The sequence below is a fragment of the Olea europaea genome, chromosome 23 (genome assembly GCF_002742605.1).
Source record: "Olea europaea var. sylvestris chromosome 23, O_europaea_v1, whole genome shotgun sequence".
Classification (NCBI taxonomy): domain Eukaryota; kingdom Viridiplantae; phylum Streptophyta; class Magnoliopsida; order Lamiales; family Oleaceae; genus Olea; species Olea europaea.
The window spans coordinates 4,637,900-4,709,988 of record NC_036259.1 but is presented as its reverse complement, the minus strand read 5'-3'; the positions used below and the strand labels follow the sequence as shown (position 1 = coordinate 4,709,988).

Here is a 72,089-nt window from a genome sequence, read left to right as displayed (position 1 = left end):
TCCTATTCATCCTTTCAGCAGTGCCATTTTGTTGAGGTGTATAGGTGACAGTTTTATGCCTTAAAATGCCATGTTCTTTACAGAAATTATCAAAGTCATAATTGCAAAACTCTAGCCCATTGTCTGTTCTTAATGTTTTGATTTTTAAATCAGTCTGATTTTCAATTTGGGTTTTCCAATCTCTAAAAACAATAAAAGTTTCATCTTTAGTTTTCAAAAGAAAAACCCATATTTTCTTTGAAAAATCATCCACAATCAGCAAGTAATATTTAAACCCAGACAAGGTAGATGTAGAAGCTGGCCCCCACAAATCAGCATGAACATACTCAAGAATTTTCTTTGATTTAAAGGTACTCAATGAGAATGGGAGTTTAGTTTGTTTGCCAATCAAACACTCTTCACAATTTGAAACTTCACCAATGTTTGATTTTCCAAAAACACCTTTAGCTTTAAGAGCATTCAAACCTTTTGTACCAATGTGACCAAGTCTACCATGCCATAACTTTGCTAGATTAAAATCATCATTTAAAACTGCATTAGACAGACCCATAAGAGGTTTAGCATTTAAGAAGTATAGACCATGTCTCTTTGGGATAGAAGTGACTAAATCACTTCCCCTAAAGATTTTTATTTGTCCTTGACCCAATTTTATGTCAAACTCCATATCATCTAACATTCCTAAGGAAATTAAGTTTCTTTCTAAATCTGGTACAAATCTAGTATTTTCTAAAAGTAAGATTCTGCCATTTTCTAAAAGAAGTTTTATGGTTCCAATGCCTTTAACTTTGCAAGTCATGTTGTTCCCCATGACAACTTGTCCTCCATTAGACTTTTCAAAATTTAGAAAGTAGTTTTTCTTAGGACACATGTGGAAAGAACATCCTGAATCTAGGATCCACTCTTGATTTAAGTTTCTTTCAACATTAACAAGGACTAAACCATTGTCAGATTGAAGTGTGTCGTATGACATAACAGTATTTCCTTCACTGACTTTCTTCTCTTTAGAATCATTCTGTTTTTTATAGCAATCCTTAGCAAAGTGACCTAGTTTACCACAATAATAGCACTTTTTACCTTTTGCCTTATTCTGAGATCTAGCTTTATCAAAAAACTTCTTTTTAGGTTCATTAGAAAATTTTGAATGAAAGTTTGATTTACCAACAATTTTACTTTTTATCAGTAAATTTTCACCATATTGTTTATTGGTAGACTCAGATTTCAGTTCAAGTACCCTATTTCTTAAAGCAGTTATTATAATATCAGTGGTGAGTTTATCCCTACCATACTCTAAGGCATTTTTAAGGTCTTTGTGTCTGTCACTAATGGAGTTCAACAATACCACAGCCAACTGATCTTCTGACAATTCTTCATCACAGTTGGTGAGGTCTTGGGTCAGTTTGGTAAACCTATTAAGATTTTCTTCTATTTGTTGAATTTTTGCTTATTGCGAAATATGAGGGGTAAATAAGTCTTATTATGACATTCTAGATTTTATTATTATTATTTTTTTTTGTGGGACGCATTTTATTTTGGACAAAGAAGTATTAAAAAAGATTTTTTTTTTTCTATTTTAATTTTATGTTACAATTGTTAAAACTTCAATATTTTTTTATTGTGTTTTGTCAATGTTCAATAATATTATACAGTCTATTTTATCAAACAATTCCTAATGCGTTCCTTTAATAACACTCCATTATTTTTAATTTTTAATTTTGGTACAAATGTGAATCAAATAGCACTTATTGGCTCCTTAAAAGTAGACAAGAATGGAGATTCCACACATTATGAACCATAGTGAATAGCTATCTATCTCCTCATGTATATGTGTCTATTAATAGCCATTTCAGTCCCTGATTTCCATCATGCTATAAACCACAAGTGAATCTTCTGTACTCAGAATAAAATTACTGCCTTTTTCTAAGCCTAATATGAACACAATCTCGAGTTTTCATTCCAGCGCCGGCCTGGGAATTGGCTCCAACATCGACGAAGGGAGATGAGTTGCTTACATTCGTCGAACCATAGAGGAAGAACTTGAAGAAGACACACAAATTCCAGTTAGTATCTTCACTGTTCCAAAAACCCTATTGCTGAGTGATCCGGATTCTTACATCCCACAAGAAGTTGCCATAGGCCCTTACCACTGTTTCCGTCCCGAGCTTTACAATATGGAGAAATATAAACTTGCTGCTGCACAAAGAAATCAGAGAGAAATCCCAAACAAGAAACTCGAATATCTTGTTGATCAATACCTCAAGTTCGAGCCCAAGATTCGAGCTTACTACCATAAGCCGTTAAACTATAGCAGCGAAACTTTAGCATGGATGATGTTGGTGGATGCATCATTCTTGTTCGAGTTCCTTCAAGTCTGTGCTATCGGAAAAGGCAAGGTACCAACTAATGTTCCATCAAGAATGTCACATTTGATTGAATTAGCGGTAAATAAGGCAGCAAATAACGCCATTTTTAGAGATATTCTAATGCTCGATGTTAATCAAAGAAGTCATTCACGATTAAACCAAAATTTACACAACCATTCAAAACAGAAATTTAAATGCAAAAAGTAAAGTGAAAACACAAGTATTTTTCGGCCGAAACCCCAGAGGTTCAGCTTAAAGCCTAATCCCCTGTTGAGCATCCATTATAAAACGGATCTAGCTCGGTTGCACTAAAAGCTCAAAATATGAAAGTCAAAATACAGAAATATAGATCACAAGATAGTCACAGAGACTTATCTTTCTACACGAAGGTGATTGGACTATTCTTCTCGCAGGAATCACTCAGATCACTCAGATCTGTTACAAACCACTACCGAACTCAAGAATCACTCAGATTCTTGATACTAATCACTCAGAAAAGTTAAGCATTCATACAATCAGTAGTATTACAGTGAGATTACTGTATTTCCTCACTATTATCTCTCAAGGAATCATATCACAGAGGAGAAAACTCCAAGAGTTTTCAAGAAGGAGCGTATGAACTCAAAACCGGCAGAGAGAAACCCTTGAAGAAAAAAGTGACGATTCAGCTGAGTGAAAAAAAATGAGTCCAATCAGAGTAAATAATATCAGAAGCATCCTGAAGCCTGATCCAACGGCCACCATCATCACACGTGTCATGATCCAGTATAATGTTGTTATTTAAAAAAGGAAAGAAGTGTCAAACTTATTGAACACGTTTTTGCTTTAAAAACTGTGGAAGCAATATGACCAAAGGTCCAGGGTTCGAACCCAACACTCGAGAACCAAATTCCATTGTTTGTGTTGAGGGAATTGTTAGAATTTCAGTTCCCATCATTAGAGTTGGCAGATGAATGGTTACTTTCCATGTTACTTGGACTCAGCAAAGATCTCTCTCCATTCAAGATGGTGAAAGAATTCCCCAAAATACAGCTAATGGATTGTGCTCATTTACTTGATTTTGCATACCGTGTTATCGTGCCAAAGTTGAAGGAACAATCTCATGATCATCATATAACTGAAATTGAGGAAGATGGTGAATCAAAGGAAGGCGATAAGGATTCTATCACAGGAGAACCGAGTTACGTTAGGCGGCTAGTTAATGAGGTATGGAATATCCTTTCTAAATTAGAAAAAGGACCAGTTCAATGGATCAAAAGCATAATCTTTGCAAAACCTTTAAAAGTGGTTGTGAAGTTGCCTTGTACCATTATATCTAAGCTTCCCGTCTTAAAAATGTTAAAATAACTGTTGGAACAATTATTCAGTGCCTTACATAAAGGAGAGGAAGAAAGAAGATGAAGATTCCGACTCAAATGGTGACATAGAAAAACATCCATTGATAGAAGAAATTAAAATCCCTTCTGGAATTGATTTCTGTGAAGTCGGCGTGTGCTTTATGCCAACTAATGAAGGCATCCAAAGCATTAATTTCGATGTAAAAACAGCCACACTCTATCTCCCTATCATTAGTGTAGATGTGAATTCGGAGATTGTTCTACGGAACATGGTTGCATATGAAGCATGCCGAGTATCAAGGCCGATGGTTCTGACTCGTTACACAGAATTCATGAATGGGATCATTGACACGGAAAAAGATGCGAGTTTTCTTTGTAAAAGAGGGATTATTATAAACATTTGAAGAGCGATAAAGAGGTGGCGGACCTCTGGAATGCAATGAGTAAGTCTATTAGATTGACAAAGGTTTCTTTCATAGACAAAGTGATTGTAGATGTGAATAAGTATTACAATGGAAGTTGGAAGGTTAAATGTGGAAAATTCATGAAGAAATATGTGTTTGGTTCATGGCAGATTCTCACATTTCTTGCAGCTATTGTGTTGTTGTTGCTCATGTGTTTACAGGCATTTTGCCAGGTTTATAGTTTGCAGACGCCTTTTTCCAATCAAAGTCCTTGAACCCACGGTGACCGATTAGAATAATTTCCTTACCTTACCTTCTCAATATTTTCAAAGATCATGTTTGTATCTCATGTTATATGTGAAACATATGTATGTCTCTGTTTTGTTAAAAATGAAATATATTTTGTTACTTTTGGTGTATTCGGATGACTCTTAATTCACTAAGTGGATTCTTTCATGCTTTGTTTAAAGTCTAAGAAACCTTTCACCTCTCATTTCCACGTTTTAAAGCTCACATCACATGTCATAGTCACATATGCCAGCTTTTCTAGCACTTAGGTTTTAAGTTTGGAGAACACTTGGAGCATCCAATTAAATACTCCGGGTTTGGAACCCGTGTTTAAAAGTATAAAGATCATATTGTGATATTGTTTAATATTTTGTTTTGTGGTTGAATAGATGTTGCTCATCTATTTGTATATTTTAAATAATTATTATATTTATGTTATTTGATGATGGAATTAAGTGTATTCGATCTCTTTACGATATTATGAATTGGGTGTACAGAGAAGTGTACATAGATACTAGATTTTTTTTTTTTTTGTCATAGAATGGTGCAATGACAACTATTCTATTAATTGGGAGATGTGGATCTACGGAGTTGTGACGATAGTACATTCGGATGTATATTGAACATGATCAATGTTTGAAGTTTAATTATATAATGGGGTTATTGGCACAAAAACATCTCTACTTTTGGAGCTTATTGTGCAAAACGTTCCTAAGTTTTAATTTATTTTGTTTTATTTTTTATCTTTGCATTTTCAACTATATTTTCACCTTCCATTACTGAAATAACCCCTTTCATCTATTTTTATTCAATTTCTTAATAAGAGCTATGAAATAACGAATAAATCTTTTTATTTAAATAAAATAAAAAGAAAAGAAAAGAAAAATAAAGAACTAACGCAATCATAGTCTAATTTTTTTATTTTTTTCTATAAAATAAATAAAATAAAAAATTCAAACAAGTCCTAAATATTTTTTAAAAAAATTATATTTTTTTCTCATTCCTTCCACTGCCACCATCACCATTGGGTTAAATGTCTGGTGATCAACCGTGAGTGGTCTGATATGACAAGAAAAATTAAACAAAACAAAAAATTTTGCTAGGTTTATAGGTGTCGACACCTTGTTCCTATTAAAGCCCTTGAACCCTCAGTGATCAACGAGACACTTATCGCGAGCCCCAACTTCTCTTTACTGTCCAAGATTTTTAAAGGTCATGTTTGTATCTCATGTTATTTGTGGAACATATGTATGTCTCAATTTTATTTATTTATTTATTTTATTTTTTTTACTTTTGGTGCATTTGGATGACTTTCACTAAGTGGACTCTTTCTTGCTTTGTTTAAAAGGCTAAGATACTATTCGCTCTCATTTCCACGTTTGGAAGCTCACATCATGACATAGTCCCACATGCCAACTTTTCTTGCACTTAGATTTGAAGTTTGGAGGTCGCTCGGAGCCTCCCAATTAAATACTCCGATCCCACGCATATGGGGCGAAGAAATTTCAAAGAAGGGTGTATTTGGTAGTGGGGTATTTTTAAGTTTGGCTGAGTCAAATCTATCAATTTTCACTTTGAATTTTGAATAATATGATATTTCTACATTAGCCTTTTACTTGTTAAAAGACAAAAATGCCCTTAAATATGTTGTATAATTACAAAATATTGTTGTCTAAAAAAATTATTACCATTTTAGTTAACAAGTGAAAACCAAACACTTCACAATTAAAATTTCAAAACAAGATAACTTTTTATATCAGTTTATTCCAACATAGATAAAATTTCTCTCATTTCGCATTTGCTTCAACATCAAAATCTCAGTAATTTATCGAACGTTGAGTAAGGAAATATCAATCACTTTGAATCGGTAAGTATATTTAGATATGTTTAATTTCGTTTTCATTAGATTTAGTAAATGTTTTAATCCATAATTCTTATTTTAACATAGTAATAAATGTATAATTTTTTTTACCAGATCTATAATTATTTTTTATGCATGAACAAGAAAAAAATTAATCTGCATATTGAGACCGGTCGAAGGTAATGGCCAGCCAGGCTGGAATAGTTGACTGTTCACAGTCCATTTAATAAAAACAAAAACAAAAAAAGAGGGAAAAAGGGAGGAAAAAGGAAATTAAATTTAAATTTAAAATAAAAAATTAAGGTCAAAAAATGAAAAAAGAACAAAAAAGAAAAAATAATTAAAATTAAAATTAAATATTATTTAAAGAAAATTGAAAAAGCTACGTTTTATCATAAAATGAGAACAATTAAAAAGAATTTTAAATCCAACCACCAATTATATTTATAATTTAAATCAAAAATAAATTTTAAAACAATTTCCAAAAAAATTATAAAAGAAAGAAAAAGGAAGGAAAGAAAACGAAAGAAAAACAAATAAAAGAAAAAAGAGCAAAAAATAGAAAAGGAATAAAAAAAAAGGACAGCCGGCCCAAACCGGCTATAAAACTATCGATTGGGACGACTACTTGGATTCGATTGAATGGTACCAATGAAATTGACCGAACCATCTCACGACGTTTTGAACCCAGCTCATGCGATGAAGGTAATAAAAAAAGAAATAATCGCATTGGTCGTAGCTTTGAATACTACTAGGGGAGATTTGATTCATTCTGAATTAACGAATTTAGAATAAAGGGTTCGCTAACCAGCTATTTTACAGTCGGCTGGGCCGATTGTTTAACTGTCGGTAACAGTCGGTTCTCATCGACTGCTCCAATAAGCTTAAATTCAAAACGGCCCCTAAAATTCAATTAGCATCGAAAAATCTACCTAAATAATGTCTTATAAGTCACTTATACAGATTATAAAAAAAGGTTTGGTGGTGGTTGGTTTTGGGTAGACCCGAGGACTAAACTCTCGATTGAATTCTGAAGTTAAATGTGTAAATTTTTTATTAATTTATTTTATTTTATTTTTGTTTTTTTTTATTACTTTCTTTGATGGTTGAAGATAGGTGTGGCAATGAGGCGAGCCGAAAATCAAGGTTCGGGCTCGACTCGAGCTTTTTGAAGACGGACTTTTTTTGCCCCAAGCCAAGCAAAAGCTCAGACATAAAATTGAGGTTCGGGCTGAGCCGACTTTTTTTCCCCCTCTTTTTCACCTCTCTTTTTTTTTTTCTCATTTAAAAGACAGTTTGTGCTACTAGCTGCCTTTGTATAAAGGCAGTACAAAGGCAGCAGCTAGCTACCTTATTTTGTTTTTTTTTTTGGCTCACGGGCCTGCTCGTACTCGGCTGGGCCCGAGCTTAGGCTCGGTTTGACCGAGCCTCGGGCCGAGCCATGGACAACTTGAGCCCTCGAGGCTTTTTGCCATCCTTGGTAGAAGATAGGCATATCTTGGGAAATGTCATATAAAAACCTATTTTAATTATTATATATATATATATTTTAATTGGTAAAAAGCCATTGTGGAAATATGGCTCGGTCAAATGACCATTTCCTTGTATTTTCTCGTATATTTGTTGGGACATGTCTAAAAGTATAAAAATCGTTTTGTAATGTTTAATATTTTGTTTTGTCGACATTGAATTAATGTTTTTTTTATTTATCTATATATTTTAAATATTTGTTGTATTTATATTATTTGAACTTGCAATGAAGTGTGAATGGTGAGACGAGGGTTGATACATTATTTTAAGGAATAATTGCAGCAACGGTCCCAAACCTTTCATCTTTTTGCAAATTTTACTTTAATATTTACTTTGTCACCTATTGTCTCAAACATTTAAAAAATTAGCAACTGTATTCCAAATAGATGATTTTTGTTAGTTTTATCGTTAGTTGACCAAATGAACCGACTTTGACCAATTTTAAAAGAGGTAAAATAATTTCCTATCAAAAAGGAAATAATATTTTAGGACTATAGAAAAACAAGGAGATAAGTTTTAAGTTATCAGATAAGGCTTTTTTTTTATTTTTTATTTTTTTATTTAGTAATGTCCACTCGTCTTTGATTGAATTATTTATTTATTTATTTTTATTATTTTTTAATGTCCACTCGCCTTTGCAATCAATTACCCATCATGCCCATACTAATCGTGCTTCATTGTTCAAGTAGTACCACTTGGGTTGTTGACTGTTGTCATGTCTTCCACTAATGATCCAAGACATAATAATATCAATCACAGTATATTGGGATTTTCCTCGTCAGATGTTTAACGCGTTTGGTGCAATTTAAAATTTTGAAAGTTAATTAATTTTAATAACATATTTTATGGGAGTTGTAAATTTTATCTATTTTTCAATTATACACTTTATCAACTTTTATTAAAATATTCTAAAATTTGATTTTTAATTACATTAAACAAGGGCTTGAAAGAACATATGTAAATGAAGTTTAATATAAAGAGTTCCTAACTACTTTGAAAAAATAAAAAATAAAATCTACATAGCGATTACGAGGAAAAGAGACACGAAAGGAAAGAACAAATTATATTTTCCTTCCTATTTCTTGAACTAGTTATTGTTTTGTAGCATTTGTGTACTACCATTCTTGCATGCTTGGGGCTTTTTGGGTACGAGAGATCGATACAATGTAATTGTAACGTTTCCGTAAAATGATTTCTGTTCAATTTTAAATTTTTCTATTTAAATTGTTTTGGGTTTTTTTTTTTTTTTTGGTTATTTTTGTTTAAGTTATTTCCTGGTGGATGAACTTGAGAGGTGAATCTCATAATGGACCCAAATTCCCAACAAGTGATATTAGACTACATGTCTTCCTTATCTATCTGTGTGTTAAAGAGTATCATTGCAAAGGATAATCATGCGTTTAAGGTACTAATCCTGATATAATTCAGGTGACTCTAGATAAAGTTCGAGGCTAACCAAGACACTAAAAAAATCAAACAAAAAAAAAAAAAAAAAAAAAAAAAAAAAACAAAAAAAGTCAAATTGTGGCACATAAAATCCTCGTCTATCAAAGACATTTTTATCACAACTTCGCAAGCTGTCAAGCTCGCATGAATTTTTCCCTATTGCTCTCGGTTTCACCTCACTATTCGGCTGAATTGGGTTCACTACTTTAACCCCTCACTCATGGATTCTACTCTTAAACGCCCCAAGTAAGAATATTAATTAATTATTTTCTTAGTGTGTATCTATATATATATTTATTTATTTATTTCTCCTTGTCAATCATAATTACCATTGAACCTTTTGTACTAATTTGTTGGGCTCTAGCCTTGGTCCTCACAAGGCATGAGACGGATAACCAACCTAGACAATGTAGCAATCATCACTCCCTCTCTTGCACGTACCTTCACATTTTAGCATGTCTTCTTCCAAACACTTTTTTAGATTCAATCCTTCCTAGATTCTAAGGTGGAGTTACGCGAAGGAGAATATTCTGAAATGCTTATTGCTAGAACACTTGTACCTTAGTTGGTACAAATGAAGAATTAGGAAGTTGGGGTACAAATGTAACAGCAAAGTACTTTGTTACTATATAACTACAATGACCAAGAAATCTTTATAATGTTACAAAATTTTTAAAAAATCTACATTTATGCTTTCATGCGATCTATTGGATTTCGAAATTGATAATAATATGTAGTTATAGTACACAAGAGTTGTAAGGCTATCTCACACATTGAACACTTTTTCTTTGGATTCTGCGACTTTAATTTAGTTTCGAACCATTCAATCTTTTCAATTACACTCCAAGGATCACAAAAAAGGTGTGAACACCTTTCTTGAATAGGATTGCTCTTGATGTTAGACTGATTAGATAAGAAAAGACACTAATGTCGGGGGGGGGGGGGGGGGAGTGTTTATATTTGGTTGACTAGGTACTTGTTATCCATATTAATTACGTGGCGGAGGGATCCCATAATAGCCTACTTGACATCTTGATTGATCATGCTAATTGGATTGAGTCAATAATCAAGTAAAGTCGTCTTGGGTTGCACTCATTTTATCTTTTGGACAATTGACTAGTAGTACAAACAATCATAGAATCTTTTTCTCGACCGACGACCTTTTGCACCCTAACGGTGTGCTTCAGTGCTTAGGGGAATCTTAAGCGGATTGGGAGATGGACGGGCTTTGTTGGTCAAAATTTGAGGTGAACAGTACCCTTGGGATGACTTATATGACCTCCCACTATAGTCATGTTTAGTCTCTAACGCTTATCTAATTACATACTCAGACATATTCGGATAAAAACCTTCGCCGTTCTATTTATTTTAATATTCACTCAAAACTTTTTCCCAATCTCCAGAATATAGGAGCATCGAAGATAAAATGGTAATGTTGCTCGATTAATCCTAAAAAAAAAAAATAATAATAATAATATTAACTTGGGACTAGAGCATTTATATTTCATAAATGACAACATTATAACTTGGTTTATGTTGTGACCATTAAAGCAATTAATTCTTCAATTTCCCTTATTAAATAAACCAAAATTGTCAAATTGCCAAGAAACACCTAACTAAATCAGTAGATATGTTTTTCTCGCATCCAAACATGACTTCAAACTCTAATCAAGACTTCGATGAACATCGTTGGGTACTTCATATTCGTCGAACTATAGAGATAGATGAAATTGAAGGAGATCATTGTGATATTCCTGTCTCAATCTTCAGAGTCCCAAAAACCCTAATGGCTACCAACCCGGATTCCTTCGTACCGCAACAAATAGCAATAGGCCCTTATCACCATTTCCGCCCCGAGCTCTATGAAATCGAGACGTATAAACTTGCTGCAGCTAAAACAACCCAGAAAAAGCTCCAAAACTTCAAATTCCAGCATTTAGTAGATCAGTTCAGAAAATTTGAGCCTCGATTTCGAGCGTCCTACAACAAGTACCTTAATTTCAATGGCGAAACGTTAGCATGGATGATCGCTGTGGATGCATCTTTCTTGCTCGAGTTCCTACAAATATTTGTTGTTAAAGAAGGTAAGGTACTAACTAAGGTTTCTTCCACAATGTTTCATTTGATTGATGTATCAGGGAGAAAATCAGCACATAATGCTATTTTAAGAGATATGGTGATGCTTGAGAATCAGATTCCATTATTTTCCTTAAGAAAAATTTTAGAATTCCAATTTTCATCGTTGGAGGAAGCAGATAGTGCGCTACATTCAATGTTGACGGGATTCTCTAAAGAGCTTTCGCCTTTTAAGAAGATACAAGAATGGCCTAATTTTCAGGTTGTGGAGTGTGCACATTTGCTAGATCTTTTGTACCATATGATTGTCCCAAAATTAGAGGGTTCGTCCGAAATGGCAGAATCCAAGGAGAGAAAAGATGAAAACGAGAAACAAGAAAGCGAAAAAAATTATTTGGCAAAAACTTTTTCGAAATTGAAGGCAAGTCCTGTAAATTTGATCAAGAGATTAATTTTTTCGAGACCTGCTCAATTGATATTTAAATTACCTTGGAAAATTATCTCTAATCTTCCTGTAGTAATAATTATAAAACAACCTGTTGAATACTTATGGTTTTCTCAAGAAAAGCAAGAACGTAAACCGGATAATGAAACATGTAACTTGAATGTCTCCATTAACAAACCTCCATTAATGGAGGAAATTACTATTCCTTCTGTAACTGAACTCTCAAAGGCTGGTGTCAAATTTTCAGCCACAGATTTAGGCATTTTGAGCATTAATTTCGGCGAGAAAACATCTACATTTTATCTCCCCACAGTTAATTTAGATGGGAACACAGAGGTCGTTCTGAGAAATTTGGTGGCTTACGAGGCCTGCAATGCATCAGGGCCATTGGTTTTTACTCGATACACCGAATTAATGAACGGAATTATCGACACTGAAGATGATGCAAAGTTTCTTAGAGAACATGGCATAATTTCGAACCAGTTGAAGAGTGATGAAGAAGTAGCAAATTTGTGGAATGGCATAAGCAAGTCTATTAGATTAACAAAGGTATCCTTCTTGGATAAAGTGATTGAAGATGTGAACAAGAATTACAACGGAAGATGGAAGGTTAAAGTTGACAACTTGTTGAAACATGTTCCTGGGTCATGGCAGTCTCTCACTTTAGTAGCAGTTATTTTGATATTGCTGTTGATGATCTTGCAAGCATTTTGTTCTGTCTATAACTGTGCTCGTAGTCGTAGATCTCATGCCAAAACCATCGAATAATTATTCCCTCTGATGCACCTTAATTTTATTTCAAAAATATTATCTTCGTGATTGGAACGACTTCTAGCGATTTTATTAGATATTGGATAATTTTCGGGAAATAACTCTAAAATTTCTTGTTTTCACCTAAAATATGTTGAAAATTATAGACTAGTATATATAAGCAAGACGTCGTTTTAAGTTAAACATTGATGAAAATGTTTATAACCCACAAAGGGATCATTCTTCCCACCAAGGGATTTGACAAATCACCGCAATCATTAACTTAAACTAATTTAATGGTCTAGATATATTTTATTATAACATTTTAAAATTCTATACCGACATCCAAGCATGCTTAAATTGATTTAATAATTCTGTTGGAATTGGTTAAGCATAAAATCAATTTCAGATGAATGAGAAATTATAATTCAAAGATGGAATGAAAAGAGGGGAAGCTATCCAAGATTTTGCCAAATCCACCACTCGCCTTGCACTCAAGCGTTGAGCAAGCGATAAGACTGTCACTCGAGCGATAGGTCTCTGCCTAAAATAACATCCCTGGCTCTCGAGCAACACACTAGCGCTAGGCTAACGACAGAATGGGTTGCGCCCCATGAAGGCCAGTGAGTTTTGGAGCGTATTTCTTTACTCACAACCTCTCATCTTCTATAAAAACTCTTGGGACGTTCATTAAAACATCCCAATGATATGCAATCATAGCATAACATAGAAATTCATATTTCTTTAGCAAAAATTCTGCATAAAAATCTATTTTCGTTTCATGCAAGAAAAGAGTACAAAAGCCATATTTTGATTCATTGTTTTTGTGTTTTAGAGTGCTACAAATACAGTTCAAACACAAGAAGATAGTCAAATTATATCTTGGGAGTTGATTACCATCATCTATTGAGGGGAAAAATCTACTTGAGGACAAAGAGTTCAATTCTTGCATTGACTTAGGGTTCATTTCCTTGGTATTATTTTGTCTATTCCCAGTTGCATTTTAAGGTCATTTTGGTGGTGCTTATTCTTCTATTTCTTGTCGTTACTTTGTCCAATTTTGATAAGGTTGGTAAGTTTGATTTTAAATTCATTGCTCAAATCCATGGGCAAGACTAAAAATCCAGGTATGCATTCTACTTTCTTCCTCTCAACCCATATCTCCCAGGAATGCCCCATCAAGAACAAAAACGACAACCTAAAAGTTGCCAGCAACTAAGCCCCCGTTTGGACCCCATTTTTTGGTAATGAAAATGGGTGGAATAGTATTTTTTTTTATTTTTAAAATGAGTGGTTAAAAAATAAGGAAAATTTTTCGATTTACGTGTATTATAATTTTATGAAAGATTATGTGGTTGAAAATATGAGAGAGAAAAATAGAATGTAATGGAATGTAATTTAATAGGGGCCAAACGGGGGCTAAATGATGACAATTTTGGGCGTGCTTAGTGCAACAACTCACTTGAAGTGGTGGAGAAGGATGTAAGATGGCAATGTATTGAATAACGATGGTAACTGACGGCTTTTGAGTGAGGTTAATCAGGGATTGGGCCCAACCAGCCACTGCATAAACAAAGATGGGATGTGGGAGTTCTCGTCGGGGAAGAGGGGGAAGGAGAATGTAGTCCTTCCCTAGAACCTGCCATGTTGCCATTCTTATTTGATACAACTACATAAAATGTTCTCCAAGATAAATTTAGTTTCCAGAAGTGGTTAAAGGCCATTATACATTATAAAGAACCACTAAAATACAATATAATTTTAATATTTATATTCTCATGAAGGAAAATGGGTATTTTGAAACCTTTCATTTAGATTTTGGAATGCCCAGAAACACAAAGTATAAGCGATCAACCACAAGAATCTAAAAGTACATAATGTAAAACTTGCAAACATAAAAAAAGAACACAGAGAATTGTTTTGGCCAAAGCTTTAGAGGTTAGGTGACCGCTTCTAATATTTAATGCCCTGTTGAGCATTCATATAAAATGGATAATGCTCGATTGCACTGTAAAGTCAAAAACGACAATCAAGATACAAGATAATTCAAAAATATACAGATCAAGCCACAAGAAGACTAATCTTTTCACAATTTGCAAATCGAAGGTACTAATCACCAAGAATTCACATAAAATCACTCAAATCCTAGGTCGAATCTTACAAATAGAAGAACACTCAAATCCTTGCACACATATCACTCAAAATCATTAGTACAGAACAAGGATTACAAGATTTCAGCCCCTTGAATGAGGTTTTTGAGTAAGAGCAGATCAAAATGAAGAACCCTAACCAACGAGGGAAAAACTATCTTAACCCAAAAGTCATTCGCAGAATAAAGAAGTGACGTTGGCTAAATGAGGTATTTAACCATTAGAATAATCCAGAAGCTCATCTCATCCAACTGCCAGAAGTGTCTCACGTGTCAAGTTCTTATCAACTCCTTCCACTAACGAAGTTGCTATTTCAAAAATGCTACTTGAACCAAAATTTTGGAAGCACACTTTATCAACCGTACACAATAGAAAATCACTCAACAATCGTCACCTTGCTACCAAGAATTTGGCTCATTGTGTAACAAAGAGCATCACCAGCCATTTATATTACATTTGCTCTTTTTACCTGGATATTATTTCACAGAATCAATGGATAACAATTTCAAACAATTATAGAACTTATTCATTGATATTACCTTAGTTCCCATATCAGAAAGATTAAACTGAGTTGCAATTTTACCTATTTTGAGTATCCCCTTAAATATAATATCTCTTATAAAATAATATTTAATATCAATATGTTTTGTTCTATTATGAACATGGGATTTTTGCTTAAATGAATTGTACTTTGGTTGTCAAAAAACAGAATCTCATTTCATCAATAAAACCAAGTTCTTTTAATCTGCTTAATCACATTCCTTATTTTATAGCATCAGTGACATCAATATATTTTTCCTCTGTTGGAGATAGAGCAACTATGTTTTCAAGTTGAGATTTCCAACTTATAACAATTTCACATAGAGTTAAAAAATAGGATGAAGTTGATCTCCTATTATCTCCATCCACAAGAAAGAAGAAGTTAGAATCGCAATGATCTTTCCCAAGGTTTTTCCCAAGGTGTATCCTTGTAATGTTACCCCTTTCTTATTCAAGCCTAGATTGGAAGTACCCTTAAGATATTTCATCGACCATTTTAAAGCATCCCAATGATCTTTCCCAAGGTTTTTCATAAATCTACTAGAACACTAATACTATGAGCAAGACCGTGCCTAGTACACATCATCAAATACATTACAGATCCAATCAATAGCTTTTAGCATAAGGAATTTTAGACATTCTATCATATTCTTAGTTTTCGGAAAGCAATCAGAGGACAGTGATTTGCAAGAGATAATGTCACATGTTTACACTCAAACACATCAAATCTTTTCAAATTTTAATCCGCATAATCATGTTTATTCAAGTACAATAAATCTTTATTTTATCTCTTATAATCTTCATACGTAGAATCTTTTTAGCAAAGTCAAGATCTTTCATTTCAAATTCGAATTTAAGCTTTTGTTTAATATCATCTATTTCAGATTTACCAAAAACTGTCGAGAAGCTTATCATCTACATAAAGTACCAAATATAGAGAATTTTTCCTCCATCACCTTTACAGTATAAGCAAGTATCATAATTGCTTATTTGAAAACCAAGCATCAAGAGAAAAGAGTCAAATCTTTTATACAATTATCTTGGAACTTGTTTCAAGTCATACAATGATTTTTTTCAGCAAACACAGATTTATCACAATCACCTTTAATAAAACCAACAAGTTGTTTCCATATAAATTTCCTCATCTAACTTACCATACAAGAAAACAATTCTGACATCTAACTAATGAAGTTCCTATTAGAATTGAGCAACAAATAGAAGAATACATCTAATAGTAGTATCTTTAATTACATGGGAGAATAGTTCATTATAGTCTATACCCTCTTGTTTTGTAAACCCTTTGGCAATAAGTCTAGTTTTGTATTTAACATTAGTATAGCCCCATTATCCTTCCTTTATTTTATAGATTCATTTGCAATCAACTGGTATATGATCTTTAGGCCTTTTCACCAATTCTCATGTTTTATTTTTTAAAGACAGAAGCCATTTCTTCTTCTGTAGCAGCTACCCAATTTTTTGAATCTTTGTCTTTAATAGCATCATCATAGGAGTTTGGTCCATTTTCAGCCTCTTCTTGATAAGTGAATAGCGAGATAAAGTCATCACTATCAACTTGGAAGGAGGTCTAATCCCCATTCTGTCTATCTTTTGTGAGTTGATAATCATCAATGAGCAATGTTACAAGTTCTATTTGGTCTTCATGATCAGTGTCCCTATCTACTTCAATCTTCCCTAAGGGTACATCACTTGTTTGGCCAAATTACTCTTCTTGAGGCATAGTACTACTTCTTTCTCAGTGAGGAATCTCCACCTCAATGTAAACATCCTTTTCAGTTAAGTCATTTGTCTTTCCTTCCTAACATGTCATAATAGATTCATTAAAAACATCATCTCTTCATATTATAACCCTGTACCTTCTCTCATCTTTGACCCACAGCTTGTACATCATAACCTAATAAACATAATTAAGTGATCTAAGTTTTAGTTTTCCTATATTTTGATGAGCATATAAAGCATAAGAAAATATTTGCAGATAAGAATAATTAACAGGCTTTTGAGACCACAGAGATTCAGGCACATTGAAATTTAAAGCACTAGCAGGAATTCTATTAAAAAGATAAACATCAATTTTAGTAACTTCATCTCAAAATAGTTTAGGTAAGCCTAAACTCAATAACATGCTTCTTACTTTATTAAATAAAGTCATATTCATTCATTCAGCGATGTCATTCTGTTAAAGTATATAGGTAACTGTTTTATATCTCAAAATACCATGCTCTTTATAAAAATCGTTGAATTCATAATACATTGCTCATAGGAGCCAATTTCACCAAGATTTAAATTTCTAAAAATTCCTTTATTTTGTAAAAATTTCGATCTTTCCTTGTTAATATGGCCGAATGTTTCATGCTACAATTTTACAAGAGTAAATTTTTCATTTAAAACAGCTACAATTAAACAAAGTAAAGGTTTTGCTTCAAGGAAATAATGGCCATGTTTCTCTAGGGTACTCATGATCAAATTACAACCCATTCTTCAATCAAAACTAATTAGTGTTTGATAGGGGTTTTCTGCCTTGTTATCAAAAAGGGAGAAGCTCTGGGAAGTTGGAATAGGAAATCACTCATCTTGATGTGGGCTTACTGCTCCCTAAAGATTTAATATGTCACTAGCCCATTTTAATGTCAATCTTGTTGTCATCTAACATGCCTAGAGACACTAGATTCCTCTCTAAATCAGGTGCAAATCAAGTTCCTTTAAAAGTAAAATATTACCATTTTCGGGTAATAATTTTATTGTAACTATTCCATTTACCTTGCAGGTCATGTTATTTCCCATTATTACATGCCCCTATTAGATTTTTTTTTTTTTTCAAATTCTAAAAAATAATTTATATTAGGGTACACATATAAAGAACAACTTGATTCGAGCATCTATTCGTGATTCAATTTCCTATTAGCGACCCTCTCCATGATTCATGTTATTGTAAGCTAAGAATGCATTTCCTTATCAGCTTTGTTGACTTTAGTTTCATTTTGCCTTTTATAGTAATCCTTGATGAAATATTTCAACTTCCCACGTTGACAGCATTTCTTACCTTTGGCCTTATTCTTGAATTTACTTTTATCACCCTATTTCTTTTAATTTCATTAAAACTCTTAGAGTGATAGTTAGATTTACCATTGCTCTTCCGCTTTACCAACTCCACTGTTACTCTCCTTAGACTCGGATTTCATCTCAAGAACTTTACTTCTTAGGGTACTATTTATTATATCGGTAGTAATTCCATCTCTACGATATTCTAGAGCATTCTTTAGAACCCTGTGGAGTTTAACAGGGTAACAACAAACTGATCTTTTAAAAGTTTTTCATCATAGTTGGTTAAGTCTTGGATAAATGTTGTAAATCTATTCAAGTTATTTTGTGGGTCAACTATGGGATCCATTTTAAAAGAACAGAACTATTTTGACAAATATTATTTGGAATAGTCATAGTTACATATTGAACATGAAGTTTAGTCTACAATTCAATAACAGTTTTTGTTTTACTAATTGTTCTTTTCACATTTTCAAAGAGTTGTAAGAAAATTGTACTTCTTCTAACTCATTCTTTTAGAAGGGATCAAATGAGTGGGCGAAGAATCATCTAAAATCTTATCACATAATTTGCATCAAAACGGCTTTCATTTTCTGACTCCACATAATAAAAATTCTCATCATACTAACTCATCTTAAACTTAGCAAAAGCCATTATAAAGTAGTAAATGATAATCAAGTTTGATAACAGGGAGCGACACACAATAAAATGGATCAACACATAAACAAAATTTGTTTAAAATCACAATAATACGCCCAATAATATAAGAACCGAGATCAAATTTCTATGTTCCAGGAATTTTTTATTCAAGATCTTCAAAATACACACCCGTACTAGATTTATCCCAAAGTCTCTTAGGGTCCTTTAGACAAAGATTAGTCTCCAGGGTGTTTTAGTGTATGGAAAATCAAGGAAAAAAAATCAAGAAGCCTAATTTCAGAAAATCAAAATTTGCAAAAGTTACAAGTCTCACTGAGCATTTATAAAAATCAATTTCTTTACAATTTCCTTTCAATACAGTCCACAGACTTTAAGATCCATTAATGATCTCCAACTTTCTTTGAAGATCAAGTATCGCGTTCAGATATCCAGGCTTTGGTACCACTAAAATTCCCAGAAATACAAAGAATAAGCATTTAAACACAAGAATCTAAAAGTACAAAATGTAAAACATACAGATATAAAATCAGAACATAAAGAGAATTGTTTCGACCGAAGCCCTAGATGTTTAGTGATCACTTCTAACACCTAATCCCTTATTGAGGATCCATAAAAAATGAACATTGCACTATAAAGCCAAAAACAGCAACCAAGGTATAAGGTAGTTCTAAAATACATAGACAAGGGCAATAGTCACCAAGAACTCACAGAAAGTCACTCAAAACTCTAGTCTGGACGATACAAATAGAAGAACACTTAAATCTTTATCACTCAGAATCACTAGTACACAACAAGGATTACAATATTTCAGAGAATGAGGTTTTTGAGTAAGAGTAGAACCAAAATGAAGAACCCTAACCAACGAGGAAAAAACTCTCTCAACTTGAAAGTCATATACAGAATAATGAAGAGATGCATGCCAAATGAGGAATTTAACCCTCAGAATAATCCAGAGGCTCATCCAATGGCCAGAAATGTACCCACGTGTCAAGATCTCATCAATTCCATCTGCTAACAAAGTTTCTAATTTGGAAATGCGATTTCAACCCAAATTTTGGAAGCAAACTTTGTCACACGTGTCCATCAACAAGTAACTCAACGAATTTTCTATAATCATGAAATTAATTATCATTTCCTGTAGAAGAACCCTTTGTTGAGCATGAAAATTTCCCAATTTTTTTTCCTTTGAAGGCCACTCAAGTTATGATAATAGTTTTAAGCTACCAATCCAAACTTTCAAGGCATTTTGGATTCCCCAACTTTTGAATAAGAAAAATAGTTAGAACATAGGTGATGGAGATCAAGATACAAATGAAAATAGAGTTAGAATTATAATGGAATTTTAGAAGTAGAGTTTATTTCCAGTTAAATTAAATAAGATGAATTTTGATATTTTAACACAATTAGAGTTTATTAGAAGTTTTTTTCTTTAACTTCTTTTTAGTTTATTTTACTCTATAAAGAGAGGTGTTTATTCAAGGTAATAGTTAACCCTTGATAAATGAATAATAATTGATTTTCTTTGCCCTCAATTCTTTTCTTCTTTGCACTCCTTTCTTTCTATGTCAATTTGGTATCAGAGCAAGTTCTTTTTCTTTTGGCCAAAGAAATCTTTCATCACTCAAATTTAAAAATTAAAATTCCAATCAATCGAGTTCATTCGATCCATATGCCCCACCACCCACCTTTCGTATACAACAGTCTCTGAAAAACACTAAATACAAGAAGAATTTGTCTCGAAGGAAATCAAGGGTACAATTTTTCATTTTTGTCTTTTTAGATAGCTCAAAAAAAAAAAGTTCGTCTTGTAGTTGTCATTTTCAATTAAAAAAAAGGGGTCAAAAAAGAGTTCGAATAAAATAAAATTGAGTTATTTCCATTTGTTGCGCTACATTACATTGCTATTCATAAGGTTCTTTGTGGGGAAAATTTCATATATACCATAAATATGGTAATATTTTAATTAAATTTATTATGACTTAAATAAGGGAAACTAAAATAGGTAATACATCAAATTGATCTAAACCTATATGAATTCTTAAAATAGAGGATTCAGATATATTATACAATCAAACTCCATCTCTCCATTCAGCTGGACAGAAATCCCATCGCCGATCACCTCTCACAGTTAGACAAAAATCCCAAATCAAATCCTCGTAAGTCCATATTCATCCACCCACAATTCTGTCATGCTTTTCATCTTGATGAGCTAATTTTCTGGTTTAGAGTCATGATTTATTTTACTTTCATTACAGTTCGATATCCATCTATTCTATAAAATTACAAAAGCTGCATCTACAAAAGTACTGATATTCTTCGTGGAAATTACTGATTGGAGTATTATGTATTGTTTTCAGATTACAGCTTCTCAGATGCAAACAATAGAAACATTGGGTTGAGCATTGATTCAATTTGGAGTTGCATACTTTCTTTATTATAGATTTGTGATTGAGAAATAGTTTACAGATTTCATATATTGTGTGATATTAGATTGATTGGATTGATAGCATAAAGAATTCATCATATCAAATTAGCTATATATATTTTTCGCAAATAATTGTATCTTGATATTGATTAAAATCTACTAGTAAAATGTGATTGTAATCTGTATTTGTATGAAATGTCATATGTTATCTTGATACTGCTTGTGACATGTATTATCAATTGACTTGAATGTGAATCATCAAGTTTTGTGGTCTATCATCTGTAATTGTGTGCGATCTATAGTTTGTGACCTTTAATATGTTTGTGACATGTTGTCTGTATTGTATGTGTCTTGTAAATTGTACGCTGTAATGTGTTTGTGATCTATGACCCGTGAATTGTACTCATAACTATACACTGAATAATGGAGTGTTTAATTCTGTGAAGTATTGACATAAATTTTCATCCCGACAAAATAACATAACAACCGATATAATATTTCACATTACTGAGTATAAAAAATTTACATTGCATGTCATACATAAAATATTAACTACTGAATTATGTGATTATATAAGCTACTAACTGGTGACCCATGGTCAGTCACATGTTATATTTGATTTGTGATCTGTGACATGTGACTTATGAATTGTAACGTGTGACTTTGGAGCTATATACTGATATATCTTGTTGTAACATGTTATTAATGTAGAATGTGACCTATGACATATGAGATGTGACAAATAACATGTGATTAGTAACCTGTGACCTGGGAGTTGTAGTAACCAAATATATGTTTAGTTATGACCTATTATCAATTTAGAATGTGACTTCTAATCAATGCCATGTGACTTAGGAACTGTAACCAAATATTAACTTGTAATCAATGACATGCGACCTAGGAGCTTTAACCAGATATATATGTCTAGTTATGATCTTTTATCAATGTAGAATGTGATGTGTAACCTGCAATCAGTGACTTTGGACCTAGGATCTACTACCTGGGAACCATAATTAGATACACGTAACTGTAACATGTTGTCATCAATATAGAATGTGCTTAATGACCTGTGACATATAACTAGTGACCAATGACATGTGACCAAAGCTGGGCCTAAGGCGAGGCAAATCCTAAGGCGAGGCAAATGAGACCCTCGCCTTAGGCCCAAGACCATAATGGGCTGCATTCTACCCTAGATTTTTTTTTTCCTTCAAAACAAGGCCAAACAGCTCATATCCAACGGTTTGGGATTTGATGTAAATTTATTGAAGACAAGATCTAAAATGGTTAAATTTGGGGTTTATTTTCTTGAAAATGGTGCGGGATTTGATGAATTTTATAAATGGGTGTCTATAAATATTTATGTCGTCATCTTATTTTGTACAAAAACTTTGTGAAGATAGATATTTATGTGATTGTATTTATTAAATCCATTTCGTTGTCTTATTTTTGTACAAAATTTTTGCGAAGATATTACTACATTACAATTCTTTCATTCTAGATATGTTTCAAAAGGGCCAAACAGTTGTATTTTGATATATATGTATAGTTTTGTTTAATTTTAGTTGATAATAAATCTTTAGTCAATTACGTCGATTTCTTAATCTGCACTTCCACACTTGGCACAAGTTCCTTCACTCTATGATTAAATCTTTGGTTTGGTTATTTTATAATATAAACCCTTTCTATAATATAATTGGTTGTTGTTTAAATGTTAGTTTTAAGTTAGCAATAAGTTGCATAATATACTATTGAATTTTGCATTTATGTTGATTTCGTTGAGGTCTAATTTGTGAAATTCGCCTCGAGCCCCGACAATCACAGAACTGGCCTGCATATGACCTATGACTTGTAGTAGGTAACATTTTACAAGATATATCTATAACATGAGCAAACCCCCTATGACCTTAAATGACAAGAACCTCACATGTATGAAATTTCACTAGCAAAATAAGCCTACTAAATGAATAGTATCGCTCAAAGGAATACAAAAGTCCATTATGTCTACAAGATGAATGGTTTTACCAAAGTATCCTTTTTTATCTCTTCCCTAAATGGTTTGTCTACAAATTAACTGTTGTTCAACAAGATGCACTTATCAGACAAAACTTAATTTTTATATTTTGTTTCTTTTTACAAATTAGTGAATCACACACAAAAAAATAAAAATAAGAATAAAAAAATCCAACTTTAAAAACTACAAGTGTGAAATGGACAAAAATGCCATTTACCATTATATTTTAACTTATCACCTATCACACAAAGCGACCAAATCCGAAATCTAAATTTTAATTTGTTTACCTCTTTTTCAATTTTAGACACACAGTCGCACTCCTACACCACAACTACTATTATATTAACTAAATGTTTTACATTTTTTATGTTTAGGCATATATTACAAATTTATGGACATGGTGACAGATTTTAATTTTCATTTGTCATTTGAAAATTAAGTAATGGAACCAAAATCAAACCATAACTAAATGGTTTGGTTTTGATTTGGTTCAATATCTTAAAAAATAATAATAAAAAAAAAAATAATAATAATAAATAAATAAAAAAAAAAAAAAAAATATATATATATATATATATATATTCATTCCATTATCAAAAGAACATTGATTCTTGGTTTAGTTTGATTCTCTTTGAACTAGAATTAAATGGAACCATGTTCACCTTTATCCACACATACCTCATAAAAAGAAGGTATTAACACTAAAAGCCTAATATTAACCACATTTAAATGGTAAAATTAAACCTATAGCATCTCTATACCTCAGCTCCAACAATCAAGACAATTGTAGTGTTGGCTTACCCCCCTGTGATTCTAATGGAGGCCATGTCCCGTTAACACTATCGGATAAGTCCTCTCATCTCTCGATTGAGCCAGTTGCATTAACATAAAAAACTTTTCTTTATATCCCACATTTGCAATTTAGTAGATCTCTCTATCTCTTTCCCTCAATATATGAGTAATTTGGACCTCTACTTTTCCCATTCTGCATTGGAGGAGATCAGGGTCCTATTGCACTCGCCATGGACCTCTAGTTTTGTGTTGGGCTAGCACATATGCTATATCACAATCCATTTTTGCCCATATTCTGAAGTTAAAAATAAGAAAATAATTCTTTTTATTACTCTAATAACTCTCATCTTGACCCGCATTGGGCTTCGATGCATTCTTTCTACCCATAAAAACTAGATTACTAGAAAGGGCAGCATAATTAGGAAATTATGTGGATAGACTAATCCCAAAGAGCAGGTAATAGCCATAAGTGTTTTAGAGGATGAAAAAAATTGAGGATCCATATGTGAAAGCAATCACAACAAGGAGTAGAGTACAGGTGCCTGAGATTATCGTCAAAAGACTCATTACAATTATGAATAAAATACATACAACAAATGATGAGCAAGTAGATGAGTCTGCATAATCAATGGAGAAAAATCTAAAAGAAAATACAAACAATCCACAAGGTAGCTGATCGTGTCAGAGAATATATAGCTTCCATTCCATTCCCACAAAGGTTGAAGCTTAACAAACTGTTTAAGGAGTTTTTGGATGTGTTAAAGAAACTCCACATCAATATCTCATTCATAGACGCGATAAGACAGATTCCAAACTATGCAAAAATTTTGAGGGACATGATATCATAGAAGAGAAGCTTTTGGAATATGAAACTGTGGCATTGACAGAGGAGAGCAGTGTAAGGTAACAAAAGAAACTACCACCCAATCTCAAGGATCCAGAGAGTTTCACTTTACATATTTCAATTAGAGAAACTGGTTCTTTTAATGCTTTATGTGATACAGGCATGAGTATTAACTTAATGCCTTTATTTGTATACAAGAAATTGGGACTAAGGGAGGCAAATGAAACAACAATGTTATTGCAGCTATCCGATAGAAGCATCAAACATCTAAGAGGCAAGGTTGAGGATGTACTCATCAAAGCTGGCAAGTTAATATTTTTAGCAGACTTCATTGTTCTATACATAGAAGAAGATAGGGATATTCCAATAATCTTGGAGTGACCATTCTTAGCAACTGGTCGAACTTTGATTGATATGGAGAAACGTGAGCTAATCTTGAAACTAGGTGAGGAACAAGAAGTCCATTCAACAAAACTGTCAGAAGAAAAAACCAAATTTTGGAGGGATTATTGGTAGAGACAAGAACGGAGAATTCATAGTTTGGATAGCTAAAAGAGGATGTAAGGCTGGAAATTGCAAGGAATAAAAGGGCAAAATATTTCCATCTATACCACCTTAAGGACATCACCCAAAAAGTCGAGCTCTTGACTATAAATTGAGCGCTTCATTGGAGGAAACCCATTCTTCTATCCCTTTTTACTATTTTAATTAACTATTGCATTACACATTGTTTTAGGGATTGCATTAATTTAGGAACTCATGCATTTAAATGATTTGTTTCGAATACATTTTAAGTGGTACTTTAAGACTTGCATTAGTAGCTTAGGCATATTTTCTTATTGAGTTCGTTTTACTTAGGCATCATTAACATCCTAGCATTTTATTGAGCTTATGTTGACATGATATGCATTTTTAAGGTTGCACCAAGATTTCATTTTCCAAACTATTTTGGTAGACTTATCTTTTCCTAGCTATAGGATTTTTGCAAAAATGACGCTCTGTTAGATAGTCTTTCTAATAGTTAGAAGATTAGAATTTTTTGGTGTAAATTCATTGCAAATTTTTAAAAACCTTATATGCTATCAGTAATATTTATTTTATATTCTTGAAACAGCAAATTAAAGCCTAGCAACAAGAAAGTAGTGGTTGTCATGACATCTACCGGTCGGACCATGCTTTATCCTTCTATCTATCAGTATCTACCCCTTCCTTGCCAACTGCCCTATAGAAAGGGGATTTCCTTGATTCGACTAAGATCGAGATCTCTTCTTTTTGCACGAGTTTCTGATCCTTACTCATTTACTTTGATTATTTTTGCTCTTACATTGGAGATAATATAATATTTTAGTGTGGGGTGGGTAGGTATTAGAATACTTGGAACCAATATATATTTATTTTACAACTGTCAATCGGGAAAAAAATAGTGTCTAGTTAGCGTTGATGACTTGCCACTAATGATGGTATTTATTTGTTTGAATTGAGTATATATTTACTGAAATGCTGGACAACACCATAACTCGTGCCTTTACTTGAAAACTTATCCATGTTAGATTTGATTATTTGAGCACATAGCCATTTTGACTTATCACTTATGTTGGGACACAATTTAAATTTTGTGGACTTGTTGATGTTGTTGACCTAGGTGTGAATAAAATCCCCAAATCCTTTATATAGAAACCAAACTACCAAAAGCAGTTTGAGGGTGAAAAAGTTAGTGCTTGTGTCCATAGAAGTTTGATGATGTCTTTTACTTCTTTTCGTAGCCTTTATGACTCGAGTGATTAAGTCTGCTAGGGTTTTTAAAACCTTGTGCCCTATACTCGTCTAACTTGGACGTTATTGACCTAAACTTTGTTTTAGAGGTCATCTAGAAAGCTTAATGAAAAGACGTTTTGCACATAAGAAATTTAAAAAAATGAATGAAAAGTTAGATTATCATGTTGAAAGAAAATGTGATACATCTTCTACCTCTTTTTGTAGCCTTTTTTATTCGAATTATTAAGTCTGGAAGGATATAAAAAAACTTGGTGCCTTATAGTCGTCTCTGACTCGTGGGTCATTGACCTAAAACTCGCTACAAGAGTCATTTCGAAAGCTTAACGGAGAGAACTTGCACAGGAGATGTCCAAAAAAAAAAATAATAAAATAAAAAAAATAAAGAAGACATAAATTACAAAAGTGGGATGTGCCTGGTAAGAACTTTGAGAGTTGAACTCTAGAGATTGGCATTGTGATTTTGAGAAAGACTTACCATCTTTCTTCTAGGCTTGCATATATCTAATTTTGATCACTTTGTGTGGAAAAATGCATTATAATGATTTTTAGGAACCACTTATGTGCTAGAAATACCTTGGGATTGGGGATAAAAGCATAAGGAGTGATTTTTGCACGAGAGGTGTGAGGAAAAACTAACTACAAGAGGATGAGGTTATGAATAAATCAACAACAGTTGATTGGTTATGTTCTAGTATGGATGTTAGTTCAATGTTGGTTAATCACCACAAACTAAATTGAGCATTGGATAAGAAAAATTTATTTTTTGATGTTATTTGTATCTTTCTAAAATATTGCTTAAATTCGAACCTGAGGCTTGTGGTAAGTAGTTCAACATTGAGCCTTTTATTTGTGATTTGTTAGGTTACAAATATGTGTCATACCTAAGTTTTAGTTTGTTTTGTTCGAGGACTAATAAATGTTTTAGTTTGAGGGTGTTTGATAAGTACATTTTGTGCACTTATTCTGACTATATAACTAAACTTTTATGTCATCAAATCATTAATTTCTACCTAGTTTGGGTTAATTTTTTTTGTTTTGTTTTTAGTTATGGACCCGTTTTGAAGTAATTGGAAAAGAAAAGGATCAATTGGCTATTAAATAGAAGATTGTGGACTATATCTCACTTGATAAATGTTGGAGGATCAAAATCGAGGAGAAAATGAAGAAAATGACTAACTTGCATTATATGAAAGAATTGAGGACTTAGAAGCAAGCATTAATCTCATTGGGCTTTTCTATTACTTGGACTTGCAATTAAAGTGTAAAAAAAAACTTACTGGTAGAAGCAGGAAAGATATTGGGCCTCAATACAATTGAAAAAGGAATGAAAGTTATAATAAATTAAGACTCCTACAGTGATACAGAAGGTGGCTTTTGGAGAGAGGGCAATCACACTGAGAAAAAGAATCGGGGGGCTGACTTCGTAAATATAAACACAGAAACAGGCCGGGATGAAATAATGAAAAGAAAACCCAGAAATTGAACATGCAAACATATACACGTGACTGGCGGCGGAAATACGGAATTGTGGGAATTAATTATGTTTGATCGATTTTTATGACATCTTTTATCTTTTCTTTATTTAATCTTTTTTTATTAGGATTTACGATGAATCTTATATTATGAACTTTTAACTTTCGAATTTTACTTATTTTCGACGTTAAAACATGTTTTTTAATCATTGAATGGTTGGCATAGATTTTATTTTATCTACAATTATATGCGCAGTAGTTGTATGAGTTTTGTGACTTGTTTTACCTTCGAGAGATGGAAAATAAGTTAGACATAGTGTCAGTTGTCGTAAAGTCCGATAGAGGATAGAAATACACCGTTATACTTAACATAACCTTTAAATATTCATAATTCTTTAATGCATTTTAATATGTTTGCATCCATCATCGAAATATAGTTGGGTCACATCTAAATATGTTTAATTCAACTCGAGAGAGATTGTTAAGCAGATCCTAACAAAAAATAATTAAATCGTGTTGTCAAATTTATAAAATTTGGGTTAAAGAAGAATCGGGATCCTAGTACGCTTTTCATTATCAATTTTTTTTTCTAAAATTTGCATTTAGTTTCAGTCTTGCATTTATTTTATCAATTTAGGTTCGAGATTATAAGTAGATTATTAAATTTAGTTACAGAAAAATCACCAACTTCTATTGCTTCGGTTAAAGCGAAGATAATTTAAATTTAAACTAGTACAATATCTATGTGACGATACTTGGACTCAAAATCAAATTTATTACTTGTTAACCAACCGTACACTTGCGGTATTTGATCGAACAATAATTTCGTGAACGTTCATTATTTTCATCATAACCCTATAATTTCTTTCGTCGATCCTCTGTGAAATATCGGTAAACTTCCTAAAGACTTAAAAAAAATTTCACTAGTGCACAAAAAGTATTAAGTATTTGAAAAATGAGTTCATTTTTCAATCCATTTGGAATTTCTAAACATTTTCTGCAATCCACATTAATATTATTATTTAGATTATGAGTTGGATATCTTAATATCTCATCAGTTCGTCTTAATCTCATAATTTCGCATTGCTACAATATTTAGATTTTGACTTGGATATCTCAATATATCATTAGTTCTTCTTAATCTCAAAATTTCTTTTGTCGATCCAGTTGGAATTGCTACAATATTTTCTTGAATCGACATTAATATTATTATCTAGATTATGAGTTTGATATCTTAATATATCAACTGTTCATCACAATCTTATAATTTCTATTTTCGATCCAATGTGAAATCTTGGTAAACTTCCAATGGATTAAAAGTTATACATTACTAGTGCACAAAAAGCATTAAAATTTTGAAAAATAAGCTCATCAGGTAATTTTATTCTTATAATTTCATTTGTCAATCCATTCGGAATTGCTATAATATTTTCTTCAATCCACATTAATGTTATTATCTAGATATCCTAATGTCTCATTGGTTCATTGTAATCTCACAATTTCTTTTGTCGATCCATTTGGCATTGCTGCAATTTTGGATTATGAATTGGATATTTTAATATCTCATTTGTTTATCTTAATCTCATAATTTATTTTGTCGATCCATTTGGAATTGCTACAATATTTTCTTCAGTCCACATTAAATGTTGCTCAAATTTCATTTCGACTTACAATAATATCTCATCTATTCATTTCGGATTACAATAATATCTCATCAATTCATTTTGGATCCCAATAATATGAATTTCACTTATGGTTGCCCACCAAATCCAAATATTTGTATAAATAATTGCAAGGGCCAGAGAAGACTAGCTCGTTTGACTTTTATAAGGATGATAAGCCAAAACCTCTTGTTATATCTCATAATATTAGCTAGCTGCAGCCTTGTCTATGAAGCTGGAATTTGTTTTACTACTGTTTATAACGTGGAAGTCTCAATAAACTGCCACCCAACTCTATCCCTTTGCGGTTGCACTATGCATCGGCAGACGATGATATTGGATATCACCCAATTTATGTAAATCAAGAACTCAATTGGCATATTTGTGCGAACTTTTTTGAACGTACGATGTTTTTCTGCCACCTATGGTGGGGTTCAAAAGATCAAGCATTTGAAGTTTTTAATTCAAAACGGGCAGATTCTTGCGCAGGTATTTATTACAATTGGGAAGCAAGGAGTGATGGTATCTATTTTAAATATAAGGAGGGAAAAAGAAAAGAATATGATTGGAAATAAAAATCTCCATTATGTTAATTAGTTAAATTATAATTTTGATATCTTTTGAATGTCTTGTCACAACCCTTATGAGTTATATAATTATAATTGTCGAAGTCAACTTAATCATATCCTTGATTTAAGTGGTCACCTAAGGTCCTTTATTCAAGGAAGGCCCTACAAATTTTTTTAAAAATTTCATATCTTCGTATTTTATCTAGTTTTTACTTAATATTATTAAAATCCCAATATTCAAGACTCTTTTACTTCTTTACTTTTTCCTTTTCTTGAAAACTCAAGAGATCATACATTATTAGAATTTATAATTAACAAACTCTTTACTATTACTACTTCAATAACTTATTGAATCGACTATCAAGAAGAAATTTTTATTGATTCATGTATGCCTAAAGCAACTATCATTTTGTTGGAAATCAATAATTATCATGTACGAGCCTTTTTCGTGCGTTCTAATTGAAATGTATTAAAGTGAGTGAATGTGCTAAAATTTTTCGTCTTATTTAGTAAAAATCACTTTGTTGTATGAACTTTAAGAACAAAATTGACCTCTAACAAAAAAAGAGAGAATGGTTTTCGTTTCTATAATTATCTAAATGCACTATTATGGAATTTCGATAATTCCAACTTTAAATGCTTTTTTGGGCAAGTGTTGGTTTATAGATTTTATTTCATTTGAATTTCACGGATAATCGTGTTTTACAACTCTTACTTATTTTAAATTTATGAGATTAAAAATAAAATACGATGATTTTACTATTTTGATTTTTTGGATTGAATTTAGTTTTCTAAGTTTTTATCAAATCATCAAATTATATATCTAGAGCCCTCCAAATATTCTCATGTAGTTTTTTCATTTTTTTATTGTTTATTTTTTATTTTTAAATTTAATAATTAGTGATATTATCAAATCTTGTTTAATATTGTATTATTTGAAGGAGTTCTACGAAGCATTACACATTATTATCATATTTACTCAAGCAATGTAAAAATATTGAAAGTCTATATTGTTTGAAATTTTATTAACAACCAAACTTTATGAAACTCTATATCTATATTACAAAGATCTCTCTGTCAAAACACCAAGAGTAATAATAAATGCAGAAAATACCTCAATCCATTGCTTTTAAATCTTGAATATCGACTTGCAACCTCTTTAATGTTGACTTCCTGCTCTTTTAATCTAGATTGCCTTAATTCCTTCTTTTTGATTGATTATTGATCGTTATTATGGGTTTTGGATATTCCTCTTGTGCTCTCTCTTGTATTTTTATGTTGATGAGATGACATAAATAATGAGTATTATATATGAATTGAGAACCACAACACTAACACATATTTAATTACATAGGCCCACATAACGACTAATCCCAACAATCTTCCATGTTACTTTGCAAGTGTACATAACCTTATGATGTCAAAACTTTTGCTATCATAACTAAAAGCATCTCCAAACAATCACGTTCATTAATTATGTCAATATAAAATCAAAGAAATCTTCGTTACAAGTAATATAAGTAAACTCATCAATGGTCACATATATCAACATAATTAAATGACATAGATCAAGTATTAATGCGTAGTATGGAAATTAGATGCAACGTGATCGAAGCATGCCTTTCAACTAGTCTATATTATTCTTTAATGAGATCAAAACAAATCTTTAATCAAAGTGAAAATTGAAATGAATACTTTATTACTTAAAATAATCGGAATATCTATAAGCATAAAATGTGTCTAAATAAAACAAAAACCAAATACAAAATCCCACTTAACTGTCATATCATCAAAAGATGCAACATCCATATGAGTAGTATGCTCATGCAAGACCCTGGGTATGGTCCTTTAGTAAGTGGGTCCACAATTATGGAGCTTGTCCTAATATGCACTATAGAAACCTAACCACTTTGAATCTTTTTTTTAACAACCAGAAACTCAATGTCCATAAGTTTTGACAACGTCAAGCTCCTGTTAGAATATAAGAATGTTATTGTCACAGAATAACTTAAGTGATCTTTCGATTCCATCCAAAATGTCCAGCTTAGTGATAAAAATTTGAAGTCATATTCCATGATTAGAATCAGCATATCCTAATTTTCTATATGTGATCATGTAATCCTTAGTTCCCAATAGATACCGAATAAGTTGCTTGGCTACTTTTCAAATATCCAATCCAGAATTACTAAGGATTTGCCCAACATTCCAACAACAAATGCTACATCTGTATGTATGCAAACTTGAGCATACATTAAATTTCCAACCGTTGAAACAAAGAGAATTTTTCGTATTTCCTTTTCTTTAAGTTTACGTCATGGCATTGATTGAGATTAAACTTGTCTCCCTTACTAATATGGGTATCACCTGGTTTTCATTCCTCAATCCCAAATATCTTAAAAACCTTTTCGATATAGATCGTTTGAAATGATCCAAAAATACCTCAAGAATGATCTCGATGTAACTGTATCCTTAACACAAAAGAGACATCACAAAGATCTTTCATTTCAAAATTTCATAATAGAAATCTCTTGATGTCATGCAATAAACCTATACCATTCTAAATAAACAAAATATCATCGACATACAATACTAGAAAAATATACTTACTCTCACTAAACTTGTAATAAACACGACCATCAAAAAAATTCATGTCAAAAATAAACGAGATAATTGTTTGATAAAATTTATGTTACCATTGACGAGAAGCCTTCTTAAGCCCACAGATGGTTATAGCCTGGTTTTCATTCCTCAATCCTAAATCTGTTAAGAACCTTTCAATACAGGTCTTTTGAAATAATCCAAAAAATACCTCAAGAACAATCCTGATGTATCTGTATCCTTTACACAAAAGAGGCATCATCAAGATCTTTTATTTAAAATTTTCTTGAAAGAAATCTCTTGATGTCGTTCAATAAGCCAACATCATCACAAGGAAATAGTATGTCATCGACATACAATACCATAAAAATATGTTTACTCCCGCTAAACTTTCAATACACAACCATCAACCGAATTTATCTCAAAACAAAATGAGATAATTATTTGACGAAGCTTATGTTACCATTGATGGGAAGCATGCTTAAACCCATAGATGGATTTTATATTTTTTAATTTGTAAACCATTAGACGTAGCTCCAAATAAAAATATGTCACAGGTGCCATAATAGTCATAAAAGAGTCGCTTGTAGAAACCGGAGATAAAGACTCTTTAAAGTCAATGCCTTCATTTTGAATAAAGCCATCTACAATACAATGAGTCTCACATTTCTTTACTTCACCATTCGAATCCCTCTTGATTTTAAATATTTATTTACAACCAGCAGGTTTCGTATCTTCAGGTAATGGGATGAGTTCCTAAGCATCATTATCTGATGTGAACCCGTGTTGCAACGTTGGCTACGAAACCCACAACAAGATTGTCGAACCCAAGAAAGTCAAAAATAATCCTTGGTTTTGGATTTGAACCAAGAACGATGAATCAAGCATCCCCACAATACAAGAATTGAAGAACCTCCCACGATTTGCACCCCGTGATTCACACCCGAAGCTTGAATGCCACAAGATTACTCTTGATAAGTTCGATGATTTTTCAAGGAAGAACAAAGATTTGAAAGCAATAAATTGCCTCTCTTTTTATTTCTCTCAATAATTTAGAAGTTGTTCACAATGAATAAGGAGAAAGATAATTATAGTAGTCCAAAACCTTAATAAAAACGAAAAAATAATATTGAAAGATTACAAGAATTTTGCCTTAATTGGAATTCCAGCATAATATGGTAATTTGTGAAAAAAGGAATTTTTTGCCTAAAATTTGAACCATGTGACCGCATGGTTCTTTTCTGTGTGGTCGCACAGGTCTTCCTATGAGCTCCTCTAAGCCACGAGTCACCACCATATGATTGCATGGTCATTTGAACTGTATGGTTGTACAGTTCACTTCCAAGGCCCCATTTTCGTCCACGCATATCAAATTGATCCAATCTCGTCCAGCCTTCGACCCCACCATGGAACTTACCTCATTTCTCGCTATGATCACTGTCTCTTCAATTATTGAGTGAACAAGTAAGGTCATTGCTTGATTTACCCGCTTTGCCCTCAAAGGCATCATCAGTCCACCTTCGATAATCAACGGGTCTCGTGCTGGACTTGTCTTCGTTGGGCTAGGCTCTTGGATCACATAATTCCTTCCCTCTTCAAAAGAATTTGTCCTCGAATCTGTACCTGTATCAAAGAGAGAAAGACCAGATACATTAATGTAGCTAAAACATTATACTCATTTGAGAGATCCAGTTTGTAAGCATTATCGTTGATTTTCTCAATAACTTGAAATGGACTATCTCCCCGTGTTTGCAACTTAGATTTCCTTTGCTCTAGAAAGCAATCCTTTCGGAAATGTACCCAAACCCAATCACCTGATTCAAATGTAACGCTTTTACTGCCCTTGTTTACCTACGATGCAATAAGCTTACTCTTGTTCTGGATTTGCAACTTAACCTTTTCATAGAGTGATTTTACCAATTCTACCTTTCTTTTACCATCTAAAATACTACGTTCATTCACAGGTAAAGTTATCAAATCCAATGATGTTAGTGGATTAAAATCATAATCAATTTCAAAGGGTGAAAATGAAGTAGTAGAGTGAGCAGCCTGATTATATGCGAACTCAATAAAAGGCAAACACTCCTCCCAACTTTTTAAATTTTTATTTATCACTGTGCGTAGCAATTGAGTCATAGTCCTATTGACTACCTCGGTTTTCCATCAGGTTGTGGATGACAAGTTGTAGAAGACAATAATTTAGTACCTAACTTATCCTTCAAAACCCATAAAAATGACTCAAAATGTTTACATCTCTCTCTGACATGATACTCTTAGGGACCCCATGTCAATGCACTATCTCTCTAAAGAACAAGTCAACTATGTGAGTGGTGCCATCAATTTTATGACACGGTATAAAGAAAAATTACTAAAGTTAAAACTTTTTGTAACACTAAATAAACGTTGCAAAAAGGCAACATTAGCAACATCCACTTAAAAAATGTTGCCAAATCTCAATTATTAACACCAATGGAAACATTCATTTATTAGAATGTTGCAATAGACCTTTTTAGCAACATTTATGTAATGAATGTTGCATTTTGCATTTTGCAAAAGGCATTTTTGTTGTAGTGAACAAAACTAGGAAATAGAATATAATGAGAGGATTTACGAACAACCTCCATTGTAAAAATTAATTGTGGCCATAAATGTTGACGACCTATGGTACAAGGACTCACAAATGTCTCGATGAGAAGTTATCATTATGTTGCGCAAAACACCTCAACTTGAGAGGTATCAAAATAATGACGAGTTGATCACAGATTGTGTCAATGATAAGTTACCATTGTGTTGTGTAAAATGGCTACCATTGTGTTGGGTAAAATCATCAATTTTAGAGGTTTCATAATGATGGTGAGATAACTAGATCACTGTAGCTTATATGATGTTAATGGGAAAGTGGACCAATTAATGGTGTTCACACCAAGGTGACATTATAGTTGTATATAGCCCCCCCCCAAAGTCTAGATGAATATTCATATGACACATATTTGATTTGAACAAAATTGGAGAGCCCAGGTGATGAACTTTAAGATAAATGAGTCCATGAAGATTTAGTGTTGTTCTGAAGAGGCAAAGTCCCATTTTATTGGGACAAGCCTCTCAAGTAGATGTAGTACTCTCTTGTAGACGTGAGTCCCATTTTACAAGAATAAGGCTCTCTAGAGGAGGTTGTATCGTAGTAGAGAGGTAAATTTCTATTTAGCACGGATAAAGCTCCCAAACAGAGGTTATACCATGTTGCCAAGGTGATTTTCCTCGGGAAAGAATACTATTACCTATGAACCCGTATAGGGGAGAGGTCACTGGCATTAGCTCATGGTCCACCTCCATTTTTCGTAAGTGGACCCATATATTATGTTGACTGAACTTCCGTTTTCCACCAACATCCTTTTGAGGCCATTTCTGGCCACGACTGCTCATAGAACTAGGGCATCATAGTGGGGATAGTGTATCCCAACCGCATCATCCTGAGTGAATGTGATAAGTTTAATTTTCCTACTATTGGAGGATTGACCACTACTGACTATGAAGCTAGCCACTAGGGGGCCCTTAGCTTCCTTAGCATAGTTCCTTTGAGCATTCCTTGTTTCATCACCTATATATGATCTTCCAAATATGGTATCAATCTCTCGAATGGGCTTATTCCTGGTATTTATGAATGACTCCTTCAATATCTTTGACCTTGTTCAGGTCTAGCACGATCTTTACCATGCCTCCATGAGCTGTCTCTGTTAGTTTGCTTGCTTCCATCATTCTTCTCTGTCGACCCTGTCGAGGGGTCTCGTTTCCTTTATCCTTCAGTTGGTTGAATGTCTAGCTAAGTCCCAACACCCTGCTGTGCTTTGACTATAGGATTGGTGGTAGGTACAATATGGAGGTGCTTTATTCCTATTTCTAGGTTAACTACCTCGTCCTCTTCCTCTTCGTCATCGAGGGGGTCATTGAGGTAGTCTTTCCTGATATACCTCGGTAGTAGGATTTACTTCCTCGTAAGACAAAGTTAGGACAGTGTTAAGCATTGCTGCTACTAGCGCTTGTCCTGGATTAAGAAAGGTAGATGGTGATCCCTTTGGGGAGGTGGAAGACTTCAATTGCCCTGTTTTGATGATTTCTCAATTCTTTATTGATGATCTCTTGTCAAATCATTTCTAGTAGGGCATCATAACTGGTAGGTTCTTTATTATGCACATCCCTCCAGAAAAGTGAATTCATGTCTAATCCTCTTTTCAAGATAGTCAATGCTTCCCTATCTGTGACCTGCACATAGTAGGTCATCTAATCTGTGAATTGAGTCAAGAAGCTCTTCAATGACTTCTCTAGCTGCAGCCTCATATCTTGTAATCGCTGAATCGGCCCTATACCTTCCTTACTTGTGGCGAAGCATTTAAGAAAGGCCTTCATAAAATTCCTCCAACTATGTATGCTTCCAACCTCCAATATAGTGTACCACACTTTAGTCACCTCACTAAGAGATAAGTGGAAGGCTCTACACTTCATTCCTGATGTAATAGCGCTTAGTCCCATGTGAGTTTTGAAGCTATTGAGGTGCTTTGCGGGGTCTCCTCTCCCATCATACTTAGATATTTGAGGAAATGTAAAGTGATTTAGTACTGGGGCATTTCTAATTTCTCATGAAAATAGCAAGTTGTCATCGTCATCATTAAGGTCACAAGACCTCTGTGATTTGTTAGAATTGCCTTCCCCTATTTCGGGGGCTTCTGCACGTACTTGGGGTTGCTCTGCTCACTACCTTGCTTGTTTTGCTCTCATCTCTTGCCTATTTTTAAGTGGAAGATTGGCATTACCTTCAACAGGCTCATTGTTCACCCCAACCAGGGCCCTTTGTGCTGCCTATTTGTAGGCACGGTATGTTGGTCACGCCTATTGCTAGGCTGTCCTTGGCTTATCCTGTCAAAAATACTTACTGATCTCCTAGGTGAATTTTTTAGGTCTTATTCTAGTAGGAAATTGAAAGGGACCTCGGCATATTTGTCCGAAGTGTAGTTCTTCAAAGTGTCCACCCCCACCTTTCTCTCTTGGGGACCGTCTTTCCCTGGATATTTTGATATCTAGCTCCTTGGCTCTGAACCTCATCTTTACCATCATAATAGTTGCCTTTTAGGGAGGCAACTTGTCCAATTGGTATCAGGATTCAATTTAAGTCTTACTTAAGTGGAAGGTTATGAGTTCGAATCCTGGGGGACACGACAGAAATCTGTGAGGGGTAAGTGGGCGCAAGGCTTACACAAAGCGGACAGTATGTAAACTAACAGCTTGGGTATAGATTTTCCCGATTGGTACTAGGATTTAACTTAAGTCTTACATAAGGTGAAGGTTATGAGTTCGAATCCTGGGGGACACAACAAAAATCTGTGAGGGACAAGTGGGCGCAAGGCTCATCCAAAGCGGATAGTATGTAAGCTAACGACTTGGGTACAGAGACCCGGTTCGTTAAAAGTTGCCCAATTGGTACCAAGATTCAACTTAAGTCTTACTTAAGAAGACGGTTATGAGTTCGAATCCTAGGGGATGTGATAGAAAGCTGTGAGGGGTAAGTGGACACAAGGCCCACCCAAAGCGGACAGTATGTAAGCTAACGGCTTAGGTATAGAGACCCGGGTCGTTACAAAAAAATGCATGTTTTTTTATAATGACCCAGTTCTCTGTACCCAAGCCGTTAGCTTACGTACTGTCCGCTTTGGGTGGGTCTTGTTGTCCAATTGGTACTAAGATTCAACTTAAGTCTTACTTAAGGGGAAGGTTATGAGTTCGAATCCTAGGAGACACGATAGAAAGCCATGAAGGATAAGTGGGTGCAAGGCCCATTCAAAGCGAACAGTACGTAAGCTAACGGTTTGGGTACATAGACTCGAGTTGTTACACAAGTAAATATCCTTAGATATGCTCCAGTTCTGACTAACTGAGCTCGAACCTATCAATACCTCCTAAATACAGTAAAATGAACGCAGCATTAGACTATACATAAAAAATATTACTATACTTAAAGAGATAAAAAATGTAACTCACTGGCTTCGCTGTATGAGGTCGAAATTGTCACGTGTCGCCCTCACACACCTGTCACTTTTCCCTTGTCAAAACCACGTCTCCTTCCATCCTTTGATGGAGGAGTGAAGGCCTATGACAAAGGGGGGGACATAAGGAATACCACCCTTTGGAATCTCCTTTTCCTAAGGATCTAGGTTTGAATAAGGTCTGGAATATATGGAGGGGCACATCCTTGCCTAAGGAGGTCTCCGTCCACAGAAAGTAGGACCCCACTAGTTGGCCCTATGCATTGGGAACGAACTGGGTGGGAACCAGTCCGTATAACCTAAGGACAGCTCTAAAGAATGGGTGCAATGGAAGTCGAAGTCCTACTTTTAAAAGAAACTCACTAATAGATACACACCTCGACTTTGTATAACAGGCTCGCATATCAAGAGAGGGGGCTAATAGTTCTATGTCGTAAGCGATGTGGCATTTTTCTCTCACGTTCATCAAATAAGGGACATCTGCAATGGATTGAAATTTTTCAGCCTCCAACCCTCACCTTCAGACCCTCTCCAGCAATTGGAAAACAACTTCGATCCGTCTAAATAGGTCCTAACCAGGTCAGACGTACCTATGATCTCTATCCCCATCTCAACGCCCAGTCTCCTCACATCTACCTCCTCAGATGATGATGATGCCATGAGAGTTACAAAACTTACCAAAAAAATTTTGTGATATTTACAAACAAACAAAATTTACTCGAAAAGAGCACAAGATTTCTCAAAATCTAAAAAGCTGAGAGTGGAAAGAAGATGATAAAAGCACAGAGACTGTAAAGAACTCAAGTACACAACACCAAGGCAAAAGTGAAAATTGATTTTCGCCCAATCTCCCTCCCTTTATAAGCAAACGACCTCAGATCCTGACCGTTGAATTCAAAAAATCCGATCTCTCAGCTGTCAATTTCACAATTAAATCTGAGCCACTCACAATACCTTCCGTTTTGTATATTTCAAAGGCTCAAATTCCACGGTATCTCTCACTCGTGCCATTTCTCCGGGGGAGGAGAGAGGAGCCACACCCATAACTTTCATCATTGGGCATTTAATGTGCAGACGATTATGTGCATCTAAAGCTCATCACCTGGGCACATTCCCATCTTACAACCTCAGAGTACATGAAAATCGGTTCAGTCAGATCCTTTTTAAGATATGGCTTCCAGGTCGCCCGTTTTACTATAAACTCTAATTTCCACATAAATGTTTGCAAATTAGACTTGGAGAACTACATTATTGCACACAGAATTTTCAAAGTTGATGAAATATAAATTCTATATATCGCATGAATGACTATACATAGACTTGGGAGACTATTGTTACTAGTCGTCCACATGGAAGCTCTATGTTTTTACACGTGGCATTAGGTCTACAGAAGCATGAAGTCATAGGAGTAAGTGTCTGAGGTTATTGTATTCAATGCTAAGGTTATTTCACTAGGGCCGAAGTGGTCCTAGCCTTATGCGTCCGAGTGGGTTCAATTCTTGTAGTCGAACTCCCTAACCTCCCGAAGTCATAAACAATCAGAAGAGGTTTTGGCAAGCACATCTCTGGAGTTGATTGATGCAAAATTCCCATTTAATAAGTGTCAGGAATGTCTCTCTAGGCTTGTAGGATGACTGACCTCTTGTAAAAAGTCAGTCAATGTAATTAATTTAAGATAGAGTTGATGTGACACCAGGGGCTAGCGAATCAGGCCACGTGGATCGGACCCAATGGTAACCTTGTCGGCCTAATCACTATAAACAGGCAATTCTTGTATCATTTGAGGAGATGAATCTTTGGAATCAGGAAAAGAGAGGATAACATATTGTCCATCATTTATCCTTTTATTCTTCCACAAATATACATATTTACAACCAATATACTACAAGAACATTTCCACTCATATACTATCTTCTAACAATACTTGTTGGTCATTTTCGAAGGTCAACAACAAGTGTTTCATCAAAGTCAAATGTGTTGGCAGTTTTTTTCTAATTTTCCAATGCTTATGCTGCCATCGAATTATAACTATGCAGAAAACATTTTAATGTTGACCATCCACCCATGGGCATGTATACTCCATACGTGAATCAGAGTCTTCAATTCAAAAAAATAAAAAGATACCTTTTCAATCAATAGTCTAGATAAAGTGACACGTGGAGTGCTAGGACACTAAGCTAATGAACTTTTACCAGGACTGAACTTAATGATAAAGTAGGTCACCTCTGATAGGCTCATGAACTTTGAAGACTTCAGCTTTGGGAAATTAAGAAGTAACTTTAAATAACCAAGTTAAACACTACACACGAACAAGGTATAACGTAAAAACACCTCATATATGATCGTTCAGCTTATTCGTTAAATAACTCCGTATTGTTTTATGAAGACTTATGCCAAATTGTTACAAAGATCATATCACCTTAGAACATTAAGTTACACGTTTAATGACATAACCACTTCATCATCGACCCATTAGAGAAAACTTTCAACTTAATAGCCAAAAACAAACCACTTCGAATTTATAGGGAGGGGCTTGCTTTAGCACTCGACGCACTTAGAATGTTAGGCACGTCATAAAATTATAGTCCCATGTAGAGAAGTGTTGGTCAATTTACGTGCTTAAATGTTTTGAAGTTTTTCCTGATGGAGATGTATATAAACAAGTTGACTTGCTTGGCGAGGAAAGTACTAGTTATTCACATTTTCCCTTGCCGAACTTGTTAAATATATTAGGTTTGTAGTAAAGGTAGATTAGTCATTTTATTTCTCTGCTTGAACCACTTAAGATATTTTTTCCTTGTATTTTCATTCATTCAGTTTATCAAAAAAACCTAACCCCTTGTTTTCCTCTCTATATATTTTTTTTATTATTAATTTAACATGGTAACAAAGCTATCATATCATAAAGTTTGTGTAATAAAGGTTTGAAAAGTTTTGAAAGGAAAATAAATTACTGTCCGCGAAATTAGGGCTTTTGAAAATCAATATGAAATTGGGAAATCTATAGATCGAGGACAATTGGGAAACTGATGGTGAATTGCAGTAAGTGGTCGATCACTTTTCCATAAATTATGAGTGGAATGCCTTGTTAATATCTCTAATCAATTTTTCATATTTATAAGCAAGAACCCTAATTTAAGAGTCTTGCTACTTTTATAAAATTAGTTGACAAAGTTGGTTTACAAAACAACATCTACACCAATCATTTCAAAAATACTTTTTTATATCATTTGAAATCAAAGGCCAAGATTCTGCAAGCACTTGTTTTGTACAACTAGATTAATTGCTAATTTAATTCTACTCCCTCTCTCGAGTGCTGAGTAAAAACCATTCTTAGAATTCCATTCCAATATCTCTATTCCGAATTAAATTTTAAAAATTATCAAGTTCATATTCTTATGTGGAATAAGTTCCAAAGGAATTATACTTTCTCTCGAAATCTAAAGAACCTAGGTTGTGGTATCGTCCTGATCGTGCTTAAATTTTTCTCTCGAGTGCGGGAATTGATAGCATCTAATCATTCAATTAATGGCAAATTAATTGAAAACAGTAAATCAATAACACAAATAAACGAAAAAGGGAAATTTCATAGAAAAAACTGAAATAGAATGAAATCATATCACCAAGTTTTGGTTACATCAATCATTAGATGGAGAGTTTAATTCATGGTAGAAGAAACAAATCTACAAGTCATGATTAATAACATAAAGAGGATGTAGAATAAAAATTCTTTTCAAGCTTGAATTAATCCTCTTTCTCTTAGTTCTTGATTTTTTTTTATTGATTTTCTCCTTCTTGCACGGTTGAATTCTAGTTGAAAGGTGGTTTTTAGGTTGTATTTTTATCATCATAAAGTCTTGAAAGAGTTAGGGTTGGATTGGGATTTAAAAAGAGACCAAAATATTCAAAACCCTTTTCCTCACGCTAGCGGTGCCCGGTGCCACAAGCATGGCACTGTGACGCCACGATGTTGTTTATTTTCAGCATCAATGGCGCTGCGATGCCCACTTTCAGGTAAAAATACAGCACTGTGCATCTTTTATTATTTTTATTATAAAGTTTTCTCCTGACATCCGATTGAGGAGATTGAAAGTGTGTCAGAAAAATAACTCAAAGGACTATAACTCTACTTCTGATAATTTTCTCCAATTCAAACATTCACTATGTCAAAAATGGGACTCAATCTCCGATTAAAAAAGTAGAACACACTTGTGCGATTGAGAATTGATTTGTGAAAATATTTTAATCATATTTCACTTATTTTTTACTTTTAATTGCATCCTTATTACTCCTTGTAATCTTTAATTATTGTTTTGTGGTCCGAATCAATTATTGAAAAGTTGCAATCAAGTGCAACTTTGAATTTTACCATTTTTCATTGTTATTCACCTTTCTTTCAATTTAGCCTCCAATCATTAAGTTTCACCAAATCAACGTCACTTCTCCTTGATTCGTGCCAAAATCACCAAATCACTCTCATCTAACCTATAAAACAAAATGAAAATACAAGTCAAAGCGTTCTAAAATTCTAAGAACAAACAAAATATCAAGAAGATAATATTATAGCAAAAATAGTAATGGAACTCTAAGCGTTAGATTTGGAAATTATAATTATCAAGAAGAACAGAAAAGTATAATGAAGAAGAAAATGAAGGATAATGTGGATAGTCTTCTTCACTTTCTGTTCTGCTTAATAATTATAATTTCCAAACCTAATGTTTAAAGTTCCATTACTGTTTTTGCACATAATATTATCTTCTGGTACTAATATTGGTCTTTCTAGAAACTTTCCTAAATTTCAATCTAATCCTACATTTGTTTGTGAAGAGAATTTCTTTGCTAGGATAGCCTTAATACCTTTTTGTGCTAATAATGTAATTATTTGATTATTTTCTAATTTATAATTAGTACAACTATTTTCTCTAAGTCTTCCTATGAATCCTATGCAAATTAATAAATTATCCTTATCTTTTTTCATTTGATATCTTTCACTCTTTATTCCTATTTTAATGTCGTTATAAAATTTTTTTGCTCTTATTAAATAATCTGGAGTAAAATATACTATTCCTCCTTTGCTATTCATATCTAATTCTATGTTTCCTAATAATCATTGTTCTGTGTCTGTGAAGCTGTTGTCATATAAACATACTAATACTTTAGCTTCTAAATTTTCTCTATGAATTCCTTTTAATTCTATTATTATTAATCATAAATGATTATGTGGAAAAATTTTATTAGAAATACAAACTTTGGTTATTTGTGTCATCTCAATTTTACAAAGTGAACCGGTGATCAAGCAGTCTACTTACTCTCAGATTTTGATAACCCCTTTCAAGTGCCAAAAATTATCTCTTCATATCTTATTTAAACCACCAAAAGATGTTTCCATTTTCTCATGAGTAACACCATAACACATTTAATGCAAATTGAAAACAAATAATTTTTAGTTCGGTTACAAACGTGCCAGAAACACCCTACATTAAATGCTTGGAGTTTAAATAACCTTTTGTCTCCAATTTGTAATAAAATTCAACGTGCTCCTAGCTTATCCTTCAAATAATTTCCAGATTCAAAAGTGCCTTTAGTCTATAGAAAATGGGTAAGTGAAATATATGTGTGTATAATTGTGGTTTGTGTCCACAAAATTATTTCTTTCGATTTAAAGCCACCACAAATGTACGGTTCATTAATAAGTAATAAAGTGGAATATTGAGTTTCAAATATTGTCCCACAAAGATTTAGTAGTTCGAAACGAAACGAAATTATCAAAATTGAAGTTTTAACCTAAGAAAACCCTAATTTCACTAAAATGATCGTTGAATGAATTGACATCACATAGTTCATCAATCTCCTAGTATAAAAATATTTAGCCTAACATGGAGAAGATAACAAAATTCGTGATTTCTTGAAGATAAAACATCACAGGGTTATGAATTCGCGTGAAATCTTGATAATCTTCGTGAAATTCTTCATTACTTTGGCTCAAAATCCTCTCCAAAATGTGTTTTCTTGCCTCCCAATGTGTTCATCTCCCTCGAAATTTGACGAGTCTAGATTTTTATATCGCGTCACAATCGAGTTCCAAAAGAGTTTTAGTGAAAACAGGAAACTGCATAATCGCATCAAAAATTTACACCATGTGACCGCATGGTACAATTGATTTTGGTCCTGGATTCACTGTACCCCCTTGTACGGCTGCATAGATATTCTACCATTCGATAGCATGGTAGAAATAATTTCCATTTTCTATCGTTTTGGTCCCTAAACTCTATTTTCTTGTTCATTGGCCTCCTTTCTTCGTCCATTTTGGTACATCATCTCACAATGATTCCCAATTTATACTTAGCTCATTCAATTTCTCGATTCTTCCTTCGGGTCATCAATTGGATAATTGCAATTTAGTCCCTATAATTAGTGATATAGTATATTATATTAGGTACTTTTTGACCTAATACATGACATATCGTGATTTCGGCCACCAAAAGAGTCAATTGTCTTGTAGAATTAGGTAAACTACCATGTTTGAGTACGAAAAATTTGGCAAACGCATGTAAAATTTAAGGACAACCAATAAATTGAGCCAATTACATGGGAAAGAGAACACGTGTGACTTTATGGCCATCCAAATATTGTGGAAGTGAATTCTGTTATACTATATATCAATATTTCAAGTTGGAAATAAGAAATAAAATAAAATTATAATACACTGCTTAGATAAACACGCATTGCATTAGAGATTTTTTGTGAACATGGAATTCTTGCTTGTCTTCCAACAATCCTTATCACCAATCAAGGTAGGATATCGAAGTGCAGTATTTTTTGTCCCGTTTAATTATTTTTTTTACATGTTGATGAATTTTGTACTCATGAAAGTTAAAGTTATTATATGAAATGCTATGATATGAATGATATGGTTATTCCGGTATAATAATATGATATGATATGAGCTCTTACTAAATTTTAAAGATATGAGACGGTATGATATTCTGACACATATGTTTAAAATTATTAATTAGGGTCGCACCATTAAAATTTTTATATCCTACTGAGTACATCCATGTACTCACCCTTTTTCCCTACATCTCATAGGTTAGATCGGGTCATGTCGAAGCGTGGTGGTTCGATAGTGTGTTTGTGCCTTGTTTTCACTAGATAAAGATCTAAGTTCGCACGTAATTTTATTTATTTTAAGTTTATTACAATAGACATTTATTTATGAATAAATTTTTGTACATCGTTATTTGCAAATGAAAATATGTAATTATCCAATTGATATCCAACAAACCGAATATTGATGTATTTTACATTACTCTATCACTAATTATATGAAATAATTAATTCTAGAAAAAATATTTCGGGACTTTACAATATCCCCTCCTTAAATATTTTCGTCATCGAAAATTACCTTGGTTATTGAGAAATTCTGGATACTTGGTTTTAAGCTCATCTTCTTTCTCCCAAATTGACTCGTTTGATCTGTGATTGCGCCATTGAACCTTGACTAGGAGAACTTCTCTATTTCCACGTTGATGCACTTTTCTATCAAAAATCCTCATCAGGACTTCTTCATATGACAGGTCTTTTTATACATCCAAGGTTTGGTAACTTACATGATTGGAAGCGTGAACAAATTTTCTAAGCATTGAAATATGGAATACATTATGGACGACTGTTAATTCGGGTAGTAAGGTAAGTCGGTAAGCCACACTACCAATCCTTTCAAGAATTTTGAAAGGTCCAATAAACCGCAGTCTCAACTTTTCTTTCTTTCCAAATCTTAATACACTCTTCATTGGTGCTACTTTTAGAAAAACTTTGTCACCTAACTGAAATTTCGGGTCCCTTCTTCTACCATCAGCATAGCTTTTCTGTCGATTATGTGCTGTCTTTATTCTTGGTCCAATTTTATCAACCACTTCAATTGTTCAATGATACTAGGACCTAAAATTTTATTCTCCCCAACCTTGTCCCAAAGGATAGAAGATATGTACTTCCTACCATAAAGAGCTTCATATGGAGCCATGCCTATTGTGGCCTGAAAGCTATTATTGTAAGCAAACTCTACTAATGTCAAATGTGTTTCCCAACCACCGCCAAGATCCAAAACACATGCCCTTAACGTTTCTTCAAGGGTTTGGATGGTTCTTTCTAACAAGCCATCTGTTTGTAGATGATAAGCATACTAAACTTCAGTTTCATCCCCATGGCTGCTTGCAAACTTTTCACAAAATTCGATGTAAATCGCAGATCTCTATCTAAAACAATGATGAAAGAAATTCCATGCAATTTAATTATCTCTCTAATATATAACTGTACGAGTTGTTCCATATTGAAATTTACCTTGATTGGTAGAAAATGGCCTGACTTCGTCAAACAATTAACCACTACCAAAATAGCATTGTGACATCTTGCTGATCTCGAAAAACCTACCACAAAGTCCATTGCTATGTGCTCCCATTTCCATTCTTGAATATCCAAGGCTTTCAATAGTCCTGATGGCCTTTGATGTTCTACCTTGACCTGCTGACAGATAATACATTTCTCTACAAACTGACCAATTTCTCTCTTCATGTTTCTCCACCAAAAGATACCTCGAAGATCCTGATGCATCGTTGTACCTCCTAGATTTGGTGCATATGGGGGTGGAGTGAGCCTCTTCTAATATCTCGTTTCTTAAACTTTCATCCTCAAGAACACATAACCTTCCTTCAAAAGTCAGCATGTTGTCTGCAGATATTTTAAATCCTATACTTTTGTTTGTACCCATCTCAGCCTTAATCTTTTGTGAAAATAGATCCTTATCCTGTGCTTCCTTGATTCGACCCCGAAGAATAGCTTGAATCATGAATGCTTTTATTCTCACTACAGTCTGGTCGGCGGAGTGATGATTTCTAGTTTCAGTTTCTCAAAATCCCTTATTAAGTATTCCTGTATAGTAGATAAAACTGCCAACTATGATCCTATCTTCCTGCTTAAGGCATCTGCAACTATGTTAGCCTTACACCGATGGTAAAGAATTGTACAATCATAATCTTTCACTAATTCCAACCATCTCCTCTGCCTCATATTCAGTTCCTTCTGTGTGAAAAAGTATTTGAGACTCTCATGGTCTGTATAGATTTCACACTTTCCACCATAGGGATAATGATGCCATATCTTTAAGGTGTGAACTACCGTCACAAGTTCTAAGTAGTGTGTTAGATAGTTTTGTTCATATTGCTTCAACTATCTCGAGGAGTAAGAAACCACTTTTTCATGTTGCATCAGAACACAGCCTAAACCTTGCTTGGAGGTGTCGCTATAAATTAAAAACTGTATTGTCAATACAGGAGCTGAGACTAACCTCTACTTGAGTTCTTTAAAACACTTTTCCGTTCACTGAAATTTCAACCCTTTTCTAGGCAACTGAGTCATCGGCCCCACTATTTTTGAAAAACCCTCAATGAATCTCCTATAATCACCAGCCAACCCCGAGAAAGTACGAACTTCACCAACATTGGTTGGTCTAGGCCAATTCGTTACTGCTTCTACTTTAGAGAGGTCTACTTCGATTCTTTGGATGGTAACCACGTGACCAAGAAAACCTACGCGATCAAGCCAAAATTCGCACCTCTTGAATTTGACATATAATTTTCCTTCCTCAAAGTTTTGAGCACTATTCGAAGTTGTTCTTCATGCTGCTTCTTATTCTTCGAGTATACAAGTATGTCGTCAATAAATACTATGATGAACTGGTCTAAATACTGATGGTACACTCGGTTCATGAGATCAATAAATACAGCTGGGGGCATTAGTCAAACAAAAAGGCATGACAGTGAATTCATAATACCCATAAGAAGTCCTGAATGCAGTTTTTGATATATTGCTTGCCCTGATTTTCAATTGATGATACCCTGACCTCAAGTCAATTTTCTAAAACATAGTAACACCCATTAACTGGTCAAAAAATCGTCTACCTTTGGCAACGGGTACTTATTTTGAATGGTCAGATGGTTCAATTCCCAATAATCAATGCACGTTTTCATACTTCCATCCTTTTGCTTGACAAAAAGTACAGAAGCTCCCCAAGGAAATACACCCGGATGAATGAAAGCTATCTCCAGCAACTCCTTTAATTGCAACTTCAATTCATGAAGCTTTTTCGGTGCCATTCGGTATGGGGATTTAGATACTAGTTCTGCTCCAGGAACCAAATAAATTGTAAATTCCACTTGTCTATCTGGTCGAATGCCTGGCAAATCTTTTGAAAACACATCTACATAGTCTCGCACGATGTTAATATCGTTAACAGCCATTTCTATATGTTGAGAACCGATGATGTTAACCAAGAATCCCTAGCATGACTCCTTTCCCAACATCTTCTCCACTTGCATAGCTGATATAAGATGAGGTAGAGACTTGAACTTTGCTCCAAAGAAATGAAATTCTTCTTTTCCTGGTCTGTAAAATAACACATCCTTCTCGTAACATCAAATGGTCACATGATTAAGTCCCAACTAATCCATGCCAAAAATAATATTGAAATCTTCCATTTCCAAAAGGTATAAATCTACCTCCAATATTTTTCCATCAACCACTAACTTCATAGACTTAGTCATCCGATTTGTGCAAAGAGTTTTTCTTGAAGGGATGCTAAACTCTAATTCATTAGTCATTTTCACACATGCATCGTTAGACTTAACGACAAAGGATGTAGAGATAAAGAAATGTGTAGCCCCAGAGTCAAAAAGTACATAAGGTACATCAGATAATAATAGAATACCTGTTTTCATAATTATCATGTTAAACTTAACTACGGATGATGCAAAAATTGAAATCATAAACAGATACTTAAATAATAATTGAATACCTGCTATCACATTTGGATCCCACTCCGCCTCATGCTAGTTCAGTGCGAAAATTTGAGCCTTCCCCTTTTTGTTCTTATCTTGGTCGTCAACTTTCTTCTTTGGAGGCTCAGCACAGTTAAGAGCCATGTGACCAGGTTTACCATACCGGAAATACACGTTCTTCCCAAATAAGCATTCACCCCTATGGAGTTTATTAAAATTAGGACAAGGTGTAATACTCCCACTTGCCCCCACCAATACGAACTCCGGTGCTGGGTCTTTTATTAGGCCAGCTACTTCTGTCCTTACTCTGATCATTCCACTTTCTTTTTCCAAATAACTCCTTACTCTGCTGGGTATACTGTCCAAATGTTGTCCTCTATAAGAAAAGACATGAGCTCTTTCCAACTTTTCACGATATGAAATGAAACGACGGGACATAATGATCATGCTGATCTCTGGGCACAATCCATTTTCAAACCTCCTAATCTTCTTAATTTCGTTATCCACCAAGTGTAGGGCATATCTTAAGAGCTGCTCACACTGCCTTTCGTAATCAGTAAGTGACATGTTCCTAGTCTAAGTTGCAAAAACTCTGATTCTTTGAAGTTTTTTATAGCTTGTAGGAAATATTTTTCTATCACTTCATCCTTGAACTGCTCCCAAGTCAGGATATGTTGCTGCTCTTCCGTCCTAGTATGTAAGACAGATTCCCACCGGTGATTGGCCACTCCAATCAACATGAATTCTGTGCATAGTACATTCTATATGTCTGTACAAGAAATGTGTTGAAAAATGCACTCCAGGCCTCTAATCTATTCCTCAACGGCCGACGGGTTGGAATCACCGTCAAATGTAGGAGGCTTGTACCTACGAAACTATTCAACTATTGAAACTGCTCCAAAATGAATGGAGGTGTATCCTACTGTGGTGACATATTTTTTGGTGGAGGTGCTTGATTCTATTTGGTCAACTCTTGCACCGCTTGCAACAAGTCAAGCATCAAATTTGTGGGGGTATGTGGGGTCATTTCCTAAAATTTAAGTTATTCGTCACACACCAATATTAAATCTAACATTTATACCTATCTATCATAAATTTAGTGAGTCAACAAACGGCATGTCTTGAAATTTAAAGTAGGCAATTTAAATTATTTAAGTTATGCAAAAAGTTTAAATAAATGTATTTTTCTTACCCCTTTACATACCTTAGAGTCGTCGGAGTATGGTCGATTGGTGGTCGTTGAGTGCCAAAATCTCTTAAATTCTTACCTTCTTAATAACTTAAATATATACATTACAATTTTTTTAATTTTTTTTAATAGTCACAATCACATTTACACCATTTGCTCATTAAAGGTCGCCAACATATAATAGTGCATGTACGGCTAACAATTGGTCACATGAGAAATTACAAGTTATCCACATCTCTAAATCTAGCAAGAAGGCCCAATGTATTTATCATATCTCTATATATAGACAAATAGACTGGAAGTTCATAAATATACAATCTTCAATAATTAAGGATGTAAATTAGTATTTATCTTGTACCAATATGACAAGAGATTTAATTAAACAATTATATAAATAAAATATTAAATTAATATATTTTGGCTTTAAATACTGATTGGCCATTTCAAATTCAATATGATCTAATGGTTTTAATGGAAAGAAAATGAAAAGAAAAGAGGGAAGTCACACTTGCATACAAAATTCTTACTCTAGATTCATACGTTAATATGTAAGCCATTAAATATTACGTGAAAGGCATAAACTCATTTGTACACCTTGTAAAATGTAAGAATATTAAACATATTAACTATTACGTGCAAGGATTGTCTAAACTTTGAAAAAGAAAAAAAAAAAGGGTTATCGGGACATATAATATCCAATCCTAAATAAGTAAAATAATACAATCCTATTTTACATTATATTTAGAAACAAATTCACGTCTAATTTACTTTTTTTATTTTTTATTTTTTATTTCCAGGTATTTACATTAATCTACCTGTAAGGTCCAATTAATATAAATAAATATATGATACCACATAGCTTATACATAAGTGATAAGTGATAAAAGAGCGTGTATTTTTTTTTCTTCTTTTCTTTTACTTCACTGTTCAAGTGAACAAAGACATGCACTGTTCACGGTGAACAGTAACATGTCATTTTTTTTAAAAAAATTACCCAGCTATTTATAAATGATTTTACATAGAATACTATAAGCACATAAGGCCGTAGTCCACTGTAATTATCAATTAATATGCAAATTATAAATATAACGTAAATTATCATGTATTTAGATTAGTACATGACATGCATTTATCACAATGCAGTAACTACATATCAAATGAACACTTGCCCTCATCGGAGCATCTTTGGTCCATCAACCACAACGGACAAAATTAGTTTAGAACAATATTTAAACTTCTCTTCTCTTTTCTTTTTCTTTTTTTCTTTTTTCTTTTCTTTTTTTTTTTTTTTTTTTTTTTTTTTTTTTGAGTTTTTTCTCTTCTCTCTCTCTAACCTTTGTTGAAGATGAGGGTAAAACGAGGAATTTCTAATTTATTTATGTAAATTCATTTTTTACTTTTTTTTAATTGTTCAAAGCCGAAAGTGGAAACGTGGCCGAGTCAACGGGCCATTTCCACTTATTTCCTCATTCATCAGTGTCCTTTAGATTGCTGAAGAAATTGAATTCTTGGTTAAACTTTCAAACTTGATTATTCAATCTGCTTCTACTGGTTCAAATGAGTTAAGAGGATATGAGGCAGTGACTGCTTGTGATGCAACATTGATCAGTAGTGGTTGAAGAGGTTGGTGTTTGAGATAGGTTGTGCTGATGTCAATGGGCTGTTGAAAGTTAGGGACGGGGTAGCAATTGTGTGGATATGGCGAGAATCTGATGGTCCTATCTGTAACTGCTAGATGGGAAGGCTAGATTTAGATTGGTGTTGATGTATTGGACATCAAATAGAGGATGACTGTAGAGTTGAAAGGAGATGGCTATTAGAGTGGCTTTGTGTAGTGGCCTGTTTGGTGATGATGGTTGACGTTGTAGAGGCAGGGATGGAGGAAAAACATGTAATGATGGCCATGCCTGTAGATGATATTGTGGCCCACCGACATCAAGACGATAGCTGAATCGTGGCAACGTATATCATCAATAACGAATTTAGCCAATGAAGCAGAGCAGTATATGTCATAGTTGAAGAGGTAGTGGGATAGATGTGGAATAGATTTTATTTTACTAACACTCTATGTGGTAGTTGATGGCGCTGGTTGGCTATGGTATACAGAAGAGAGCAGTTATCGGACTGGGATGTGACACAGATGTGAAGAGCCGAAGCTAGCAATTAGATTGGTTGGCTGACAAGAAGAAAATGTCGATGGTTAGGGTAGGAAAGAGATAATGATGTATAGGCTGGATGTATGGGTTATAGGTTGGGTATGGTTTTTGTTTAATGGGCTGTTAAGTTATAGGCTTGGTAATTGATTAGATTACTTTTGCTTAGGTTTTATATTAGGGAAAATTTCATAACTAAGAGATTAAGTATAATCCACTTCAAAATTAAGAAACAAGGTATATTATTTCGAAAATCAGATATTGAGTAAATTTTAATAAACTAAAAATTATGTATACAAAATAAAAATTATAATGTGACTACTTCACTTACATCGTCAGCGAGCCTAGCCCTTGAAGTTGTGATGTCATAGAACTACTTGCAAGCATCGGATATCGTCTTTCGTGCTATCGTGTTGCTAGCTCTAAAAAATAGAAAAGATGTTAAAAGAAGTATATACGGGTTAGCGTAGCATACTTTTCTAAAATCATACAATACTTACCCATGCAAATTTTTTCTCCATTTTGTCTCGAATGCTTTCCACTTGGTACGGTACACCTCCAAAAAAAGATTGAGGTACATCCCATCGATAAACCTCCTCCTCTTCACCTTAACCGTAAAGGGAAAAACAACATATTGTGAGGACAATCTTGGCCTCTTCATGACCATCTGCTCTGGCACGTTAATAGCACGCTTTTTAGCCTCAGTTATGGTTGGAGTCTTCTCTTCCTTCACTACAGGGATGGCCACCTTCTCTAGGCTCGCCACCTCTTTTAGGCTTGCCATCCCCTCAGTTGTCCCCATCTCCAGTACCTCTTTTGTCCTCGACAGGGCCATTTCCTCCTCCGCCATCGTCTCGTTCTCAACTAGGCAACCTTCTCCACCTCCACCATCACTCCCATCCCTAATGGGGCCACTCTCTACTCCTCCATAGATAACAAAAATGATTTTAATACATCATCTGACCATAACTGTGGGTGACCCCCCTTCGTCAACCTCCTGATCACCCTCTTCAAAACCCTATTATCTGCTTGCTATATTACCTCGGAGTGCTACGATATTATCCTGAAGGTCTACAAAATGGCCACATAGCACTCTAACATCATAGGATAAATCTTACACCCTTCTTAACAACTGTCGTCCCAGATCGTCAACCCTTCCTATCAACTCTCATCACAACACGTCAACCTCCTCCGCTATAAATCTCATCAACTCTCGTCGTAGCTCACCGACCTTCTCTGCCATAAATCTAGTTCGGCAGGCATATTGATCATAGAAATAATGACCCTGACTATGTGCGAAAGATCAATGGAGAAGGTCTATGAACGGGGGAGACGGAGATCTCTTTGATAGAAGTGATGTACTCCGCGAAGGTGATGCACTTAGTGGAAGGGATCATCAATCAATTGGACTGTGTTCCTACACAATTAAAAATTTAAAAATTATTGATTTAACTAATAATTGCTAACTCATAAAAATGGTAATCAAGAAATTATATTCAATTTGCATACCCAATATCAGTCTAGGATCAAATTGAACATTCTTCGTCTTCAATGTACGGAACGGCTAATTCATGCACAAGACCTCGACCCTCCTCCTCCATCAACGACGTCAAATCAGTTATGACTTCAAGCTTTTATATTCACATTTAAAAGTTAATGATCATGTAATGATAGCTTAAATGACATACAATATAAATTGTAAATGTATAATACTAACATGAGGGTTGTCGAGGAGAGCTGATAACTATTTCCCAGAAGAATGTCCATCCACTCGGGATGCTCGCTAATGATGCATCCGAGGGCAGCGTGTCTTCCTTCACTTTGCAAAGTGGGTACCCAATAAGGAAAACGATCTCATATGCCAAGATCTACATTACATAAATTATTATATATAAATTCAGTATAAAAAATATTGTAACGTTGATTATATTAAACATTTACCTGTACTATCTAGGGCAATCTATAGGGCATTGTACTTAGCATGGACCCCTTGGGCTTTGAGTGTAATTTTGTGAAGACGTGTATGGTGTGCTCAAAACATCTCTACCCCTACGGATAGTTGTTGAAGGCATCAATATCGTCGACGATCTTAAGATGAAAGAGGTTGATCGTACTCTTTTTTTGATGGCACTGCACCACGCTCGCAATGATGTAAACTAGACCAAGCCTAAGTTTGTCTAACATCTGTTCTCACCTCTTATTTTCACCATTCAGCTACGGCAAAAGCACCATCCATTGTCCTTAGAAATATGTATCGTGCAGCTTGTTGCTTCTCTACATATCGTCACGAGCTACTTCATTGCCCGTAATCTTTAGTCCGGTTATCAAGGCAAACTCGAACAACGAGAACATAACGACCTTGCCCCTGACGTCAAAGTAAAGGGCACCATAGTCGATTGGCTTGAGCAGCCGACACAATAGTGCGTCGAGGATCTGCCCGAAGTAATGTACCTCCTTCAACTGATATAGGGCAGTGGAAGGACTGACAAAGAATATCTAAGTGCTGGTCATCCAACAGATCCGGTACTATAGTGAAACTATCGAAAATACTATTCCAATTGGCTTTCCCCGTCATCCGTCTCAACTCCTCATACAGATGGTGTTCCGTCCTACAAAAATTCAAATGTTAGAATATTAATCAAGAGATAACAAAATAAAGAATAATCTCATAATATTAAGCGAATCAAATTGTAACTACTTCACACAAGACGTAACTTCATTTTACATTGATATTAATAAAATTAAATGAATTGCAGACAAAAAAAAGAAGTTATTATAAAATTTATTAATTAAAATTGAAAGGAAAGAGGGGGAAAAATAAAAATAGAAAAGCAAAGGAAGAAAAGAAAAAAAAAAAGGGCCGACTCTTTGGCCCAACAAAGACTACGCCAAATAGTCCATTTTTAAAAAAACCAAAAACAAAGAAAAAGGGGGGAAGGGGGGGGGGGGGGGAGGAGAAGGAAAAATAAAAGAAATGGAAACAAAACAAAAAACAAAAACAAGGAAAGGAGAAAACAGAAAAAAAAGAAAAAAGAAAAAGGGAAAGGGAAAGGAGAAGAGGAAAAAAAAAAGGATTAAAAAACTTTAAAAATGGACCGACTGTTTCATTCAGCCCAAAGTCGGTTTGGTCCGTCTAAAATCGATTGTAAAATAGTCGGCCCAGCTGACTGGTCAGAAATGGCCAGAATTCGCTATTTTCGGTGAACTTGAGCACTTTTTTGGCCAAATATTTGTTTTAAATGCAATAATTTGCCTAAATAAAAAAATCAATTGCTTAAATCCAAAAAATCCTAACCTTGTGGAATAACCTTGTTGAAAGATAATGGATGAGTTTTGTAGTCGTGGTGATGGGTAGACTGTGATGATGTTGAAGCTTGATCGGATCCGACCTTAACAGCCCACTATTTGATTTTTGGAAATTTCTCTTTTTTTTTTCTTTTTTTTGCTCTTCTCTCTCCCTCCGACCTTGTTGAAGATGAGGACAAAATGGGGAAATTGTAATTTATTTATGTAAATTTATTTTTTCCTTTTTAATTGGTTAAAGGCCAAAGTGAAAATATGGCCGGGTCAACAGGCCATTTCCACTTATTCCCTCATTAATCAGTGTCCTTTTGATTGCTGAAGAAATTGAATTTTTGGTTAATCTTTCAAACATGATTATTCAATATGCTTCTATTGTTTTAGATGAGTTAAGAGGATATAAGGCAGTGACTACTTGTGATGCAACATTGATCAGTAGTGGATGAAGAGGGTGATGTTTGGGCTAGGTTGTGCTGAAGTCAATGGGCTATTAAAAGTTAGGGACAGGGTAGGAATTGTGTGGATTTGGTAAGAATCTGATGGTTATATATGTAACTGGGAGTTGGGAAGCCTAGATTTAGATTAGTGTTAATGTATTGGACATCAAATAGATGATGAATATAGTGTTGAATGGAAATGGCTATTAGGTTGGGCTTGTGTGTAGTGGTTTGTTTGGTGATGATGCTTGAGGTTGTAGAGGCGAGGATGGAGGAAAGACGTGTAATGGTTGTGACGTCGAGATGATAACTGAACAATGGTATCGTGTATCGACGATGATGCAGAGCGACACCAGTCATAGAGGAAGAGATAGTAGTAGAGATGTAGATTGGATTTTACTTTACTAACAGTCTATATGGTAGTCAATGGTGTAGGTTGGCTAGGGTTTGGAGAATAGAGTGGTGATCAGACTGGGTTGACACAAATGTAAAGTACGGATGTCAACAATTAGATTGGTTGGACAACAAGAAGAAAACATCGATGATTAGGGTAGGAAAGAGATAATGATGTATGTGCTAGATATATAGGTTATAGGTTGGGTATGGTTTTTGTTTAATGGACTGGCAAGTTATGGGCTTGGTAATTTGTTTGATTAACTGGGCTTAGGTTTTATTTTTGGGAAAATTTCATAATTAAGAGATTAGTTTTAATTCATTTCAAAATTAAGAAACAAGGTTTAGTATTTCAAAAATTAGATATTGATTAAATTTTATTTATAAAATAATTAATTAAAAATATTTTTTATTATTTAAATATTATTAAGGTCACGTATTATATAAATTATGGTTACAATTATGTATTAGTCACAATTATAGACGTCACAATCGCAAATAAAAAATTTATAATGTCACAACTTATTTCTCGACACAAGTTTGTCAAATTAATAAGTCATTTATTATTCATTGGTTACAAATTACAAATTTTATAAGTCACAACTTATTTCATGGTCACAAAATATCAAATTAATTGGTTATACATTATTTCTAGGTTACAAATTATCAAATTATTAGTCATACCTTCACAAATTTTTACACAACACATTATATACTAGTCACAAAGTATCTATTTCATTGGTCACATATTATTTATTGATTACATATTAACCAATTTAATGGTTACAATCTACCAAATAATTTATAACCACCACACTGTTTGTGACCACTACCTCGCCACTGCCTACAACAGCACTGCTGCCAATACCACCTTCACTTGAACCACAGCTGGCAGGACCACCATTTTCACCATCGCTGTGACAACGACGACGACAACAACCACTGCATAATTAATCCAAAATGGAAGCAACAACCACTGCCACGACTACAACAACTACCATTATCATCATCACTATCACCACTACCTCTCCCATCACCACCATCTCACCACAGCCAACATCACAACCACCTGAACACCACCAACAAATCAAATAAAAAATCTCTAGCACCCCACAACCGCCATCACCACAACGACCTCGTTATCACTACAATGCCAACACTAGAATCAGATCACCAATCGATGAGGATAAAAACCAACAAATCAGATCCAAACCACCAACACCAGAATACTACTCGAAGAGGATGAAAGTCGCAAGGGAATCGAGTGTGTAGGGTTGAATGTTATCAAGTATCTTCGAGGTGAAGGCCACTCGGAGAGGAACCATCATCAAGCGGTAGAGTGATGGGATGAAGAGAGATGTCGCTGCGAATCGAGTGCAGCACACGCGCGTAGCTACAGCAGCTTTGCTGCTAACAACTCTGACGGCCTGGTAGGATTAAGAGAGACTTTGCTGCGGATTCTGTGGGGCTCAAGGGACCTAGTCACAGTGGCATCTCTGCTCATGACTCGCTATATTCGGGGCATAATCGCTCGTCATCATCGATGTAGTGGTCTGACGATACTTTTCGTTGACAAAGGAGAGAAGTAGGGATGGAGAGAGAGAGACAGAGAGAGGAACACAGAAAGATGATTAGGGACATGAAAGAGTGGTTGGATTGCATAGGTAGATATGTACATTAATTTAAATTTATAACATATTTTTTAATATTAAAAATTTGAATTGCTCTCTGTTTTTTGAATAAAAATAAATAAATCTTATTTTTGAATTGTGATGTTGAAATATGTGGGTGGATGTAATTTTAACTTTATTTTATGGGATTAGTTTTCATTGTGTTTGGGCTATGGGCTATGGACTGGGTGTTATTTGTGGGTAAAGTTTACTGTGTGTTTAAAGACAGTGGGCTTGGCTGATTGGGTCTTTTTGGTTGTCTGTGTATAGTAGGATGGGTTATGGGTTACAAGATCTGGACAGTGGCTGGTATTGAGGGTTTAAAAAATAGCATCAAAAGAGAAACATGAACATCAACAATTTCAACGTAATCAACGATCCTTTATTTTTCAGGAACTACATAATAGAACTAACTACTGCGTTTTTTTAAAGAGGAAGAATCTATTACTACTGCTTTTATTGTTTTTGTGTTCTAAGAGTTTTGTGAACGAAGTTGGTTGAAACGTTGGATGGATGGTAAAAGGCAATAATGTGTCCGGATTGGATGGAATCCATTTTTGGAAAAGGAATTGATTTGATACCGAATTGACACGGGATGCCACGCGGGAAATATCGGAGAAGGGAAAAGGGAGAGAAAAGATGAGATGAGGAGGAAAATAGAGAAGAAGAGGGAGAGACAAAGAAAGAATTTGGGGAGGGTAGTCTGTTTATTTCATATATCAAATGTTATCAATTACATCATATAAGACCCCTTTATATATAGTTTCAAAAGATTCTATTCTACGTAAGAAACTAATATAAAAGATAATAAATCAAACCCTAATAATGTTTCCTAAAATATATATTAAAACTAGAAGCTAAATATAAGGATATCCCTTCTGATTCTCCATCACAAAGCCATAAGATAAGAATCATGTTTTTCATGAAGACAACAAGAATAGACCAATCCAACTAAAACAAAAACAAAAATAAAGGAAAATGTCTTTTTTCTTAAAAGGGTCAAGGAAAAATAAAAAAGGAGCCTGAGGGGCTGTGTTTTCAATGTGCAATACCAGGGCATTATGCTCATAGTTGTGAGTGAATTACTCGAATGGTCATTGAGCTTTGCAAAAAGTTTTCACGGGGTTATTGAACTTTAAAAATCATCCAATTCATTACTCAACTGTGCAAAATGTTTCCATGGGGTCAATAAACTTTAAAAATCACCTCATTTATCACCGAACTTTGCAAAAAAGTTTCCACAAGGTCACTGAACTTTGCAAAAGATTTTCCAGGGGTCACTAAATTTAGTGACCCCTGGAAACCTTTTGCAAAGTTCAGTGATGAATTAAGTGATTTTTAAAGTTCAATGATCTCGTGGAAATCTTTTACAAAGTTCAGTGATAAATTGGATGGTTTTTAAAATTCAGTGACCCCGTGGAAATCTTTTACAAAGTTCAGTGACCATTGGGTAGTTCACTCCACGATTGTAGACACAATAAGTAGAAATTAAAAGATGAGGGGAAATCCATTGAAAATGAAGGCATTTTTGCTATTGTGAGTGGAATCATTGCTATCAAAGGCAAAGCTATTAAACTCAATACGAATCCAGGAGATTATTATTTTCTAAAAATGTTGTATTTGATAATCTTGCAAAGGAATGGTCACTACAACATAGTTTGCTTTTAGTGGCATACATTGTATGGCATTAAATGTTAGTTACTGCATACAATCGACATCTTTATAAATCAATACCATAAATACTCATCCTAAATGTCAATATATTTATATTATATTAAAATATTACATCAAGGGAGAATAATTTTTTGGACGATTTTAACCCTCTCAATTAAGTTTTTCAATAATACCTTACTTTTTTGTTTTTGGATATGTAATAAATACTACAAAATTATTGTCACTTATGAAATTTATGTTATTAATTCTCAATTAATTAACATTTACATTAATAAATTCAATGATTTTTCACTTGATGAATCTTGAATTACATGAATCTAGAGTTACTATAGATGAATTTAAAGACATGCTTAATTTATAAGAATGCCATAACCCCATGCCATAGACTAAGTTTGTTGTAGTGGTTCAAGCTTCGTACCGTTGATAATGACCTATATAATAAGTTATTTTTGTTTATATGCTCGACTCTTTTACTTTATGGTATGTTAGACCTGTTCAAGTTAGAGGTAACACTACTCAGTGAACTAGCTCTAATATTATGAATCACTTTTCTTCTTCATCTACCCTTATCAATAATCAAATTTAGCACCTTAAACATTCACAATTCAAGACAACATAATTCTACTGAATGGCGGATCCAAGAATTGTAGTGAGTTAGGACGGTCGTTGATCATATAGCAAGATTGTTTATTAATATTTAATTAAATGATATTAAAAATTCTTCAAATAATACATAAATGAACTAAGAATTGAAATCCTATAAATGCGAAAATATAATCCAATACAACTCATTATTATAAGAAAAAAATATTATATTTTGAAAGCACTACAAGACTGTCTCATTTTCAATTTTTTCAAAAATTTCTCGTTCAATATATACTACCAAATTTTCAGTCAACCAATCATCTCCCATTTTGTTGTGCGAGTCACTTCTGATTAGATTTATAGCAAAGAATGTCCTTTTAACAATTGTAGTTGCCATAGGTAATATCAAAGACAATGTGATGACATATGAGCCTATAAACTAATGGAAAATAACAATATATTCCTATTGCAACCAATTTCTAACCTACACAAGATATGCTATTGATGTTGAAAAAGGATTATCCCTTCTCACTAGTATAAGAAACTTGTTAAGTTGAGGTTTGAGTAATAAGAGTTCTTCACTGATAAAGTCTAAAGGATAGAACTAAGCATAGCAATTTAGCCATATCATAAGTTGCAAATGAGGCTCTTGGACTCAAACATGAAATGCAAGTCATGAGCTCAATAGTTGTCTCTAGAAAATGATCATTCAATTCTTACGAGATTGAGTTTGTCACATGGCAATACAAATCAGCATAAAAGCGATGATAATAAGTCACCAGCTAAGACCATGCATAGCTCAGCCACTCAATACTACAATATCCTCCATATTGGGCATACAATGTCTACCAAGATTTTATGACTCGATAGGGGGACATTTTCTTGGATTAGATACAAGATCACTCACATTAAATTGAGCTTGAAACCTCTTTGCGTTATCAATGGCTAACAAGTCGTGCTCAACTAGAAGAATTTGCAGGACATACCACTAGAACTAGAAGAACTCGATTGGCATTTTCATTTAGGTTGAAAAAATCGGTCCATAATCTATTAACAAATCAACATATATAAATCACAAATCAATATATAAAAATCACAAAATCCTAAATCACAAATTCAACATAAATAAATCCCAAATCTATAAAAATTGTAAATCACAAATTCAATATAGGTAGATGGATAAAGAACAATGTGTAAATCACCAATCAAACTCAAAATAAACAAATAAAATAAAAAGACACTTACTTGATTAGACTGTTTGAGATTGATGGTGTCGACAGTGGGACAGAGGAAAGGCACCAATAGTTCAAGACTTGAAGTGGTGGACGCAGACATTTGTAGTTAGTAAGACACAATATTAACTTATAAAAAAAATAACAAAAATTTATGTATTCGATATTTTTTTTAGAGTTGTTCTCTACGCATTTTCATACTTTGATAACATTTCATAGTTACATCACTTTCAGTATTGTCAAATACATCTTTCTCAATATAAGCAATCAAACTATCATTTAGCCATTGATCCCAATTCATTTGTGTAGATGATAATTAATGTAAGTTATCTCAGAAAATACTATCTTGATTGTAGCAATAGCTACGAGAAGAACTAAGGCTAATGTCGCAAGCTTGTAGACTAATGGATACACTTCATGCTTATTTATTGCAACTAATTTTTGTGCTAGATCATAAGGTCTTGTAATCCTTCCAAATCTTCATCAGTGCGCATGTCAAGAATATATGTATCTAATTGATCATCAAGTTTTGAGATATCTATTGCGTCAAAATTTGTTGGATAATACTTATATAGTCGAATTACTTTGTTTTTGTTAGAAGTAGCAAATGAATTATTTGGACACAAACATGGAACACAAAGGAGTATGTCAATATTCACCTTAGAAGGATGATCGTTCAATTCTTGAAGTTACATGTCAATAATGGCATAAAATATTTCCACACGAAAGAACATTCAAAAAAAAAAATGAAGAAGAATGACCTAGAGTCATGAACATATTATCCATATGTGGAATATTGATCTTGTGAACTTCATAGAATGAACAAACCATTCCAAAAATAAAAATAATAATAATAATAAAATTCATCTATCATCCCTAATGGTTTGAAACTGTACTTTACATAATTTCACCAATTTCACTGCATTGACCATATCTTAAATTTTCCTTTGTAATGCTTTGGACAATTCATTTGAAATTCCCAAGGTCTTTATTATGAGGTATAGGTTAAATGAAAATTGCTATAGCTATAAGTGTCAATTAAAGTTGATGAGCAAAGCAAGGAATGTAGTAAGCACTTAGCTTTTCTTCCAAAATAATTTATTTCAAACCATTATACTCACCTTACATATTAATCGCTCCATCATATCCTTGACCTCTCAAATCAGAATAATTGATGAATTGTTGCCTTAAGTGTAATAAATGTGGTACTCAAAACATGCGTAACACCAATAAAATGTTCCAGCACATGCCCGTTCTTCACATAATGAATGACAACTAACATTTGCTCCTTCATTGAAATGTCTTGAGATTTATCAACAATAATAGAGAACAAGCTATCCCCAATATCTTTGATAATCACATTTAGAGTTGTAGAAGCAATTGCACTCAATATCTTTTTGAACTCATGGTGATGTTAATTTGTGATTTTTAGTTGCATTCGTCAAAGCAAATGCCTTAATTTTATCATTATGATTACATAACCAATGCAATAGTTAAAGAAAGTTCCCTTGGTTGTTTGAATCTTCAGATTCATCATGTCCACGAAAGGCTATCCTTGCCATAGAAGAAATCGAACACAATCAATTAATGCTTTTAAACGAATTCGATACTCTGTTTAAGCTTGATGCAATTGCTTAATGTAACACGATTGAACGCTTTGTTCTTTATTATTGAATAATTCATACTGGACTCGAGCCTGATTTTGTGCACTACTTGATGCCCCAATGTGTTTTCTAAACATTTCCTTTATTTTCCAATTTGAGAACTCACTATTAACAAATGAATCCCCACTTGAGCTGAAAAGATAGCTATAGAAGCAAAATATAGATCTTTTGCAATACTGTATTCCAAGCAACTAAGATGCTGGTTATACCATGAAACGTAAAATCGTCTTTGTGTGGGGAAATTCATGATTACAAGGATGACACAGATCCCTGCGCACATATGCTTTTCAAATTACATCTCGAACATTAGCATCATAATTTTGTCTTCTAACTCTCGTTCTAGGATCCAAAGGAAGCTATGCAACATCAAATTCAAACCTTTCAACGCCGATATCCTTGATATTTGCTTCAATTGGGACATCTCCAGGATTAGTTCCATCAAATTCATTCATTTCATCACCAAGTTCATCATCCTTTTTATCCATCTCCAACATCATTTTCATCCGTTTTATCTCGAATATTTCTTTCATTAACATTTTGCTCATTGCAAGGAAATGTAGTTTTACGTTTAAAGTACTTTTCCATAACCGATATAAACATCCAATGAAAAGAATCAATTCAAGGGAAAAAGTAATCATTCTATCAATAATCACAAAATAATTCCCGCAATTGCCTAAAGGTTTAAGTTACTAAGTTTAACGGTTTCATAAATTACAATCTCATTAATAATGTTGCATCAATTTTGAATTTTTGGTGTAGTCCCCAACTAAATATCACAATTCACAAACACAAATCCTAAATCAATTATCCATCACAAATTTTACAATTTTCAAATCACAAATTCACAAAAATCGAAAATTGGCGGGAGCCACTAGACAAGAAGTGAAATCAGAACACTATACTAACGTTAACACTCTGGCGGACCATGGTGGAGGACTGGAAGCAAGTAGCGATGGAATGGCATGACAGCGTAGGAGCAGGCAGCACTAAGTATATATTTCAACTAATAGAAAAAAGGGACTTAATTGCATTTTTGAATGAAAAAAATATAGGAAAATGAAGGAAGAATGGTATTAGTTACAGAATCCATTATCCATCACAAAAAATAACTTTTCAATGATTTCCAATTAATATATTCAAATTAACCACTTCAATATTTTCCATAGTAAAAAATTTGAGTGAACCAAAAAAAAAAAAAAAAAAAAAAAAGGGAATCTGGAAATTCTAGAAATTAAAGAGAATAAGAAATTTAATCCCGAGATAAAATTGCACAAAACCGAAATAATCTCCTTACATTTCCAAGTGTATAAGCCAAAGAAAACAGAGCTCGTGACTTGATCATTTCCTATCTTGTTTTCCAGTTTGCAGTCAATGAATCGTCGGCGAAGGGCGTCAGGCAAGTGATTGGCAAGGGAGGATTGAATTACTGGGTTTTACTTCAAAGTTTAGAATTGGAAGCCGCGGAGCCGAGGGGTTTCTCTCGTGATGAGATTGAGTTGGGAATAGGACGATTTCTTGCATTGAATTTCAGTTTGGTAACGGCATTCTTTGAATTCGAAACTGGAAGGGTTCTTTGATTAAACCCATTTTCATCATTTTTGAATTACTTTTTAAAAAAAAATCCTCTTTAGTTGGTGGATCACGCCACTATGGGTCCGCCAGTGCGTGCTTGGCCAGTTGGCAAGAGAGCTCACGCCATAGTTGAGGCCGCTCTTTACTTAGGTTTGGGAGAAATGGGAGAGATGATGGAATGACACGAGGAAATGAATAACTTTTTTTGTCAATGGGCAAGGGCTAATGGGCAAATGGGCCAATAAAATCATTATTTCATGGTTTTCAGGGCTTGTTTATTGAGCCCAATTTTGTAAAGGAGAAAAATACAAAAAAGAGAAAAAAATAAAATAAAATTGACTTTTTTTTTCAATGGGCCAATAAATTCATTATTTCATTTTTACAGGGCTTGTTTATTGAGCCCAATTTTGTAAAGGAGAAAAATACAAAAAATAAATAAAATAAATAAAATTGCATGGCCGAGCAAGCTAGGATGGCCGCTGGGCCACGCCTGTTGCCAGCTTCGCTAGTGATTATACTATAAGATCCAAAAAGATGAAGTAACTTTGTGATTGTGGATTATGACCTTGTAGCGGGGAAAAAAAATACTTTCATAATTGATCGAATATTCAAAGCACTAATAAAACATGGTTGAAAACTTGGTGGAACAGTCAAGACATTTAACAACAAATTTAAATGCAAGAAATGAAACATCAAATTATTCTTTTAATTGTTTAATGATATAAAACAGTTTTTTTTTTAACTTTTCATTTCGATTTATTTAAATTTCTAACATGTGTGAGATTTATACATGGAATTATATAAATACAAAAGTATACCGCGTAACCTATATGTTTCATTTCAATATATATACACTAAAAAAACCATTTTAAAATGCCAAAGGTTATGAAATGCCAAAATACTTTGCATTTATTTCTCATTTAAAATACATTGAAATGAAACCTAAACAATTATTCTCTTAAATGTTCAATGAAGGGCTGCCAACATTTTTTTTAAAAGCCAATTGGATTTTACATTTCATTTCTTCCAAGTCATTTATACCCAAATACACATATACATAAAATTGTTTAGCCCCTTTTCCATAGCTTAAGGCACTTTGAATTTGAAATTTTTCTAAAGAGGAGGCAAAGAGTACGCTGAATTTTTAAATATTTATCACAAAAGGGTATTCAAACTTCAAGCATAAAGGTAGGGGTGATCTCGGCACTTGTGTAGGTGTTTTGAGAATTATTTGTTTTCATTTTGCATCAAACTTATTGTTGGGTCACTCATGTAGGAGGCATCGTTTGATGGCTCAAATAAGAGAAAGAGATTGAAGGTGACACTATTATTGTGTTATTCGTGAAGGAAGCATCCTTTGCTGGTTCAAAATAAGAGAAAGAGATTGACGATGACACGAATAATCAAAGTTTACATTTCTGAAAACATATACGTATTTTATCATTTACTCTTGTATCTTCCTACTAAGTATTATTCATAGTAGTCATCCCCACTACAATCTCACAGGTTGATTTGAGGCATGGCGGCGGTTTGGCATAGTGGCAAGTGCTCGACAATCTAAAAAGCTTTCAACTTTCTAGTAAAATTTTCAATTTATGTAAACATATTATAAATAATTAGAACACCATATTGAGCTATCTTAGTTGTTTTATTGGGGATAACTAGAATTTTGGAAAATCATGAACAATTGAATTTTTGGAGTTTAGAATGGAGAGAGTTACCATCTAATATTTTTGTTTGGGGATTCCAAATACACGGAATGGAGACAAAATAGTATTTAAAATCATTGTGGATAGATTGATTAAGGTTACAAGATTTTTTTTAAAATGATATAGTCAGTTCATATGATAGACTTATAAAATTATATATAGACAATATTGTTAATTACATGGTGAAATTGGAGTATTTATCTTTGGTTAGTTATAAGAAGTTATGTGATTAAATTACATTGTGCATTTTCTTTTAATGGAATGTCAGACACTATGAAGATAAGTTCAAAAGAGAGGCTATCAACTATGATTGGTTGATTATAGGAGACTTGGATAATTATTTATTCTCATGAAATTGACATATAAAACCAAGACACAAGTGATGATACTTGAGGTTATATATATAATATTGAAATATTCCAAGGACGTATGACGAAATGGGCGAAAGGATGTTGTTCGATCTTAATATGTAACCATTGTTATAGAAAAATAATGTGATTAGAGAATGGTTTAAATTAGGACGTACGGTGAAGAGTTGGAGTACATGAAAAGTAGTATTTTAAAATTCAAATTGGAAAAATAATTGAGTTTTCCTAAGGTTTTGGAACCTAAAAAAAAGAAAAAGAGAGAGAGAGAGAGAGAGAGAGAGAGAACAGATGAGGATATCATATATTCGTTTAGGAACTTATTAAAAGTATGATATGAAAGACTAAATTTTGGGACTAAAAGTTCGTTGGAGAAATCATGCTGTAGAAGAAGCGACATGGGAGAGTGAAGAAAAGATGCGTTCTCAGTATCCACGACTTTTTCGCACTTAATTAATTGTATTCCGAGGACGAAATTTTTTTAAGGAGGTGAGTTTTGTCATACATTAGTTTAATTTAAAAAAAATAAAAATAATGAGGCGGTGGATTGATTTATATCAATCCACCCAAGTTGAAAACCTATCCAATTACACACGCAAACACCCACTAATACACACGAGAAGCCGAGGCAGAAAGAAAGAGAAAAAGAGAAAGAGAAGAGAGAAAAGAGAAAGGAAAAAAAAAGGAAGAAGTAGAAGAAAAAAATAGAAAATTTTTGCCAACGTGTTAGAAATTAAGTGGTTTACATTATTAGGCTTGAATTCCTCAATTTTGAAAGGTAAGTAAAAAGTTACTTATTGTTAAGTTATGTTTGATTTTTACAGTTGTTATATTGTTAGACTAAATTCAATTTTATTGAAAGTGTTATGTATAATAAACTATGAAATTAAGTAAGATAAAAGAAAAACTAGTTTTAGTGATTAAAGCGACTTTAGAAATCGCCCAAACGTGAAATGATTAAGTTTGGGTATTGTCTATTTAATTATTGAAATTATTTAAAATAATTAATTATTTATTTAAAAATTATATCGTATTCCAGGTAACGATACTGATATCAGAACAGCTTACCAACCGAATTGATTTTGCGAACATAGTACTGTGAGTGGAAAAATATAAATATTTTTAAAGTATTTACGAACTAAGTATATTATCAAAGCATGTGCAATTATGTGTTCGAATTACATAGTTATTATGGAAATCTCTTTTAGTATGATACATGTGGAATCTCAAAAATTATTTATGGCACATTTATGACTTGCTATATAAGACATGTGATATTGAGATTTGTTTGGTATGTGAGACATGCAATATTAAGATCGGCCAGAAAAGTACCCATGATTATATACTTCTTATAGTTCATAGAGGGGCCTTGGCCGTGTTCTATCCTAGACGGAGGGTCTTGACCTGACAGTGGTATTGATCATGTACATATAGTGCACAGAGGGGCCTTGGCCATGTTCTAGAATTGTATATGAGATGATTATGAGAGGCCAAAGGCTCGTGACGAAAGTTCTTAGCACGATAGGCGGATTATATGTTTCAATCATAGGGTACATTTTTTATGGATTTCTCAGTACGTTTGGTGTGATAAGATAAGATTATAACATGGTTATCAGCTGATGTCTATATCATGATTTTGAGATGATATTTTATGACCTTATATGAATATTTCACTTTTGGTTATAATGACATGATGTTATCTTGTAAATTATTAAATGATATGAACTCCATTTTCGATAAAAATGTAAAATTGAAAAAGTATAATTATTTTCGAACTGCTCCATTCACTGAGTTATCAACTCATATATTTTCCCACAATTTTTCTTACAGGTGGAAATTGATTCTTTTTAGCTAGAAGAGCCTAATGATTTTGGAATGAGAGCCACACGACATGTTGAACATTATAACTCATATTGATGAAGCACGAAGTAAATATTTTGGGCCCATTGCATTATGTTTTACATAAGCATTTGATTTTGTTGCATTTTTTGAAATAAGTCATAGTCAGCCTTGATGGTGGATCTGACATCTAGTCAGCATCTATCATCGGCGCACGTCACATTTCGGGTCCACTAGTGTGATTTGGGATGGGTGTTTTCAGGTGAGGTGATGGTCACAAGTGTTGGTGGTGGTTACAGATGATTTGATTGTTTGTAACCAAGAAATTGGCGTATGTGACCAACCATTCAGTTATCTGTGACAACTATTTAGTGCGACCTAAAAATCTAATAATTTGTGACCTATAAATTTTTTATTTGTGATCTTAAAATAAACTGCGACATATAAATTTTTTGATTTGTGATCTCAAAAATAATCTGTGACCAATTAATTTAATGATATGTGACCAGTAAATAAATCTGTGACCGATAATTGTGAATCTGTGACCATTAATCGTGTAATCATGACTTTATTATATTTAATTAATAAATATTTTCTATTAATTATATAGATACATGAATTTTGAATTTTTAAACTATATACCAGATTTATGAATTGGTATAAACAATACGTCTAAATTATGATTTATTCCCTAAATACAAAGCAATAGGCCCAATTATTCGGCACACAAAAGTAAATATTGCCCATAAATTTAACACGGTGGTAGAGATATTTAGGGAAAGAACTTGGAACGTGAATTCATAGTTAGTTCAAAAATTCGTTTGATATAATGAGGTAAAATGCTTTATGCGCAAGTAGTTATTTTCATATATTTTTATGTTCAACTAATTATGCGTGAATTGTCAGTGGATTTTTGGGTTCGACCTAATGCAATGTGAACTCTATTGACTTCTTTTATAACAAAATGTGAAATCCTTAGAGAATTCAAAGTACTGCGATGGGTGTGTCGCTTGATCGTTGATATACTCCTTAAGAAATGTGGTATGTAGTGTTTAATTTATTGTCATCTTATTATCTATGGATACTGTACATATTTTACTAGGTATTTTTAAATACTAAATCTTACTTTATTTTTATAGGTTAGTTCGGGTTGACTGGATCTGTGGTAGGATGGTGAAGCTGGCCGCCAATCAGATCGAAGGAACATTAAGTTTTTATGTCTTTAAATTGTAGTTAGTTTTAAATTTATTCAAAAACATGTTTCTTAAAATTATTTAATTGTTCATGTTTACTATCACGATTAAACATAAGTTTATGGATTTTCTGAAATTTTATTTTTAGAGAATTTGTTTCCCATTCTGTACTTAAAATAAACAAAAAATGAGTTTTTGGTGACACTCCTAGTTTATGAAAATTTGGGGCGTTACATTATCTTCACCTTATAATGATCTAAATATTTCGCTCAAATAAGATTGAATCAAAACTTTTTTACCTTGGTACATCAACTTTCCAAAAGTATAAGAATATAGCAAATAGTTTTATTCTATAAAATTTTCAGGACATTACATTCTCCACTGCTTAAAAGAATTCCGTCCTCAAATTTTTAATTTTGCTAATCGAAGAGTTTTTGATATTTGATCTTAAACTCCTCATCCTTATGAAAAAATAATATCGTCCATGTCAATCTTCTATATATCATAGTACAATTCCATTATGGCACCTATGGGTACAAATCATGTGTCAACCCAAACATTAGGCCTAACTTATCATGCTTACATTCTTATCATGTGACATCATATTTCATGAACGCATATACAAACAAAAGGAATTCTGCTTTATATGAGATATAAGTCATATATTTGGCGATAAAAATGTGCATATCATGAAAAATACGAGGATGTAAGTAGAAAATATAGAGTTACTAAAATATTTGAATAGCCATTTCTTTCCTTACCTCATTATATACTTTAGAGTCGTCAAAGGGTAATCGATTGGTGGTAGCTAATAGCCAAAGATCATTCACATTCTTACATATTTAAGAACTTAAATAAATAAAATATATATGTTACATCATATTTTTATATTTATTTGTAAAAAAATATGATTAATTTTTAACAAATATTATGCAAAGTTCAAGTTAACTAATAAATATTTATTACTCATAACAATTCATTCTATACACACACTTTAAACAATAAATTAAAATCTCTCTCTCTCTAAATTCTTCTTTTGTTTTTCCTGTTCACTTTTTATTTTAATTTTTTTCCAAAACCCATATTATAAAAATACATATGGGTCTACAGAAAATTAAACCGCCTACTTTGATACCAAAATGTAATGACCAAAATTTTTAAAGATTAAACCATTACTAAAAATATCATTACA

At 33.5% G+C, this 72,089-nt stretch overlaps 2 protein-coding genes across 2 annotated transcripts; one reads left to right on the top strand and one right to left on the bottom strand.

Moving 5' to 3' along the window:
- Positions 1–3,834: 3,834 nt before the first annotated feature.
- LOC111372162 (putative UPF0481 protein At3g02645) lies at positions 3,835–12,546 on the top strand. The gene is made up of 2 exons (XM_022994360.1): positions 3,835–3,998; positions 10,997–12,546. Exons 1-2 carry the CDS (start codon positions 3,859–3,861, stop codon positions 12,513–12,515), a joined length of 1,659 nt encoding a protein of 552 aa, XP_022850128.1. The 5' UTR covers positions 3,835–3,858; the 3' UTR covers positions 12,516–12,546.
- A 30,980-nt stretch (positions 12,547–43,526) lies between these two features.
- LOC111371948 lies at positions 43,527–47,935 on the bottom strand. Its single transcript, XM_022994095.1, has 6 exons — positions 47,521–47,935; positions 47,054–47,250; positions 46,802–46,958; positions 46,496–46,669; positions 45,225–45,285; positions 43,527–43,575 (listed from the first exon to the last, which is right to left on the bottom strand). The coding sequence occupies exons 1-6, from the start codon at positions 47,933–47,935 to the stop codon at positions 43,527–43,529; spliced, it is 1,053 nt and encodes a 350-aa protein (XP_022849863.1).
- Positions 47,936–72,089: the final 24,154 nt, after the last annotated feature.

Coding starts and splice junctions, on each gene's coding strand:
- LOC111372162 (XM_022994360.1), top strand. CDS start 3,859: ATGCCAACTAATGAAGGCATCCAAAGCATTAATTTCGATGTAAAAACA. Junction 3,999..10,996: donor GAAGCATGCCGAGTATCAAG/GCCGATGGTTCT, acceptor CTCAATCTTCAG/AGTCCCAAAAACCCTAATGG.
- LOC111371948 (XM_022994095.1), bottom strand. CDS start 47,935: ATGATTCAAGCTATTCTTCGGGGTCGAATCAAGGAAGCACAGGATAAG. Junction 46,670..46,801: donor CAAAATTCTTGAAAGGATTG/GTAGTGTGGCTT, acceptor ATGTATAAAAAG/ACCTGTCATATGAAGAAGTC. Junction 45,286..46,495: donor AGAATTTCTCAATAACCAAG/GTAATTTTCGAT, acceptor ATATCTATGCAG/CCGTACAAGGGGGTACAGTG.